This window comes from Leucopleurus acutus, assembly GCF_964270905.1.
Source record: "Leucopleurus acutus genome assembly, chromosome: 2".
NCBI lineage: Eukaryota > Metazoa > Chordata > Mammalia > Artiodactyla > Delphinidae > Leucopleurus > Leucopleurus acutus.
Window position 1 is genome coordinate 82133189 of NC_139143.1, and position 58552 is coordinate 82191740.

General features: G+C 48.8%; 5 protein-coding genes across 11 annotated transcripts; 3 read left to right on the forward strand and 2 right to left on the reverse strand.

The window, feature by feature from the left end:
* Positions 1 to 2751: 2751 nt before the first annotated feature.
* Positions 2752 to 11377, reverse strand: CHTOP (chromatin target of PRMT1). Of its 3 annotated transcripts, XM_082833102.1 has the most exons (7): positions 11114 to 11377; positions 10040 to 10121; positions 8542 to 8695; positions 7841 to 7924; positions 5805 to 5991; positions 4843 to 4980; positions 2752 to 3158 (listed from the first exon to the last, which is right to left on the reverse strand). In XM_082833102.1, the coding sequence occupies exons 2-7, from the start codon at positions 10102 to 10104 to the stop codon at positions 2953 to 2955; spliced, it is 834 nt and encodes a 277-aa protein (XP_082689228.1). In that variant the 5' UTR covers positions 10105 to 10121; positions 11114 to 11377; the 3' UTR covers positions 2752 to 2952. The 3 variants fall into 3 exon arrangements, with proteins under 3 accessions (XP_082689228.1, XP_082689230.1, XP_082689229.1); XM_082833104.1 differs by lacking the exon at positions 7841 to 7924 and having other exon boundaries at positions 5805 to 5988; XM_082833103.1 differs by lacking the exon at positions 7841 to 7924.
* A 1773-nt stretch (positions 11378 to 13150) lies between these two features.
* On the reverse strand, positions 13151 to 17633 carry S100A1 (S100 calcium binding protein A1). Of its 2 annotated transcripts, none has more exons than XM_082834177.1 (4): positions 17566 to 17633; positions 16496 to 16554; positions 14409 to 14561; positions 13151 to 13451 (listed from the first exon to the last, which is right to left on the reverse strand). In XM_082834177.1, the coding sequence occupies exons 3-4, from the start codon at positions 14547 to 14549 to the stop codon at positions 13308 to 13310; spliced, it is 285 nt and encodes a 94-aa protein (XP_082690303.1). In that variant the 5' UTR covers positions 14550 to 14561; positions 16496 to 16554; positions 17566 to 17633; the 3' UTR covers positions 13151 to 13307. The 2 variants fall into 2 exon arrangements, with proteins under 2 accessions (XP_082690303.1, XP_082690304.1); XM_082834178.1 differs by lacking the exon at positions 17566 to 17633 and adding an exon at positions 17196 to 17214.
* S100A13 (S100 calcium binding protein A13) lies at positions 17433 to 25703 on the forward strand. 2 transcript variants are annotated; one of them, XM_082834176.1, is made up of 3 exons: positions 17433 to 17547; positions 18550 to 18743; positions 25481 to 25703. In XM_082834176.1, the coding sequence occupies exons 2-3, from the start codon at positions 18591 to 18593 to the stop codon at positions 25622 to 25624; spliced, it is 297 nt and encodes a 98-aa protein (XP_082690302.1). In that variant the 5' UTR covers positions 17433 to 17547; positions 18550 to 18590; the 3' UTR covers positions 25625 to 25703. The 2 variants fall into 2 exon arrangements, with proteins under 2 accessions (XP_082690302.1, XP_082690301.1); XM_082834175.1 differs by lacking the exon at positions 17433 to 17547 and adding an exon at positions 18073 to 18391.
* Positions 25704 to 28371: 2668 nt separating this feature from the next.
* Positions 28372 to 30068, forward strand: S100A14 (S100 calcium binding protein A14). The gene is made up of 3 exons (XM_082865620.1): positions 28372 to 28475; positions 28916 to 29062; positions 29286 to 30068. Exons 1-3 carry the CDS (start codon positions 28446 to 28448, stop codon positions 29421 to 29423), a joined length of 315 nt encoding a protein of 104 aa, XP_082721746.1. The 5' UTR covers positions 28372 to 28445; the 3' UTR covers positions 29424 to 30068.
* A 1066-nt stretch (positions 30069 to 31134) lies between these two features.
* S100A16 (S100 calcium binding protein A16) lies at positions 31135 to 36949 on the forward strand. Of its 3 annotated transcripts, none has more exons than XM_082864579.1 (3): positions 31135 to 31260; positions 35747 to 35924; positions 36239 to 36949. In XM_082864579.1, exons 2-3 carry the CDS (start codon positions 35772 to 35774, stop codon positions 36395 to 36397), a joined length of 312 nt encoding a protein of 103 aa, XP_082720705.1. In that variant the 5' UTR covers positions 31135 to 31260; positions 35747 to 35771; the 3' UTR covers positions 36398 to 36949. The 3 variants fall into 3 exon arrangements, with proteins under 3 accessions (XP_082720705.1, XP_082720707.1, XP_082720706.1); XM_082864581.1 differs by having other exon boundaries at positions 31154 to 31264; XM_082864580.1 differs by lacking the exon at positions 31135 to 31260 and adding an exon at positions 34965 to 35070.
* The last annotated feature ends 21603 nt before the right edge of the window (positions 36950 to 58552 follow it).

Sequence of the window (58552 nt, forward strand, 5' to 3'; positions counted from 1 at the left end):
GAGTGGAGCTGGAGGGTCCATGGCTGGTAGGGAAGTTCCTTTGCCCACTGTTGGGGAGGAATTCTTCAACTGGTTGGAGGGATATAGAAGAGGCAGAAAGGGAAGGGGCCTTAAGCTCCAGTGGTTGCCTCACTGCCCATCTTCACTGGGACCCACAAAGTAACGCCCCCCCCCCCCCAGGATGCTTCAGGGTCCCCTGACCACTAGATCTGCTTGACATTTTGTAGGTAGTAAAGATCACACAGGTGCTACAAACAGCAGCCCCAACCTGGTCTTAGTTCACTACCCTGCAAGTTGGGCCAGTGCAAGAGATGGCCGTAGAGGACACGGGGCAGGTCCTTTTGGACAGACACCTGTGGGCACTAGGAGTACTGAGTCAGCAGGACGAGGTGGGACTGGAAGCACCCTGGGCAGGGCAATCCTGAGCTGGAAGAGGTTGACCTAGGAGAGTGAACAGCTAAGGCACAGCTGGCACCTCGGCAAGTTCCCCTTTGTTGAAGGACCCAGTATCCTGGCCCCAGCTTCTCTTCCTTAGTCTAGGGGCTGAGGCATCCAGGAGCTCTGTTCTGAAATGGACCTCTCCCTCACAAGGGAATTACGTCAGCAGATGGACTGGCGGTGGTGGGAGGCCTCAGACACTTGCTGCCACCCAGTACACCCCTCACCTCTCATTTCCTGACTCCAACACTTTGCTTTTAGCCTGGAACCTTGCCAAAAGTATACGGGGTGATCTCCTGTGTGGGCTCCATGGAACTGGAATTGGGCACTGTGAGACCCAGACTCATACTGCTGGCCCCTCCCCATCTCTACCTCAGCTAGTTACCCCACCCCTTGCATAGGCTTCAAAAGTGGTGCCTCTTTCACTCCTTATTCTTACACAGAGGATCTCGGTGGATTATGGAGAGTGGTACCAAAAGCCACCAGATTAAAAATATCCTGAGGGCACATACCTGTTAGCTACCTTGAAGGAGGGTCAAAGTATTTGGGAAGGACGGGGCTGGGGAAAAAATCCCAGAGACGGGTCATCCCAAGTTGTGTGGTTGGGGGATAGAAAAACTCTCACCTTGCAGCTCCCTCCTTTTCTCCCAAAGGTGTTCTGGAGGCCCTGGAAGATGACAAAAGGCTACCAGTGGATGTGAAGTTCGCAAGGGGTAGCCTGCCCACTGCCAATCAGCACCTCTCCCACAGAAGAGCCTTGGGGGCTGACTGGAGTTTGGCATCTAAGGAATTATCCTTAAAATCGGCCTTGCCCACACAAAAATACCTTTTTCACTCTTTCCGATGAAAGGTTTATAAATACTTGTCTGGGCTAAAGACCCCCAGTCTCACAGTCCACTTCTATTAAGAGTAAGTAGTTACAGTACAGACACTTCAAAACTAGGCCTGATTGGTTATGTCAGCATGGCTCTGTCCTAACACTGCATGGTCTTTTCAAGCTCTCCCTTCTACAACTAAACTTGCTTCACAATCCAGAGGTTAAGTAGCCCAGGTCATACAAATGGGATTCAAGTTCAGGTTGTCCTGGCCAAAATTTCCTTCCCAGTCTACAATAACACACAACCTCCCAACAGTTTAGGGTACCAGGTTGCTCAATGGCAACTGGTTTGATTAGAGGTGGTTAGCTGCTTCTTTTCCCTAAACAGCACAGAGGAAAAGGGAAACCAGGGCCGGGGTCCTCAACTGCCTCCTGAGACCATTATGTTTGAGCTTCCTATGGACCAAATGTGTTGGTACATTACTTTGTGTGGTTAATCTTACCTCAGGGATTATTCACAAGAGGGCAAATTGTTCACTTTCTGCCCCAAAGTCACATCCCCCTCCCACCCCAAATTTTAATACAACTATGAAGGACTCTCAACTCTACAAGGGGTATATCAAAATATTGTTATAGTGGCCATAATATTTCAAAGAGCCCAACAAATAAAGAGAAAGTCCTGACTAGATTTCAGAGAACAATTTGTTATAATGAACCAGAAACAAAAGATTCTACTGAAACTGGAACAGTTGACAGAAATGGTTGAACTTAATTAAACCTTCAAGGGGAATAAGGGTCAAAGTCAATGAATGAAGCCCAAGATCGGCCTGGTATAAACATAACAGCATTTCAGCATGGATATCTTCTGACCCCTCCCACCAGATATCTGCCATCAATTTCCAGCCCTTTCCCTTCTGAAGCATCTGCCAAACCAAATGGCTTTCCCCACTCTTTTGCAGGTGTAAGCCAATCCAAAAATACCCTCTTTGGGCACGATGCAAAGCCAAGAGGAAAAGTTTATAAATCTCATTCCAGGGTAGAAAGTGCACATACCTGACCCAGTACACTGGTTATGTGGTGTAAATGTACATGGTAATAACTTTAATCAAATCAGAGCTGCTACCGTGTGTAACTTGTTAGGTGGCCCTGTAGCTATGTCAAAGTTCCTAATTTACTTTACTAAAACATCAGCGTGGCAGAATGCATTTTTGAGCTCCACATTTTCTAAACACTTTTAAGAGGCTCTTTAAAGATGATGCAGAACAGAACTGTATCTCAGAAACCTAGATATTAAGGAGGGACATTGATGGGCTCTTTCTGGGACTTTTTCACGGGAGATGAACAGAGGAAATGTCAGAATGCCAAAGCATATGACAAGTGAGGGAAGGCAGAGCGGGGAAGAGGGTGTACTAGCCACAAGGCCAACACATTCATGTTCAAAGAGAAGTCTGGGCGAAGGAAAAAAAACCCCAAACGACAACAAAACAAAACCCAAGTCAGAGGAAAAAAGGGTTTCATACAACACAGTATCAAAAAGTAAAAGGAACACACTAAATGCACAAACTGGTGGCGAGTCAGTCCATAGCCTATTATGGTAGGTCCTTCCAGCATCAATCAAGTTTCTTCTCATCTGTTATCTCAAGGTTATTTACAGATGTGTGACTTTAACAAGAGTCTCACAGGAGGGTGGGCAGGCTTCAATCATTGGTTTCGGGATCTGTCTGAGCCATGTAGGCATCCAACTCAGCATCCAGGTGTCCTTTCGTTTTTGACATGTATGCATCCAGTTGGTTGTCCAGCTGCTCCTTGGTCAGTACAGGGCGAGCAAGGGCACCTCTCCCTCGTCCACGGCCTCGTCCTCTGCCTCCAAAGCCCCCTCTTCCCCGACCTATCATACCCCGACCTGGCCCAAGGGAAAAACAAGAAAAACAGTTACAAGTAAGTTTAATTGGTGCTATGGTAAATGCCCCTTAGAGCAGTGGGGCCTAGCTGAGAAAGGCTGAAGGGCAGGGCAAGAGGAGAAATCTGGAAAAACAGGAAACACACTGGGTAGAAAGCAACACATGGAAAGCACACATAATGAATCCCTTATTACATGCTCATCTCTAAATGCTATTTAAATTTTTTTTATTCTACCAACAAAGGGAATATAGTTAACTGATAATTAAAAATTTCTTAATCTCTCCTAAGACAGAGAAACTAAAATTTGAGACTCGCTATAAGTTTACAATTAAAATACAAGTACATTAAAGATAACCCCATTTAGCAAGATAGGGAGGAAGTAACAAGGGCACAGAGAAACAGGGGTGTGAAGCTAGACAGTTTTCAAATTAAACTTTACTGGAGATCCTTCTGAAAAATTAGCTCGTCTCCTCAAATTTATCAAACCTAATGAACTGATCCTATGTCAGGAGACTGAGGAGTTATTCTGACATAGGAACAATGAAGGGAATTGGGGAAAAACATTTTGAGTAGTCCCAGCCATTTCTATCTCCCGATTCTATTCACATTTTAACAATTATGGTTATCTGAGAGGTGGTTTCAATTCACTTAACAAAACATACCCAGCTTTCTGAAAAGCTACTTCAGACTCCTCCCCGCCCAATCCCTGTGATGTCTCTCTCAGAAACCAAGTCAAGATAATTTGGAAACATGCTATTTCATCCTGAAACCCAAACTAGCTTGTACTTCGCTCAATAAGCCAAGCAACATATAATGGGAGAGAAGAAAACAAGCCCTCTGTTACCAAATTTCTTTTCCCAATAGTTATTATCCCCTGGCAACTTCAAGGTCATAAATTATGGAAGACCCACCACACACTTTAAAAAGACCAAAGCAAATATACCCAGGGGCTAAAAGAATATATATTATTTTTCCTGGACAGGTGTTGCTGGGAGTTTTCCACTAAACTCTAAGCCAGAAAACTCCCATGAGATTTGGCATTAACAGCAACACCATTAAAAACTCTCTTCCAGTCTGGGCCATGAGGTCACAGGACAAATATCACTAAGTCTCAAGGTAAGATTATCAACAAGAGTCAGTTAGTTAACTGACACAATACCATCTTGCTTTTTCTACTTTGATCAAAAAGAGTCATCTCTGGTTTCGCATAGACACAAACTTTATCTTGAATTTACTTGGTTTCAGAGTCAATACCTAGCTCCAAGTCTCACCATCCTCTTTAACTCTGCTTCATTTTTGTACATCTCCCTCTTCTCTCTTCTTAGACTCAAAGTGGGTTTTGAGCTATGGGGTGGGGTGTGTGGTGGTGGGTCAGGGACAGAAAAAGATAAAACGCCAAACTGACCATTCTGTCATTTTTAACAATACAATTTAAATTTGCAAGAGCCTGAAAGAAGTCTGAATATAATCTGGCTCTGTAACACATACCTGACTGTTCTTGGAAAACCCATGACAGACCTCCACATTATCAGCATGTGAATTTAGAAAATAAGCCAGTTTCATAAAACAAACAAGACAAACAAATAAGCCTGCCTGTGACTTGAAGCTGTGCAGAAAGGTGGCTCTGAGTTTTGAAGGGAGAGAAATAAGGGGAAGCTAGTCTCTGAAGTTGGTAGCTGACTAACCTCTACCACCGATTCCGCCACGACCCATAGCTCCACGCCCTAGGCCCCCTCTCCCAGGACCTCCACGACCTCGAACACCACCTCTTCTTAAGCCCATTCGGGGAGCTACGGCTCGTCCACCTCGGAGCAGGTTTTGACCTTGGAGAGGAGGCATACAATGTATATGCAGGTAAATCCAAGAGAGACAAAGTAGATTCTAACCAAAGGAAGGCGGTGAGGGTTAAATGAGAGTTAATTCAGTTAATTTTCAGGTTGGGTGGGGCAAGCTGCACACTGAGTGTGAAAAGATTAAGCTGCTCTTTATTCAATCAGTTCAACAAGTCTGACCACAAATCCACTTTTGGAAGAAGCTGGGAGTTAAGTCAATTAGTTAAGTACATACATTTAATGAATATCTATTGAATAATTACAGGTAGGTACCTAGCATTATGGCAGATTTAAAAATAAATGATATGGTTCCTGCTCTCAATACATTTTTGTAGGGGACAAGAACTATACAGAGAACAGTATAACAGTGCCTAAAATGTAACATATAGCTAAGTGCTATTGGTCAACTTGTCCTCTTTTTTCCAGATGTAATAGAGTATTTCACTAGAACCAGGAACAGAGATGATTAATTAAGATATAGGCCAACAGGCCAAGAAGTTTCTTAGATTTGACTTATTTCTAGAACTCGAATGTGCTTTGATTCAAGCAGCAGCAGGGTGTTTTAAAATGGAATGGAGATGACATGAATTACCTGTTGTAACGCAGGTCCTAGCCTCTCACCATTGCACATTATCAGAAAAGGAATGGTATCGATAAAAGACATGCAGCACTATTAAAAACACGTCATTTCAAAAGTTATTAATTATATTAATACAAATTCAGGCTTAAAGATGTTAAACAAATGTGTCCATAAGCAGCCCAAGAGAAAAGGGAAGGGGGTGGGGCCCGACAATTATCAGGTACAGAGCACTGACCTCGGAGCGACATCCCGCCCCTAAGTAGGGTTCTTGTGGCACGTCCCCCACGAAGTCCTCCTCTGGACAAGCCTCTCTGGATAATGGGCAGGCCTCGTCCTCCGATTGCTCCCCTGGCCAGGGCCCCTATTGGTCGGCCTAACCGTGCCTGGATGTTACTCTTACCCAGGCGCTGCTTTAAGCTCTTCTGGAAGAAAAGGTGTTAGGGAATTGAGATCAAAAAAGCAATCCAATGGGATTTAGCAACTCAAAGTGCAGAGAAAAAGAAGCAAGTGAGATGTCTGTGTGGCGGGAGATAAACCTGCACGGGGTGTCCTAAGGATCCCAAACCAGAACCAAGCCTTTGCCTCAGAACATGGTAGAAAACAAGCAGAATTCTGATCCAGAGCTTCTAAGAAGCTTGAGTATGGTCCCATGAAACTGGCATCACCACAAATTACCTCACTAGTTTGGCTACAGAAGTCATATACCACTACTTGGAACGTAAGTTTTAATAAGAACACTGTATTTCAAATCCTGGATTCTGCTGCTTTTGAACCACCAGTTGACAATGACAGGACTGGATTCATACCTGCCCAAGGACTACCACTGTCTTCAAAGGCTTACTCAAACACCATAGGAAGTTCATCACACTCTGGGCAAAGTTTAAATTACAATTTCATTTGAATTCTTGTGACTTAAGAACAAGTTTGATTTCTCAGTCAAAGAGGCCAGTGTGTTCCATTTTTCCTCTGAGTATCTATCTCCAGACGGTCCACTTTTTACCTTAAGATGTAAATAAACACAAAAAAGTCAAATCTCCTTTCCTTACATATCTTAAATAGCTGTAATTCCATGTCTACCTTTGCAAACAGATCCATTAATTCAGTATAATGACTTTAAATTCAAAATAAACACATAACTCAAACGTATCTCCACAGAAAGCTAGCCAAACCTGCATTAGAATTAAGACAGTTCAGCTATAATCATAAAACTCAGGGCCACATTTGAGAACAAGGACATACCATAGATAGAAATTTTTCAATAATCTGTCCCTCAAAGAGAAACTACAAAGACCACATCTCAGACAATTAAATTCCTTCAGAGGAAAGGGTGACTGTGTAGCCTTGAACACCACCAAAGCCCTAGCAAACCTGTTCTCCTATAACGCCGTAAGTCAGTATGAACGAAAGTAAATTATGCGTCCTCAGGCTTCACCCACAAACGACTACAAACGACTTTCTCTGCAACCATATGCTGCGAGTTGTTATTATTAGCTTTCTAGCATGAGATCATAAACTGCTTCTAATCAGAGGGGCAGGCTCTGAACAACATGAGGTCAGGACTTCTTTCTACAAGTCTCTTGTGTTTAGTCATCCCTAGTACATTCTCCCAAGATCTGTGCTTTAAGGGGAGAATGCATAGTACTTAGAAGTTCTTCTCCCTTCCCATCCCTTACTTGCCACCGATACTAGTCTCTAATATTGAAAAGAAGCTGAAGGATGTCAACTGTATCATTCAGTTTCCACTCTAGAGCTGTGCTATATGCTAAGGTAACCACTAGCCACATGTGGCTAATTTAAATTACAAGTTAAAAAATAAATAAACAAAAATAAAAATTTAAGCTCCTCAATGGCACTAGCCACATTTTGAGCACTCAACAGTCAATGTGGCTAATGGCTACTGTGTTGGAGAGCACAGATATAGAACATTTCCAACACCGTGGAAAGTTCTATTGGACAGCAGTGCTCTAGAGGCTACTTTCTTCGGCACAGCCTCTGTCCCAAGCTTCTTGTTAAAAGGTCCTTCGGAATAATATGTCAGAGACCTGTCTTCAACAATTTTTAGTATTTCCTCTTAGAAAACAGTGGCACCTTTTACTGCTTTCCTGAGTCTAGGATGAATGCAGCCACTCCAGGGCTTAAGGTAGCTGAAGCAGAAGGCCTTGTTTATTTTTGGTCAGTGAGCCCAATGGTTCAGGGTGGGGGTGGAAGGGTGTTATATTTAACTGCTGATTTTATGCACAGCCATGCAGTGCTACCAGTTAAAGTCCTTACAGTTGCATGGCACCGCCCTCCAGACGCCCAGCCACAGCTTGGACATATCCTTCCACAGCCACTGTCCGGACTTGCATATAAAGTCTATGAATAATAAAGAGCAGGTTTTATTTCAGATCTGAATAGGATTATCTCTTACTGGAAATTTGAAAGAGAACCGCTAACTCTTAAATTACTCAGTGTTCTCGCTCTACTTTACTGACAAAACTTTAGGTGCTGTGGAGATGAGGGTCACCCCACTCTTTCTACTGTTTAGCATTGAAAACCTTTGACTAAGAGGCCTTTCAGACTCCCTGTATTAGGGAACAAAGAATAAAATCATTTCCCTAATTTGTAAACCATTTAGTGAGAAATAAAGGATTTTTTGAAGATCATCTAAAACAGAAACCAAAATTTCTTTGTGGAAAAAGCCAGTGAATCTATTTTAAGGGCAAAGGATCAGAGAACAAAAGAGATTAATACTCATTGATAACAAAGAAACAGGCCACCTTGATGGCAAACTCCCTAAAAGAGAAAGACAACAAAAAGTTACTTATTGGTACCTGCCAAAATGGGAATTCTCTGAACTTCTCTTTCCTCCAGAAAAGTTCAGCTTTTGCCCTGAGCCACCTCGTAATTATCCATGGCGTCCTGACAGCCTCAGTGGACTACCTGACAGGGATCACCAGCTGCTTCTGGCGCATTAAGACCCATTCTCTCACCTGCTTAAGTTTTAATGCTGCCTGCACAGAGGGTCTATTCTCCATCTGCTGGGCCAGTCTTCTGTTTCTGGCACTGGCTAGCTGCTGTTGTTGCTGCATCGAAGCCCGAATATTCACTGGCATCGGCTGTTTGTTCTTCAGCATATTAGTAAAGCTTCAAGGTCGAACAAAATGGATGTTTAAATAAACGCTTTATTACAAAACATTTATTGGCATTTTCATGGCTTGCTAGACCAGGAGCTCCAGATCCCACGAACTTTAAGTAAAGTGGTACACTTAGATCAAGGCTGATGTGGGTTAAAGACTCCTCTGCTTCCACAAACTTGCAAGAATCAGAAACTTAGAAATGCAGCTAAGTGTAGCACATTCAATCAAAAGTGATAACAAGGGCTCAGGTAACGGCTTTTAGAGAGGTAGAAAGTATGAAAAGCATGCAATAAGCAGATGTGATGACAAGAGACAGAAGATGTAGTTTCAAAGACAGACAAAGCAAGCCAAAACCTTTGGGGACCTGAGGGTGCATTTTAAGGGCAAATATAAGGAAGGACTAGAGCACCTTCAAAGCCCATGGAAATGATACACCCACATAAATTATAGGAGCATATCACATTCTCTCATGTATTTGTTCACGTAGTAATGTGAATATGGAGAATTAGTGTATCACTAAGGGATAAAGAGAAGTACATATGCTTCAGAAAAGGCAAACAAACGTAAGTAAATTTTTTAGTGGTCCAACATTAACTTAATAAAGTCACTGGTCGAAGGCACTCAATGAACAAAGCTCTCAGAGACAGAAAGTGCCTTTAAATGCCTTAACTTTTCTTAGTGTCAAATGATTACTTTTTCTGACTCTAAGTGATTACTTCTGAAAAAGTTAAGATTAGTTTAATCATTTAAGAGCTTGTGAAGACACTCTTCTATTATTCCTGTCAAGGTAAGTTTAATGGAATGAAAGAGAAGAACATTCAATTGTAAAAGAATTGAAAACAAAAACAAACTAAAAGCAGAATGGAAAGAAAGTGAAATGGAGCAAAGCGAGTGCCTCTTACAAGGCCCAAGAATGACATTCAAGGGCCTTTGGACATATTCATAGCTTGCTACCCGCCTCTTACAGGCCAGACACAACACTGCTGGCCTTGGACTGGGCAGCAAGCCTACTGCAGCTAGGGTACCATGCTACCGAGCTGCACCACCCCTGTATCAATGTTAAAAAAAAAAAAAAAAAAAAGTGAAGAAAAGGGAGGGTGTGAGGAGTCTTTTTAAAATACATCCCACCAGATAAGTATTTCAGACAGCATAACATAAAAATCTACTGATACGGGGTTTTGAAACAACCCCCCAATTTGTTCTGTGTACCACATACGATGCAACTAAAAACAGAGGTCTGTAGCCTTCTGTTGGTATTTAGTTTAAAACCGGTTTTTGTGCATTGGACCCCAGGGCCAATTTAAGTAATGTTTTCTTATGAACGAGCTGAAGTTGCTGTTGGCTGCCTCACCGCTCATTTAGAGACATCTTGGTGGTGCTTTTTAGCACAACTTTCGGCGCTGACTGTGCAGCCATCTTCAAATCCCGAGAATCTACAAAGGACAATGGACAGAATGAGCAAATGAGAATGATGACCACCTCATTGCAACAAGTGCCAAAGGCCCAAACCAAAAATGAATGAAAAGGCCTGTATCAGTGACTATTGACGATCACACCAAAACTCATTTCAGGTGCTTAAACTTAAGAAGCTAGTTACCTCAAACTAATAAACTCCAAGGCCACAGGACAGAAAATATCTGCCCAAGCCTCCAAAATGGCAGACTCAGACCCAGCCAAAAAAGTGTTAAGAGTTTGGCTTTTCATCTAGAGCGATCCTTCTCAACCTTGGCTGCAAGAAGGCTTTTTTTTAAAAAAAACAACAACAACAACAACAAAACACAGAAGCCTGGGCCCAAACTACTTAAAGCACAATCTCTGATGGTGAGGTCCGGGGATCAGCAATTTGAAGGGGGAAAAAAAAAAAGTCTACCTCGAAGGGTGGGGGGGGGGGAGTCTGCCTCGGTGCTTCTCTTGTGCAGCCACAACTGAGAACCACTGATCTAGAGAGATCACACAAGCATTCCAGTTTCAAAATCAAGTAGGAGACTTAGCACGGGCCTGCGGAGCTGGGGGAGGGAGGGAGTAGGCAAGGTTTCCCTAAATGGGCATTCACCTGGGAGTTCGCTCCCGGGAGCGCTCCACCAGATTTAACCCTGAAGCCGCCATTACTTTCCAACGTTCCCTAAGGTCGTGCAGTCCTCCTTTGATTGCCCTTCCCTCTCAAAGCCCTGTCAGGACCGCCGACATTGCTCAACCCACCAAACAACATTCTTTTTTAACTCTATCAAATCCCCAACTTTTCCATCAATCCCGCGGCGGGTTTCCAGTTCGGGGTCTCCCCCGCCTCCCTCTCAGGGGCTCCGCCCCCTCCGGGGCCTCCATCTCGGACACCCTGTCTGCCTCCACATGCCGCCAGCTCCCGTTCCGCGTCCGCCGGACCCCTCCGTTCCCCAGGACTCTTGCCCTCCTCACCACAGACACGTACCGAAGGAAACGGACGCCAGTGCTCCTCCCGGGGCTGCCACCACGGCTGCGGCAGGCGGGCCGGGGGCCGGCCGAACCTGAGTTGACGGTGGAGGGGCTCGGGTTAACTTGGTGGGCGGTTAGTTAGACGTGTTAAGCGGTAGATTGCTAGGTTAGTTCTTTGCTGTTGGCTGGCTGTCCGGTTGGCCCGTCCGCCTGCTAACCGGCCTACCCTTTCCTGCCTTTCACCACAGCGGCTGCCGTCAACTCCCGCTCGGTGTCGAAAACAAAATGGCCGCCACACCCAGTGCGGAGAGGGACCGGCTAAAATGGCGTCGACGCAGTTACGTTAGGCGTCAGATCCGCCGCACCACTAAGGGGCGGGAAAATTTGTGCCACGCCTGCGCGGGATTAGGGCGGAGCCCTAGGGAGAAGGCGGGGCTTTAGCAAAGTCCTGGTCTGTATTAAACTCAGCCCCCCGCCTAGGAAGGGGCGTGACCAAGTGGCATAGCTCTGTTTATTTTTGGAAAATGGATTATTTTTTAAAGCTTTTAAAAAATGTGTATTTATTTGGCAGCATTGGGTCTTAGTTGCAGCATGCGGGATCTTTAGTTGTGGCATGTGAACTCTTAGTTGCAGCATGTGGGATCTAGTTCCCTGACCAGGGATTGAACCTGGTCCCCTTGCACTGAGAGTGCAGAGTCTTAGCCACTGGACCGCCAGGGAAGTCCCTGCTCCCGGGTTTTAAGGGGGCTGCAGTTTAGTAATTTGGGTCGCTGGGGCTGATTCGGTCCCCCTGAAAAAGATGTTCATATTTCCTGGCACATCCCTCTGCCCCTCAAGCTAAGGCAGACGGACTACAATTCTTTATGCGGATGTTCCTCGGTCTCTCTCTCCCCTTTTGTTTTCAAAAAATTAATTAATTTTATTATTTATTTTTGGCTGCGTTGGGTCTTTGTTGCTGTGCGTGGGCTTTCTCTAGCTGTGTCGAATGGAGGCTACTCTTCCTTGCGGTGCGTGGGCTTCTCACTGCAGTGGCTTCTCGTTTCAGAGCACAGGCTCTAGGCACGCGGGCTTCAGTAGTTGTGGCACGCAGGCTCAATAGTTGTGGCACACAGGCTTAGTTGCTCTGCAGCATGTGGGATCTTCCCAGACCAGGGATGGAACCCGTGTCCCCTGCATTGGCAGGTGGATTCTTAACCACTGCGCCACCAGGGAAGTCCCTCCTCGGTCTCTCTTGTGGACCACTGGGCCCAGGTAATTTGCACTGGCTCTCCCCTCATCATTTGCCTTGGCCCTGGTCAGAGAGTTGCAGATTGCTGCAAACGCCCCAGCCAAGGCCTGGGGGCCAGTGCTGGGAGCACACCTCTGCTAGATCCTGCACCACTCATCACCACCTGTCCATATTTTCCTCTTCACTTCCCTCCCCAACTTGGCCTGAACATCGTTAAATAGTTATTTGGGGGGGACCTTTGCGTCCCCGCTCCCCCTTCTGTGTCCTCTCTCGCCATCTGCCATCCATGTGGATTTTGATGTAGACCTATGCGGGATTTTCATTATGGCTGGACACACAATAAAAGGCTCGCATGTTTGAAGAATGAGTGTACGAACACGTCTTCAACACCCCCCCCACCCCAATCACGTGCATCAGATCCTTTCATTTTCCTTCCTAGCATGTATGTGTGTATGTTTTGTCATCCTTACTGGACTTTACCTATGTGATGTTGAGAGTCATGTTTGTTTTGCTCACTGCTGTGTCCCCAGTTCCCATAGGATGTCTAGCGCATGGTAGGTCTTCAGTAAATATTCTTTGAAGGTTGAAGGGAAATTCTTCTGGCTTTATATCTGAGAAGCTGATGTCTCCTCCACTTCCAGCTGGGACATTGAACCCCAATGTTCCTGGGCCTTGAGCATTCCTTAAGTAGGAAGATGTAATGGCCCCTTGACCTCTCTCAAAATAAGATCCCTCCCCAAATAAGGCAAGTTGGGAGTGAGCAGCCTTCACTTCCCCACCCACTTCCATACCCCAAAGGAGACAGACAGCAGCTGGCGGCTTGTGAGAGAGGAGCCTTTAATGAAAGATGAGTTGCAGGCCTGGCCCACTACTCTTGCGCCCTTGTTGGTGGGGAGGGAAAAGTGGGGTGAGGGGGAAGCAGGGTGAAGGGGCAGGTATGGCAGGGTGGAGGCGAAGGGCGCTGCCCACTGGGGCCGTCTGCTCAACTGTTCTCCCAGAAGAAGTTGTTACAGGCCACTGTGAGGGCAGCCACCAGCACCACATACTCCTGGAAGTCCACCTCTCCATCTCCATTCTCATCTAACTCCTTCATCACCTTGTCCACAGCATCCGCATCCTTCTGGGCCTGTGGAGGGAGGAGACGGAGAGGTAGGCGTATAGGGAAATGAACAGCACTGAGTCAGGGGCATGGGGGCTGGTTGATTGGGGAGAAGGAGGCAGAGATGAGCAAGAGAGAGAACTACTTCTAATTATGGGACTCTCGCTGCTGTCCTCAAAACTAACAAAATACTTATGGCTTCCTGTTGCCTACAGAATCAGCTCCTTGACAAGGCAGAATAATAAAAACAATTACCATATGTTGAGTGCCTACAATGTGAGAAGCACTACACTAGGAGCTTTACAAGCACTGTCTCATTTAATTCTAGCACAAATAGTATGAAGTAGCTTTCATTAGTCCCATTCCAGAGAAGAAACAAATTGACAGTCGACGGTTAAGGAACATGCCCAAAGTCACACAGCTATTAAGTGGCAGCACCAGAATTTGAACCCAGGTCTCATAAAATCTCAAAGCTGGTACACTTTCTACTGGCTTCTCTTTTGCATCCTTCAGTCCAGTCAAAACTACCGAGCACGCTCCATCTGCTTTCTCACACGCTCTTGTTCAGATACTATACCTCCTCCTAAAATGTCTACATTTACCCTAATGATCTTCCAGGGGCCTGAGTGCCACCTCTTTGGAGAAGCCGTCCACTTCAGTCAGGTTAATATTCTCCCATAATCCTTTCTGGCACCTCTGTTAAGGCCACGGGTGCTTCCTGGTGTTCAAGGTTTACTTTCAAGTGTCAGTCCTTCCCTGCTAGACGGTGTGTTTTGTTATTGATGCATCTACACAAGGCCTAGCCCTTAGCAGGTGATCAGTAAATCAGGGCATTTTGACTTGAACCCAGAAGAGTAGGGGAGCCTGGGAGAGGAAGGAGATGGTTGGGCTGAGCTGGGGTGGGATGGGGAGGTGGCAGGGAGGGGCCCACTCTGTTCCCCCACCCCTCGCCCACTCCACCCTGTACCCCCACCCTGTGCTCACGTCCAGGAAGCCGGAGAGCTCCGTCTGCAGCAGCTCTTTCAGCTCCTTCTTGCTCAGCTTGTACTTGTCCCCCTCCTTGCCCGAGTGGGCGTGGAACACATTGATGAGAGTCTCCATTGCCGTCTCCAGCTCAGAGCCCATCTTGTAGCTCACCTACCCACGTCCCACCATGGAAGTGAGCTGGGGACTGTGCCTGGGGTAGCTGGAGTTGGGGTAGGGGCCCACAGCTCAAAGAGCCATGAGATCGAAGCCCCACCACAACTGATCAGACCTAAGTCTAGCCTCATTCTCTGTGCCCTTCAGTCCACACCCCAGCCAGAGGGAATCAGGGCTTTGGGCATGGAGGTAGAACAGCCGGAGCTGGGCTGGCTCTAGAGGCCTGCAGTGGACTTCGCAGTTGCTCCTGGCTGCCGGCACACTGAGGAGGGTGGGGCAGGCAGGTAGAGGTGGTCACAGGACCCGGCCTGGCTTCCTCTGGCTCTATTTTTACCCTGGACTTGCCTGCCCAGCACAGCCAAGATCTGCTGTTGGGGATGGTGGGCTGGGCTCCCCTCTATAGCCTTGACTCTGCTGCCCACCCCGAGCAAGGAGTCAATCTGGTGCCCTTAGTCGGCCTGGTGGATAGGGTGGCAGTCTGAGTGGGTGGCCCAAGGTTCGTGGGGGCGGGGGCGTCTCACTGCCTCTGAGTTTCTTGTCAGCAGACTGGGGGCCTCTCTTGGTCCTTCTACACTGTTCTCTCCTGAACATGTCACTTTGGCTTCCTTCTGTTACCTCTAGTTTGGTTCGTCTTGCTTCTCTGCAGATTCAGCCCTTCTACTGTGTGGTGGTGGGAAAGGAAAGAGGAGCGTCTGAGCCTTTTCCTTGGAGCCAGGGCTCCCAGGGAGGGGGAGAGGACACTTGTGGGATCTTGTCCCTGCCACTCCCACCCCCAGGCCCAACTTGGGTGATGTGGGGACATGGCAGCAGGGAGAATGGGGCTGGTATGTGTTAGGGGAGATAAAGGCTGAGTGCATGAGGTCCTCTGAATCCAAGGGGCTGGGAGAGAGGAGGGGAAAAATGGAGGGGTCTGTTGAGGAGAGGGGACTGCCAAGCCAGGGGTCTCTTTCCCTTGGCCTTGGGACGGTTGGCCCCTCCACAGCCTCAGGGGGCAGCTCAGGTGTCTCAGATCAGGTGTCCCCATCCTTCCCCAGACCTGAGGGGCTGGACAATGGGCCCTGATCGGATGACATCCTAGCTCTTCAATGGGGCCCTTGTGAATGTCACCTGAACTCCGGACGTGAGAAGCGGTTGTCACAGAGACACGGGGGAGATGGAACCCAAGCCGGGGCTGATGGAGGGGATAAGCTGGGGGGTGGGTGGGGGGCGGAGGGAGGGGTGCTGGTGGCTCAGTTATCAGCCCCATCCAGGAGAGGCACATAGAGGTTTCCCGGAGACCTCAAGCAGCCTGGGATTTTGCGTAGAGGCCATTCTTGGCAGGGAGGGGGCAGACAGAAAAACAAAGGGAAAGAATGAGAGGAAAGAAGAATGGAGAAACTGGGCCAAGAAAGAGGAGGAGGAGAGGGGAGGTCACATGAAGGGACAGTGGGAGTGGGTATAGTACCCTAGTGCCCCCTTCCTGGTATCACATGATTCATGCTCTGCCACCCCCGCCCCCCAACTTCCCTGGGACCTGAGCTCTTGGCAAGGCTGGGTGGGGTGGCAGAGAGACCACGGCTGGCGGGGGGTGGGTGGGCAGAAGGAGCTGGTCCATCTGCTTTCTTATTCTTACACCGCTGGAAGCAAGGCGAGAGCTGGGTCTCCTCCCCAGCACCTGGGAGATGGAGGGAGCCTTGCGGGGGCACGTGAGAGCTCTGTGGGAGGAGGGCCTGGTCTCCTGGAAACTCAGTGGCTGCGTTCCCCACTGGCTTCCTTATTCACTGAGCTCCCAGATCTCCCTCTGACCTTCACTTGCCTCCCCTCACCACCTTCCAAACACTGTCTCCCCCAAATCCCGAGCTCCTCCCCAGACTTTTGGAGCCCTGCTGAAGTCCCCTTTCCACAAGGCTGGCCAGGGCAGGGACCCAGGGCAGATGGGGCAGGATACTCACTGTCAGCCTGGGAGCAGGTTCTGGACAGACAGACGAGGCTGCAAATGTGGCTACCGGAGCTGTGTGGGGAGACCTGTCTTCAGTCGTCCTTCCCCCGCCGACACCCCCCACTGGCTCCACCCCTTCACAGACAGACACCCAGTGGGGCAAGGGGCCAGGAGTGGACAGAGGCGCCCTCTGTCTCCTGGGCTGGAACAGGCTGGCCTGTGTCCTCTTCTCCAGCCTCCCCTGCCTCCCCCCACGCTGGGTCCCAAAAGGCAGGGCCCAGGAGGAAGGGAGGTGGGAAAGGTCCTGGGAAGAAGGAACACTCAGAGGCCTTCTCGGCTCCCCCGGCCTCCCGCAGTACTGGGTATGCTGCTAGGCTAGGAAGAGGTACACGCACCTGGCTGAGGGGCTCAGCGAGGGAACTTCTCAGTGAATAATTTAGTCTTGGTAGTCTCCCCGAGGGGTTTCAGCCTGAGACCCCACTGCGGGATTTCAATCCAGGGTCTCCTCTATTGGGGGCTCGGCCTGTGTCCCCCTCTGTTTGTGGGGTCTCAGTCTGGATCCTCTGTAGGGGTCTAGGGCTGCAGGGTCCTTGGTGGGATCCCATTCTGAGGGGCCCTCTTGTGGTGTTTCTTAGATGGGACCTCTCAGTGCCGAGCTCCCTCAGTTGATTCTTTGAATTTACGGTGGCCTCCCCACGCCCCAACATACAGACTCCAGATCAGACGGGGCGGGTGTAGTGGGGCAGCAGGCTCCCCGTGTTGGGAGGGATGGGACCCCAGGATGCCTGCTGAATGGAATCTGGCCAGGCAGCTCCAGGCGGGCCCTCCCCCTCACCAAGTGGAGGCTGCGGTGGGCTGCGTTGGGTGGGGCCAGGGTTCCAGGCCTGATTGCTTGGAGTGGGGAGGGCCGGGCGGGAGGCGTGACTGGGCGCGCTCCTCTCTTCAGAATGCACGACGGAAACTTGACACCTCCGGGCTTGGGAGGGGCTCTTTCCTCCCTCCAGGGAAGCTTATAAACCTCAGCCCTAGGGCTCCTGCCTCGCTGCATCCCATCTCCTTGCCCCGGTGAGTCGCAACCCTTACCCCTGGAGGGTTCCTGGGGAGCCTTTTTCCGCCCTGGCCTCCCAGGTTCCTACGCTGGAGCCGGCTCAGACTGGGATTCAGGAAATGGCTTTGGGAAATCCAGCAGCAGTCCTTGCAGAGGGCAGGGGGTGGGTGGGAAAAGGGAGGATGATTGGGCATGCCCCCTTGCCCCAGCCGTACCCGTCCCCTCCCTCCCCCGCCGGCGCCCCTCCACTCCGGGCGCTGTGAGTGAGTGCCAGTACCAAATCCCTCCTGGGCGCGGGCAGTCAGCGGAGCCCCATCCAGGACCTGTTGCTGGGAGACGGGGGCGGGGAGGGCTATGGGGTCCTGGGCTCCGCACTCTGCCCAGCTGCCCCCGAGGGGAGGGGCGAGCGGGACGACAGAGAGGCGGGGTCTGCCCAGACCAAGCCAGCCCTGACCACAGCTGGGCATTTGCCAGACCCCGGCCTCTCTGCTGGGAAGAGCAGCCAGTGTGTGTGTGTGTGTGTGTGTGTGTGGCGGGGCGGGTGCAATGCAGGCGGGTGGAGACCCAGGTCCTTGCACAAACAAGCTTTGGAGACAAACAACCCCATGACCCTTTGAGGCCGGTTAAGCTCCAAGAAAGGACCCTTGGGACTGAACCCCACAGAGGGGCCACCAGACTGAGAGGACTCCAAAGAAGGACCCCAGACTGAAAGCCTGCTCCCAGACAGAGGGGTCTCCAGACTGAGGGACCACCACACACGGGTCCCTGAGACACGGACACTTCAAAAGGACCCCCAGACTGTGAGACCTAGAGAGGAAGGGGTTTCTGGAAGTGAACATTTCTTCCCCCACCTACACTGAGGTACCATTGCCTGGTCCCCTGCCCCAAGCTCCATCCCTGCGTCCCTGTCCCTTCCCTACTTCCCCTTGAGGCCTCCTCCAGGCAGAGGCTTGAGGTGGCGGCGCCAGGGCAGGGGCGCTCTGGCCTGTCCTGACTCTCTCTTCTTCCCCCTCCTGCAGGTCAGCCCTGTGCGGACATCAGCTCCAGCCCCAGGGTCCTAATGGCAGCCGAACCACTGACTGAGCTGGAGGCGGCCATTGAGACTGTGGTCACCACCTTCTTCACCTTTGCAGGGCAGGAGGGCCGGAAGGGCAGCCTCAGCATCAATGAGTTTAAGGAACTGGTCACTCAGCAGTTGCCTCACCTGCTCAAGGTAGGTGGGGGTCTCTGGGTGTGAGGTTTTGGGAGCCAGTGGCTGTGGGACCCTGTGTATATGAGGAGATATTACTGAGCATGATAAGGTGACCACAGGTGTACTGTGGAGGAGGGTGTAATGACTGCACATGTACATGGTTCTGGGCGTTCTTGCCTGGTGTGTGTATAGTTAGGTAATATTATGTCTGTGTGAATGCGAGTGTTGTATTGGGCTTTGTGCTCCCATCAGAGGATGCTGTTGGGTTCTCGTGGTGTCTCTCTGTGCCTCTCTGGTCTCATTTCCCCAGCACAGGACTGGACCCAGAGCTGGCTTCCAGGAGATTCATAGGCCATCAGAGCTAGAAGGAGGCCAAGAGAAAACACGGTCCAAATTCCTCACTTCACGTATACAGAAACCGAGGCCCAGCTATGGGAAAGGGTTTGTCAAAAATCAAAACACAGCCAAATTAATGGAGTCATAGAATCTCAGTATAGGAGGTTCCTGTAAGTGGTCTGTGATTATTCCCCACCCGCTCTGGGAATCCCCTCAATAATGCAACTGACAGGATTATTCTTTGTCTCCTGTTCACAGGATGGAGTAGGGATTTACATTTCATCCGCTCTGGGTTGGCACATCATCCCAGGCTGTTAACAGTTTCTTTTACATCCTTTCTAAAAATTCAAAGGCACATAAAAGTGTGTGAACATGGATTAAAAAAAAAACGACACAAACTAGTCTCTGAAATTCATAGTCTATCATTTGCAATATCTCCTACATCCTTAGACTTTTCCCTTCCTCTTCTCACAGGAAACTTCAGGCTGTGCCCTGAAAGTACAGCATTCCCTGTAGCCTTGTCAAAGAATGACTGGTTTTTCTTCCAAATCCGACTCCCTCTGGGCCTGGAAATGCAGGTAGTGACCCTTTGCTTTTCATTGCAACTTCCAGATCTTCGTTTCTTCTTCTTCTTTTTTTTTTTGGCTGCACCCGTGCAGCTTGTGAGAGTATAGTTCCCCGACCAGGGGTTAAAACCCGGGCCCTCAGCAGTGAGAGCGCACAGTCCTAACCACTGGACTGCCAGGGAATTCCCTCTTCTCCTTCCTAAGACACCCAACTCCTTGAAAGCTCGTATGTACCACGTGCCACCCTTCTAATCGCACACCTTATAGCGCTTCAGCTTCTGGCTTTTACTGTTTTTCTTCTCATCACTGCCACTGTCATTACCTTCAGTATCCACACAGGCAACTTATTCAACACCTGGGCCTTTCAGTTTCTTTTTTTTTTTGGCCGCGCTGCGCGGCGTGTGGAATCTTAGTTCCCAGACAAGGGATCGAACCCACGCCCACTGCATTGGGAGCACGGCATCGTAACCACTGGACCACCATGGAAGTCCCTGGGCCTTTCAATGTCTTCAACTCCTTACTTTCAAAGGTTCTGTCTTCCTGCACCTCAGCATCCCTGCCCCTCCACTCTGCTGCCCTGTCCATTCTTTAGGTCTTGTCATTACCAATGCGCCATCTCCAAAATCTCAATTTCAGGCCTCTCTTTCTCTGTCTACCGCCTCCTGTCATTCCAGTTCTATTCCTCTATCTAGTTCCTCCACTCCATGACTTCCTGGCTCCACTGGGAACTTCAGTCTCTTGACCCTATCACTTTTTCATCTTCCATCACCATCCCTCGAGACCTCATTTCCCTTCTTACTCAGCTGGGTTCTAAGGCTCACCACTATAATCACTTGCTCAACTCCCTTGATTCTCTTTCTCTCTGTCCTAGTTATTTGGCAAAATCCCAACCCAGGTTAAATCCAACATTTCAGCTTCATTAGCTTGTTGGTGAAACCCACCGTTCTGTGTCTGCGCTTGTACAGCTGAATCTGGCTAGAGAAAAATGCACTGCCATGTTGTTGATTTGTCTCACTTTAAATCTATAACCACAGCCCCCAATAGGACCCTTAGCAATACCTGGAAATTCTTCTACATTTCCCTATTAATTCATTTACCAGCTCTTTCAGGTGATTATTTCACAACTTTTCCTTTCTCCTTAAACTCCAGTACCTCTTTTCATAGTCTCCCTCTCACTGAGAAAAATAAAAGCCACCGGGAAACTTCTATGTGCTTCCTCCCCCAAAACTACCAACTGATCAGCACATTTCCTGCCTTCCTTCCTGTTAACACGAATGATCTGTCTCTGCTGCTAAGGCCAGCCCCTCCACTGGTGCACTAAATCCCATCCCTTCTCACCTACTTAAAGACGTTACTCTTTCAATTCTTCCTCCTTTTTTTCTTAAAATTAATTAATTAATTAAATTTATTTTGGCTGCATTGGGTCCTCGTAGCTGAGCACGGGCTTTCTCTAGTTGCGCAGAGCAGGGGCTACTCCTTGTGGCGGTGTGCAGGCATCTCATTGCGGTGGCTTCTCTTGTTGTGGAGCACGGGCTCTGGGCGCGTGGGCTTCAGTAGTTGTGGCATGCAGGCTCAGCAGTTGTGGCTCGCGGCTCTAGAGCGCAGGCTCAGTAGTTGTGGTGCACGGGCTTAGTTGCTCCGCGGCATGTGGGGTCTTCCCAGCCCAGGGCTCAAACCCATGTCCCCTGCATTGTCAGGCGGATTCTTAACCACTGAGCCACCAGGGAAGCCCTCAATTCTTACTCTTCTCTCTTGCATCATCAAAATTTCTGTCTCTACTAGGTTGTTCTGATCAGTTTACAAATATGCTGTACTATCTCCCGTCTTAAAAGAAAACCTCCCTTGACCCTATAATTCCCTCCAGCTATGCCTTACATCTCTGTTCCCCTTTGTAGTAAAACTCCTCAAAAGCAGTGAGAGTTATTTATACTCTCCACTTTATGCTGTCTCTACTTTTCCTCTCCTGGTTCAGAATGCTCATACCCCAGGTATCTGCTAGGCTTATTCCTCGTTTGAAAGATTTCTGCTCAGATGGCAAATCCTCAGCATGACCTTCCTTCACCACTGAGTACAGAGATCACCTCCTTGTGTTCTGTTCCTTTACCTTGGGCTATTTTCTTTCAGAACACTTCCCTCACAACTTAGCTTCCATTATACAATTTTATGTTACCAAGAAGTAACATATAATTTTCTTCCTTTCCATGTAGGAAACATTCTTGTTCTATAAAGGAAAGGAATCTGCTCACTGTTTTATCCCCAGCACTTAGCGTCTGACTCCTAGTTAGGTGCTCAATAAAATACTGAGAGAGGGCTTCCCTGGTCGCGCAGTGGTTGAGAGTCCGCCTGCCAGTGCAGGGGACATGGGTTTGTGCCCTGGTCCGGGAAGATCCCACATGCCGCGGAGTGGCTGGGCCCGTGAGCCATGGCCGCTGAGCCTGCGCGTCCGGAGCCTGTGCTCCGCAACGGGAGAGGCCACAACAGTGAGAGGCCTGCGTACCGCAAAAAAAAAAAAAAAAAAAAAAAAATATACTGAGGGAATAAGTGAGAGAGTAAAAAAGTTTAAAAGAAGTAAAAATTGTTGAGTGAGTGAATGAATAAGTGCATCTTACCTACGGTTCTACAAATAGCTTTTTAAAAATGTAACAATGCATATAGGCTGTTTTCCCAGTTTAAAAAATGATGTACTGTATTCTAATATGTAGCTTAACACAAATTTATGTAGTCAATCCTCTATTGATGAACATTTCTCTTGTGTTCACTTTTCCCTTTTGCAAACATTGTTTATATTGATATATCTTTACATACTAAAGGGAAAATATTTATAGAGTAAATGTCTGGCAGTATAAATATTAGGTCAAAATGTTTGTTCTTAATTTTTATGGATATTATTAATTTGCCTCCCAACAAGTTTGCACTTGTTTTCATGGCCAATAGCAATGCATGCGACTGCCTGTTTCCCACATCCTTGCCCCAAATGGGTCTGAGAGTTTATTTTTTAATTTAATTTAACTTTTTTGTTTTTATAAATTTATTTATTTATTTTATTTTTGGCTGCATTGGTTCTTCTTGCTGGGCGCAGGCTTTCTCTAGTTGCAGCGAGCAGGGGCTACTCTTTGTTGCGGTGCGCGGGCTTCTCATTGCGGTGGCTTCTCTTGGAGCACGGGCTCTAGGCGCGCGGGCATCAGTAGTTGTGGTACGTGGGCTCAGTAGTTGTGGCTCGCGGGCTCTAGAGCGCAGGCCCAGTAGTTGTGGCACACATGGCATGTGGGATCTTCCCTGACCGGGGCTCGAACCTGCACCCCCTGCATTGGCAGGCGGATTCTTAACCACTGCACCACCAGGGAAACCCTTACTGAGCTTTTAAATTTTGCCAATCTAATATGTGGAAATGGTGTCTTGTTCTGATTTACACTTCTTTAATTCTGAGTGAAATAGAACTTTAAAAAATATTTTTGATAGGCATATATATTGCCTTTTCTGTGAACTGCTTGTTTCTTTTATCAAAGTGTTTTTCTTTTCATATTGATTTATTATAGCTCTTTATAAATAAAGAAAATAACCTTTGTCTATTATGTGCATTGCAAACATTTCCCCCTAATTTGCCTTTTTGTCCTTTGAGTTTGTTTTTGGTCTTTTTTGCCATACAGAATATAAAAAATTTTTATGTAGTCAAATCTGTCAAACTTTTCCTGAATGGCTTCTGTGTTTTATGCCATGTTTAGAAAGGTCTTCCTCAGTTTAACTTATTAAAAAAACTCCCAGACTTTATTTTATTCTTAAAATTTTCTTATTGATGTTAAATACCCCACTTATTATTTATTCAATTCCCATGTATATTTTGGGGGTCTTTATTCTGTTTCATTGCTCTGTTTATTATTTAGAAACATTCTCATTTAATTACTGTGGTTTTAAAATATGCTTTGATAACCTGTAGGGTTGGTTCTCCCTCATTATTGTTTTTTTTTTTCAGAATTTTACCAGTAGATCCCACATGTTGATTTTTCAAGAAGAATTTTAGTAACATTGAATCATATTAAAAAGAATCCTGTAAATATTTTAATTGGGATTATATAAAAATGTTATTTTAGGGAAAATTGACATCTTTACACTATTGAATCTTTCTCTGTAAAAAAAAGTATGTTTTTCTATTTATTCTTGTTTTCTTTCATATCCTTCAGTTCAGTTTTCTTCACAAAAGCTTAATAGAGTCCTACATTTTTTCCTGAGTGCTTTATTTTATTTTTTACTATTTTAAGTGGGATCTTTCATATTATATTTTCAAACTGGTATTTGTTTTTGTGTATTAATATTGTCACCTGATACTTTATCATTTCTAATAGTTTTTTGGGGGAAGAAATACAGATTAGTGGGTAAGAGCATAAGCTCTGAGTCAGACAATCTAGGTTCAAATGCGGGGTCTAGCTTGTCATCCCGGGTTAGTTATTTAATCTTTCTGAGCCTTCATTTCTCATCTGTGAAATGGACTCATAGTAATACTGTTCTTGTTGGATTGGTCTTGCATTTATTCAGTCAGTATTTATTGAGTGCCTACTACGTTCTGTGCTGACACTGTCCTAGGCTTTGGGTTATAGTGGTGAACAAGCCTCCGCTATGTGCCAGACATTCTCCCAGGCACTGGCATTATGGTGGTGAACAAGACGGACAAGGTCCCTGTGCTCAGGAGACTTTCATCCTAGCAGATTATGAAGATTAAATGATGTAAAGCACGTAGGGTGTTCAGCATATGCTCAGAACGGTCAGCACTATTAAGTGCTTACACTTGTTGAAATGTTAACCTTTATCACTCTTCCGTTTTTTTCTAGGTATACAATTATATAATTGCTAATATAAGAGGTGAATTTGCATCTTCTTTCCCAACAATTTTACCTTTTATTTCTTTCTCTTGACTAATTGTATGTTTTCCCCCTCCATCTGTGTGTTACACTGGGCATCGTTGCCTTCCACTGGCAATGCTTATAGTATTTTATAAGTAAGCATGATTGTAGCTTTAAAAAACGTCTTGTTTAGCTCTTCTATAAATTAGCTTTGTGCCATCTATAGGTCTGGCAAGCCTTCTCTGCTTTCCTCCAAATGTTGATTCAAATGTTTAGCATGAGCTCCTCCTGAGGCACCCTTGTCTGGTTTGACATGGATCCATTGTTCAACAGTCAACTTTCTGGTTGTGGTTACTTACCTGGCAACCAATCCTTTGATCACGATAGTCCAACTTAGAATATCCTTAGATTTCACAGGTCTGCTGGGAGAGACTTTGCCAAGGGCCCCCTGGGAAACCACATACCTTGTGTCCTTGCCATTCCTCTGATCTACCAGGCTAGTGACCCAACTGGAAGAATAAGACACTTGGATTATGCAAATGGACAGCCAAGTGCTGTGAACTTCTACAGCTTTCTGTAAAGGAGGAGTGTGGCCTGAGAAGACTCTGTGGGTAGTCAGAGTGAGTCAATGCCTACAAGGGCTCCCCGAGTGTCTTTGGGCTTACCCCAGGGCTGGCACAGCGGCATGCTGGAGCCCACCCGTACCTGCCGTTGAAGGCCCGTTGTGTGCAGCTCTTCCCCTCTCTGCGTTCAGTGACATCATGTTTATGGTTCATGATCCGCCATGGTGGGTATATTTAGACCAGAGCAAACACTATAACCAGGCTCCCCACTTCCCTCCTCTGCTTCCCCCTGGAGTTGGGCACCAGGGCGGTGCTGTGTTGGGGCTGCAGCTTCGTCCTGAAGGTTTGGGGCAGATCCTAGTGCTCTCTGAGGGAAGGGAGTGGCGACTGGCAATTCTTCCCTCCCTGTGTCAGAACCCTCGTTTCTAACCCCACTCTTCCCTGTGGTGTCTCCTCAGGATGTGGGCTCCTTAGAGGAGAAGATGAAGAGCTTGGATGTGAATCAGGACTCAGAGCTCAAGTTCAATGAGTACTGGAGACTGATTGGGGAGCTGGCCAAGGAGATCAGGAAGGAGAAGGCCCTGCAGATCCGAAAGAAGTAAAGCCGGCTGGCCGGGATGGGGGTGGGCATGGCAGGGCTGGGCAGTACCCCACTCCCCACAAATAAAGCTTTCTCCTTGAAACAAAGATGTTTCTTACTCACACCCACCCTGATGATTTCTTCTCTTGAGACTAGGGGGTGGGAAAGCTCTGTCCCCACCTGAGGTTGGGTCCAAAAATTACGAGCTCCTTGAGGACCAGGAATGTTATTCATCTTCAGATACTCTGCAGCATCAGATCTTGTACAGGATAGGTGCTCAATAAATACATGGTTGATGAATGAATATCTGAAAGGTAGAGACAGATCTCTGGGGCAGGTGAGGTGACTCATATCCCACCAGGTCTCAGGGGCTTGGTCTTGGTTCCCACTTTCTTATTCCTGGGGTTTGTGTCATTGGATGGTAATGATAGCAGTGAACATGTGTTGAGGGCTTGCTCTGTGCCAGGAACAGGGCTGAACATTTTCTTGTATTATTTTAGTTAATGCTCACAGCCTGTTGAGGTAGGTACTGTTTTTAAGTCTTGTATTAAAGATGAGGAAACAGATTTTAGAGAGGTTAAGTCACAAAGACAAGAATAGGTAGAACTGGGTTGAAATTCCAGAGCCTCTGTAATGAACCAGGATCCTCTCTGGACGGGTGCTTGGGAACCCTGGACCCTCCTCTCCTCCCTCCTACCATGGCAGGGGTGAAGCAGAAGGATGAACACAGGGTTCTGGTTCGAGGACTGGGGTGAGGGTGGCGGTCGTGCTGCAGGAAGCAGAACTTTAGGGCACCCAAGTGCTGCTCTCCCCATCCTTCTTGGCTAGAGGGGCATGTGGTTTGAACTGTCTGCCACCAGAGGGAGCAGGGGTGGGGCAGCCCAGCAGGCACTGCCTTCCAAGGACTGTCACTGCCTTACTGTCAGGTGTCCATCATTTGAGGCAGCTATGAGTCCAGAGGAACATTTGGGCTGAGACAAGCTCCCCATCACACACCATGAAAGGGTCCTGGATTGAGACCTTCCATCTAAGGGCCCCTGGACTGAGAGACCTCAGAGGGACTGCCAGGCTGGGACTCTGAGGGTCCATTTGAGACATTCCAGAGGGGCTCCCTCACAGTGAGAGACTGAGACATTCCAGAGGGACCCCCAGACTGAGACATTAGAGACCTCCGTCTTGGAGAAACCCTGAAATCGAGATAGCCTCAGAGGGGTCCCCAGATTGAGACACTTACAGACACCCCGGTGGAGGCCAAAAGTACATAGGAGCCCTAGAAGGAGACCCGCGGAGGCGCACTGGGAGGTATGCTTTGATCTCAGAGTTTAGGAAAGGAGTCCAGGAACTCTGGCTCTCAGCACTGCCCCCTTCTTTCCTGACCCACACAGACTCCCCTGCCTTCTCCCTTTCACTTCCCTCATCAGGTGGGGAAGGCCACTAGGGTTGGGCTGAGTTCCCCCCAGACCTACAGTCCAGGATCCCTGGGATGTTATCCCAGGTGCTGGATTGGGCGGGGCGGGGAGGGCGGTTTGCTGTGGAGTCTCTGGGTTAGGGAAGGCATGGGATTCTGAGGGAGGGAGGAGCAGGTGGCCCAACCAGTTTGGAGAGGTTGTTAGCTGACAGATAACCCATCTGGGCCTCCCATACGTGCATGCTGGCTGCGGGGAGCTGAAAGGACATCAGGACAGCACTCAGTCTGCCCCCTTCACCAGGCTACCCTTCTCTGGCTCCTTCCTCCAGACCCAAATTTCTGCCATTAGGACTCGGCAAGGCTGGGCAGGCTTGAGTGTCACTATCTAAATCGGCCTTGAGGGGAGGAATGTGTGTGTGTGACACATTAAAGTACTTCAACCCACGTGTCCCTCATTCCTTCAAGGCCACAAAACCCGCCTTGACCAGCCTCTGCTTCTCCTTCTTTCCTGGTGACTGACTCAGAGCCCCCTCAGAACCCTTTCCTGTCCTACATTTCCTCCAGGCCTTTCCTCCCAGGCTCCACGCCACAGCGTTTCCAAGTCCTCCCCCACCCCCGCCCCACCCCCCACCCCCAGCTTCCCCTCCCTATCTTCCCTGGACTCTGCCTGCTGGTCTGGGGCCAGGGGCATCCCAGACCCAGCTCTCCATGGTTCCCTCCTCGTGGCCCGGGTGCGGGGCGGGCTCTCGGAGCTGCGGCCAATGGAGGTGGGGCCCCTGCTGGGCTGGCTCACAGCCCAGGCGGCTGCAGGAGCAGGGCTGGCTTCGGGATGAGGCCCAGCCCCCTGCCTCCCCTCCCTTCCCCCAGGTATAAGAGCTGAGCTCAGGTGCACTGGCTCTTCCAGTCCTGTCTCAGCAGCTGCCAGCAGGTAAGGAGTCCCAGGGCTTTTCACCCAAAATGGGCTGTCCCCGGTCCAGAGGGCATGCTTAACCTATCCTACCCTAGTCTGCCAGGGGAGGGTCTGGGGGACCAGGCCCTGGAGGCTGGTGTGTATGTGTGTGTGTGTGTGTGTGTGTGTGTGTGTGTGTGTGTGTGTGTGTGTGTGTGTGTGTATGGAACAGGGGTGGGGGGTTGGAAGGGATGGGAGGAAGGAGGCTAAGGTGAGGCTCAAGGGATTCCCTCTAAATAGGTTGGCTTGGGGGCTGTGACCTTAGCTCCGGGAGCCTGGGCAGGGACGGGGCTTGTGTGGAGTTGGCTCTGACCCCCTGGGTGAGGCACAGAATATCTGGGGTGCAGCCAAAGGGGATAGTTGAGAAAGAAATGCTGAGTTCTGTCCTTAGCTCAGCCTCCACCCTCCTCTGAGCAGATCATGAGACATCAGCTCCTCTGGGGCCGGCTGTAGGACGACAACACTCTCACCAAAGGACCAAGCACCATGGGACAGTGTGGGTCAGCCAACGTGCAGGTGGGCCCATTCATTCCTGGCCTTTCTGTTCCCACTCTCCCCTCCTTCACCCTGAGCGTCTATGACCCTCACTGACTTCTGCCCCCTCACCTTGGCCTTGCTCTGCACTCCAGACCCTGCCTGTGAGACCTGAACCCTCTCTGGTGCCTACCTAGGGTGATGCAGATGAGCCCTCCCTGGACGAGGATGCCTGGGTCTCATGCTGGGACCTGCCCTGCCTGGAGGCTGGGGGGAGGTGGGGAGGAAGCCTTGCCCAACACATGGCTCAGGGCAGAGGACAGTGGGGGCAAAGGGGCTGGATGCTGGGCTTTGGAGCGGGCGAGGGCCCACGTTCCTGCCAGCTGTCTTCTGCCCTGTTGGCTCTGCCGGGCTCCTGGGGAAACAGGGTGTCATAGGATGGGTGGGACCTCTGCAACATGGGCCATGTCCCTTGCCCTCAGGATGCCCAGGAATTCAGTGACGTGGAGAGGGCCATCGAGACCCTGATCAAGAACTTCCACCAGTACTCGGTGGAGGGTGGGAAGGAGACGCTGACCCCCTCCGAGCTACGGGACCTGGTCACCCAGCAGCTGCCCCACCTCATGCCGGTACTGAGGGAGTGGACCCCGCCCCAGACAGTACCCTGACTTCCCAAGCAAGTACTCGAAGACCCCACCCACACTGCCAAGGCCCCTGGCACTGGCAAACCCCAGCCCTTCCCCTTGTCAGTGCCAGGTAGGCTCAGGACCTGCTTTCTGCCCCTGGGTAGGGCGGAGTGGGAAGATTGGAAGGTGCTGCCTGGCTGAGCTGTGGTGTCTTCCCTCCTTTCAGAACAACTGTGGGCTGGAAGAGAAAATTGCCAACTTGGGCAGCTGTAAAGACTCTAAACTGGAGTTCGGGACTTTCTGGGAGCTGATTGGAGAAGCAGCCAAGAGTGTGAAGCTGGAGAGCCCTGTCCGGGGGAGCTGAAAACCTTCCCCTGGAATTCGGCGGCGGGGGGATATTGGGGAAAGGGGGCCTCCAGAGCCTGGGGGGCCTGGAAATAAAAATCCTCTCTCCACCACCCCCGCACTATTCCCCAGCCCCACCCGTCTCACCTCTGCAACATTCAGGTTCATTATGGCCCTTCCTGGGGCCTCTGTGTATTTCATCCCTGGGAGCTCCGTGGGGCTAATGGGTCCAGGGGTCCCCACCTGGGGGAGGCTCAGGGGGTGGCTGGGGCCAGGGATGTATTGGAGGGCTGCTGGAGGGTTGAGGATGCTGTAAGGGCCAAGTCATTTAGTAGTGGTGGAAGGGCAGAGAGGAGCTGAGCTATGGGAACTGATTTGAAGGGGGTGGAAGGAGGAATGGATATTCGGTACTAAAAAGGGCCTCTACGAACCTACCCCTCCTAATCTCTTCCCCAACCCCAACGTCTGTCCAGTGCTGTCCCTCCCTGCCCCCAGCTCTGCCCCAGCCTCCTCTCAGGACCCTGTCTCCCTGGCTTAGGGCAGGGGAAGAGACAGAGCAGGTTGGGGGAGAGGCTGAGTTTTGGGAGTGAGAGGACCAGCTGGGTGCTTGGGCATTTACAGAATGATGGTTGTTTTGTATCATTTGATTAATAAAGAAGATGGAAAAAATGAAAGACGTTGTCTTGACTGAACTCCATCCCCACCCCAAGTGTCCGTGGGTGAGGAGGTGTTGGGGTGAATGGCAGAGTCATTGGGTGGCACGGTACCTGTGGGACTGGTCGGCAGTGGAGGCAAATAGGGGCCTCACTTTCCCCTGTGGATTTGGGTTGAGGATGGCAAAAGGCCTAAAAGGTGGGAGACCTGGTTCTCTCTGAGGGACAGGCTGTACTTTGCCAGTGACCTGGCCCTCTGACGGGAGAGGAGGGCGTGTGTGCACATGTGGGGAGAAGAATATGAACCCAGGTGAGCCTGGCTGACTGGTAGCAGGGGAAATGTGAGGCTGAGAAACAGGCTGACCAACCTGGGTTTGAATCCCAGCTCTGCCACGTACTATCTTTGGAACTTGGGGCGTATTCTCAGAGTATCAGTTTCCTCATCTGTAAAATGGGGATGGGACACAAGATGTAAAGTACTTAGCAGAGAGCCTGACACAGAGTGAGAGGCCAGTGAGCAGAAGTCACTGGAGTGGGGGGATGGGTCACTTCTGGCGTCAGCTGTTGCCTCTGGGACATCAAACTGGCCAATTTCCTTGGGTATCTTGGAGAAGGGGTGGAGGGGTGTTTCCAGAGGAATCCTCTGCTGCACACAGAGGTCCTAGGGACGGGTGCACTGGAGGTGGAAGGCAAGGAACCACGCTCTGGGCCCTTTTAACTGTAGCCCACGGAAATCCCAACAGCAAGGAGATTTAAGCGGCCAGCCAGGCTGGCCTGGAATACTAACTGAACTTGTCTGTTAGGGGTCCCTGAAACGGGGCTCCCAGTGACCCAGGTGAGAAGGGCAGGTGACAGTCTTTCCCTTCCTTTCTCAAAGTTGTAAATTCTGTTCAGGCCCTGCAGGGTTAGGAGGGTGGGGTTGGGGGAGCGCCAGCTTGCACCACTCCCTCTGGGGTGGGGGCAGAAGGGTGTTAAAAAAGGTGTGTATCCCTTTAACATGGGCCCAACCCCAGGGCCAAGTCAAGAGGGAGCTCAGACCTTACCTCCCCACTGAGCCAGCTGCGCCAGGCAGGGCCGGGGAGGGAGTGGGACAGATTCTGGGAGTGCAGCGGGGAGGAGTCCTGGCTGGCTGAGCTCGTAGCTACTTGGCAGTGCCAGAGCCCAGGTCCCAGAGCCCCGCAGGAGAGGAGGTGGACCAAGAAGGTAGGTGAGTACCCCAGGCCCGTCCTGGGAGGTCTGGGGCTGCCGGAGGGGCCCTGCAGGCTTGGGAGGCCCGGACAAGGGGCAGTGAAGGGGGCCTGAGGAGGGGGGCCTGCAGAGACTGAGCAGGAAGGTTTCGTCAATTGTTAACTTTCCCAAAAGGCCAGTACGGGAATGGGGCGTTCCGGTGGGCTTGGGGGTTGGAGAGGCCTTCAGATGAGTGGATGGGGTGGAAAGACCCCCTCCCCAGCCCAGCAGCTGACCGGGTTCCTCTCCCAGGGCTGGGCCACCGGGCAGAGTGTTCAGAAGCTTTGCTCTCAGCTGCTCCGATTTTCCCCAACAGAAAAAGGGCAGATGTGTTTGGTGGAGGTTGGGGAGTAGCCAGACCCTGGACACAGGCCTCGCTGGGCGCTGTGTCTGGCAGAGGTGATGGGGTCCAGGAGAAGCCAGGGAGGGCCCAGGGAGCCTGAGAGCAGCCCCAGGAGGGGAGGCAGGGGCCTGGGTTGCTTCTCTCGACTCAGGCAGGTGCCGGACACTGGCCCCAAGTGCTCTGGGAGCTGTTTCTTGGGAGGGGCGATGGGGCCCAGGAGGAACCTGGGTGAGGCCCCCCTGGAGCCTGAACTCCAGGAGAGGGGCCCAGAAACTGGGCAGCTTCTCCTCTACCTCAAGACCCAGGCAGGTTCTGGCTTGACTTGCTTTGCTTGGTGGAGTCCCCTGCTCTGTAGAGCGTTTGCCCTGCCTGGCCCAGGTCGGAGGGAATGAGGGCTGGTGTGCTTGGAGACCCACGACGGAGCCCTGGAGTGCCGGGGAGCAGGAGCTCAGACTTTCCCCGTCGAGTAGAAAAGAGCTCCCTGGGTGTTGGTGAGGCCAGGGGCAGGGTGTGTGTGTGTGTGTGTGTGTGTGTGTGTGTGTGTGTGTGTGTGTGTGTGTGTGTGTGTGTGTGTGTGTGTGTGTGTGTGTGTGTGTGTGTGTGTGTGTGTGTGTGTGTGTGTGTGTGTGTGTGTGTGTGTGTGTGTGTGTGTGTGTCCACACCAAACTCCTCCAACTTCACTTGTTTGGAAAGAAATTTCCGAGGAACAGTCTTCTTCCTCCAGCTACGTATTCTGAAAGCAGAAGAGTTTGGAAGGTCGATGGGTCACCCAAACAGAGGGGATCAGAAATGGCAGAATTCCTTGCTCATTGTGATTGTGTACAAGAGTGAATTAAGTAGGAAATGAAGGAGAGAGTAAGCAAGTGAATGGTGGATAAAGGAGTGAACAAATTCAAGGTAGATGAAAGGAATGCAGAGAATGCCAAATTGAGGCTTGAGAGTGGCCTAGGCTCTAGAGGAGAGGTGACTAGGAGGGATAGGAGTCCAGGGACATATCCCAACACTTGGGAACAATTTAAGACTCAAGAAGTGTGTGTGGAGGTGGGAAGAGGAGCTGAGTTTTCGAGGGTGTGGTGGATGTTCAGGGCTCCACACGGAAAGGGACTGGGGAGTTGAAGAGATGGAGGGTGAAGAGGAGGCACTTGGAGGGGCGGGGCCCAGCACCTGGGGGTGGGAGGATGAGGCTGGAGTGGCTGAGACCCAGGAGCGTGGTGTCAGGGCAATTTGGGCTTTTGGAGAAGTCAGCAAGCTGGGCTGAGGTGGGCAGGGTGGGGGCCTCTTGGCTGCTCAGTGATGAATCAGCCAAGGTGGAGACAGTGGACATTGCAGGAGGGTTGGGGGCCCAGGTGAGAGGGTCCTTTGGAGGATGAGTCCCTCCATTCTCATTGTTTTGGAAGGCTCCAGTGTACTGTCCACCTCCCCCCTCCCCCTCAGGCCAGGATCAACCTGTGGCAAAGTCAATGCAGGAGTTACCTCCTGCCCCACCCTTCCCAGGGAGGGGCTGACGGGATGGCCCACCACCTCCCCTCCCCCCAGCCACATGCCTGGGGACCCTCTGGCCTGGTTTGGTGGGAGGACTGAGCAGGCAGGAGGGGCAGGTGACCTTGGCATGGGTATGGTGGCAGAGCCTGTCTCCTGACCCCCAGGGAAGGGAGGGAGAAAGAGGGTAATGACACCTGACTCTTCTTTTCCTTCAGAAGAAGCTTCAGAAAAGCATTTGTCCAAATTGTTAACTCCAGCATTGTCCAATTGACCAGAAGAAGGTGGGGTGGGGACTATTGGGAGGCCTGGGAGCTGAAGCGCAGCTCTCTGGGGTGACTGTGTACCTGACAGCAGGTGCTGAGATGTCTCCTGGGAGCTCACCTGTGTCTTGCCAGGTAGAGGCTGAGGCATGGTATCAAGGAAGGGCAGGACTGGGCTCCAAGATGGCAGGTGGTGGGAGGGGAGTGCTCGGCCAGTGGCGAGAGGGACAGAGACACACTGCCCCCCAAACCCATTTCTTATCCTTTCCTCTCCCTGACTATTTCCCACAGGATTCCTCACTTGGGGAACAAGGTCTGGGATGGTGAAAGTGGGGGATTCTCTGAACTTTCTCCCCACTCCCAAGGCTGGTTGGGAGTAGGGCATGACACAGTCCTTGCTGACATGGGTGCAGCTTTCGGAATCCCCAGGGATACTGGTCGTAGGCCTGGGCAACTGCCCACCCAAGGGCAGCAGGGCAGACAGTTCATGGATTGAAACATTTTTGTCCTCATTTGTGAATGTTAGAGCATTTGTATGAAAGTCTTACAAAGGTATAAACATTGAACCACACAATTACACACAATAAATAAAGAGTACTGGAAAAAAAAAATGGTTTCCTACAGTCCTGGTTCCATACTTCATTCTTTCGGCCACAGACCAGAGCAGTCAGGTGGACGAGGCAGGGGAGAGAAGGGTAGGATTCCTGGTTAGAGTTGCCCTAAACTGACCCCTCTCCCTCTCAACTCTCCTTCCTTCCTCCATCCTGGCTTAGTCCTTCTGGGTCTCACCCTTCCTCCAGAAGAAGTTTAGTAAAAGAAAAATCTTCGAAGAGTGGTCAGGGGCCTTGGATACCTGGTATCAGGGTTGGCAGGAGGTGGAATATTTATAGAGCATCTACCTTGAGCAAAGCATTGGGCCAGGCCACGTGGGCGAGAGGAGATGCAGAGATTAAAAGCAGGGAGGTTGTATATCCAGGATTTAAAAATTTTTAAAAGTTGTATATCCAGGATTTTTGGGACTCACTTGGTCCCAAAGTCTCCCAGTCCTAACACAATGGCTGCATATAAGAAACACTATCCTTGCTTCAAGGAAGTTCTGGTGTCTGGGGAGAGATGATCCAGGAAGAGACTGCAGTCACAGCTAGTGGGCCCAGCCAAGGCTGGCTGAGAGTCTGTGGGAGTCAGGGGAGGAGGACCAGAGGGCAGGGCAGTCTTCCCTGGAGGTGCGGTTTGGGCAGGCTTCAGCTAAGTGGAGAGGGCAGGGCAATGGGCACAGGAGGAGGGATGGATGGCCAAGAGGAGGATTGGAAAGCAGGTGGCAGGGGCAGGGGCTGCGGTAGGGCTCGGAGAAGCAGACTTCCCTTCCATTATCGAACCATGGGATGCCCTGGTGGCAGTGTCCACCTTCCCTTGCCAAGACCCAGTGGGCAAGGCAGCTGCAACTCATTCCTGGGCTTGGGGGCGGGAAGGGAGGCTCATGTGCCAGGGTTCACTTGGGGGGGCTCTGGGCGTGGGCGGCGACTCACAGAGTAGATCCGCCTGTTGCCCTCATATCCTGTTATTCAGTAGGCTGTATCCGCTTGCAATGTGAGTGCCTTTTGTCCTGGAGCGAGGGGCTGTTGTGTGTAGCCTCTGGCTGGCTGTGGAGGCTCCATCTCCAGCTGTCTCCAGCTGGGGCTGAACCTCCGGGCTCCTCCTTAGGTAATGGGGTGGGGAGGGGCCCTTGTATCCTGCTGTATATTTCGGGGTGGGTATGAGGGAGGTTAGGCTAGCCGGGGCTGGCTGGGGGCCTGCACAAAGCCTCACTTGATGGATCGGGACATCGTCCTTTATCAGAGAAGGGCAGCCATGGCCTGAGACCCTCGACGCACTGTCCTGGAGCCTGGCGGAAAGGACTGAGGAGAGCCTAGGTCCCCGCCTCCTGCTTTGTTGCCTGGGGCAGGGGTCTCGGCCAGCCCTGGGGGTGGGGGACGTGGCCCATCCTAGCAGCTTCTAGCTGTGCTTGTCCCCGGGCCAGGGCCTCTGGGTGGGCCAGGTATGGAGAAGGCGGAAGGATGGGCACTGGCTCTCATCCTCTTCCCAGGAGACTCTTGTTCTCTCTGGGGCTCTGACAAGCTCAGTGCCTGGGGCTGGGGAAGCGCCTGGAAAACCTGTTGAGGCTGTTGAGCTGGAGAGCACCTGGATGAGAGGAGACACATAGTTCTCATTCCAGGCCCACCCTGGGTTCCCCTTTCCCTGCTTACTTCCTCCTGAGCACCAGCCAGCCTGGGGGGCCAGAGGCCCAGGGGGTGGGCCCAGCGGGTGGACAGGGGCAGAGAGGCGAAGGAGCAGGTGTGGCCTGTGGCGTCTCCTCACCTCCCCTCATCCTGGCACCCAGGCCCTGCGAGGTGTGAGGCGGTGAGATGGCGGACTCCTACACGGAGCTGGAGAAGGCGGTGGTCGTCCTGGTGGAAAACTTCTACAAATACGTGTCCAAGCACAGCCTGGCCAAGGACAAGATCAGCAAAAGCAGCTTCCGGAAGATGCTTCAGAAGGAGCTCAACCATATGCTGACGGTGAGGTCCCCCCACCCAAGGGCCTGGCCTCTCCGCGCCCCTACCCCACCCAGCTCCTGAAGCTCTTGCCCTCTGTGGGTTTCCTTCCCCACCGCCGCTTCTGTCCTTTCAGAGTTATCCCCCCAAAACCAGGGGTCTCCACCCCACCCAGCCCTCTGTCCTCAGGGTGCCCAGGCCTGAGCCAGTGAGGGCTCTGTTCCCATCTTCCAAGGGCAGCAGCGGCCCAGGCCAGACCCTGGACTCTGCCTAGGGTCCTTGCTGGGGCCTCTGTAGAGCTGCCACCTCAGTATTGCTGACCCTCAGTTCCTCGCCAGGACACCGGGAACCGAAGGGCTGCTGATAAGCTCATCCAGAACCTGGACGCCAACCACGACGGACGCATCAGCTTCGACGAGTACTGGATCTTGATAGGCGGCATCACTAGTCCCATCGCCAACCTTATCCGCCAGCAGGAGCAGCAGAGCAGCAGCTAGAGGACCCTCCCACCGTCCCCTCCCCCATGCTCTTCCTAGGCTCCCTCCTCTGCCCACCCGGACCCCTGTCCTCTCTTCTTCCTCTAGACCTTCTCCTGACAATTGCTGAACAGGGCAAGGGGGGACGTCAGGGCCCCTTTGTGAGTGTCTCAGTCTGGGGGTGTCTCCCTGAGGGTCTCAGTCCCTGGAGCCAGCAGACCCTGGGGCCCCTCTGTGACAGTGCTGTATGGGGACCCAAGAGTTTCCCCACCTGTTATCTACCCTTCTGACCTCTGATGTTCCTGCCTGATTCCGGGTCTCTCCTGACCTTAGAGGTCAGCTTGCTGCTTCAGGTCTCCCTGTTCCTGGCAACACCAGTAGAGACTCCTCTCTCCCCTTTCCCTCAGCCCCTCTGCTGGGTAGAGGAGACTTCCAGGGATTGCCCTCCAGCTGCCTCTGGGTCTGGGAACAGGGTTGAGCCCCCTCCCTCCTGAGCCACTGAAATGGGCAACAAAGGCTGGATTTGGAGTTTGTGTCCCCCTCACCAAGTCCCTTTGTAACGTTCATTAAAACCTTTCCACTCCTTGGAACTTCCTCATGCCTTGGTGATCTTTGCCATGGGCCCCGGTGCAAGGGGGTGGCAAGGGGAAATCTCACCGAGAGGGCAGAGCAAAAAAGAAGTAGAACTCTGGGATCCCAGCTGGTGCTGTCAGCCCTGGGTCAGCAGCTACTTCCCTCCTCCATGAAGGGCCAAAGGCCACACGTGTCATCACCTCTGGGCCCTCATAGACCAAGCTCAACTCATATTCAACTTCTGGGCACACAGTGTATCCCATTTTGTCCTCACTGAAATTCCATGAGAGAGGCGCTGCAACCCTCAGTCTTGAGTCATGAATAGCACAGAGATACTGAATTCTCATGTACAGATTGTTCTAATACACAGAGAAGTTTATGGGATGAGAAAGTGGGTTGCAAAGAAAGAGGGGTGTGGAAGGCCAGAGTTGGGACTTGTGCCTGGTGTAGGGGACAATGACAGCTTCTATGTTTCTCCCCTGCCATGGAAAGACAGCACATGCCCCCAAGAGAAACGGGGCAGGAAATCCAGCCTGTGCGCTCTGGATCAATGGTTTTCAACCCAGGGCAGCTTACCCCTAAGGTTTAAGGTTTTTCTAAAGATGCACAGGCATAGACAGTTTTATTGGAATCCATTACAGATCCTCAACCTTCTAAAAGTGACCTGCCTCAGAATGGGCTTGCAGTCAAGGTAGCACACTAGTCTTCTTTACCATCTCTCCTTCACAGCAACCCTTCTCTAGTTAAAAATGTAAAGAACAGGGACTTCCCTGGTGGCACAGTGGTTAAGAATCCGCCTGCCAATGCAGGGGACCCGGGTTCGAGACCTGGTCTGGGAAGATCCCACATGCCGTGGAGCAACTAAGCCAGTGCGCCACAACTACTGAGCCTGCGCTCTAGAGCCTGTGAGCTACAAATACTGAGCCCACATGCCACAACTACTGAAGCCCGCGTGCCTAGAGCCTGTGCTCTGCAGCAAGAGAAGCCACCGCAAGGAGAAGCCCGTGGAGAGAAGACCCAATATAGCCAAAAAAAGAGTAAAGAACACCCTTTGCCTGTCCTGGGGAGTCACAATGCTACCTTGACTGAATGGTGAAGAACTCATTCACATTATATATATATAATTGTGATAAAATACACACATCAATTTACTCTCTTCATAAATTTTAAGTGCACACTGCAGTATTGTTAGCTATATGTACATTGTTGTACAGCCGATCTCTAGAGCTTTTTCATCTTACAGGACTGAAACTCTATAGTCACTGAACAGCAACCCCCCATTCCCCACCTCTCAGGCCCTGGCAACCACCGTTCTACTTTCTGTTTCTATGAGTTTGATTACTTTAGTTACCTCATATTAAGTGGAATCATGCAGTACTTGCCCTTTTGTGACTGGCTAATTTCACTTAACATAATATCCTCAAGGTTCATCCATGTTGTAGCATATGACAGAATTTCCTTTTTTTGGAAGGCTGAATAATATTCCGTTGTATGTATATACAACATTTTCTTTATCCTTTCATCTGTCAATGGGCATTTAGGTTGCTTCTAGATCTTGGCTAATGTGAATAAAGCTGTAATGAACATGGGAGTGATACTATCTCTTCAAGATCCTATTTTTAATTTTTTTCTTTTCTTTTTTTAAAGAATTTTTTGGCCGCACAGCATGGCATGTGGGATCTTAATTCCCCAACCAGGGATCGAACTCATGTCCCCTGCAGTGGAAGCACGGAGTCTTAACCACTGGACAGCCAGGGAAGTCCCCTCAATTATTTTCGATGTATACCCAGAAGCGGGATTGCTGGGTTATATGGCAGTTCTAGTTAAAAAATTTTGAGGAACCTCCATACTATTCCATAGTGGATGCACCATTTTACATTCCCACCAACAGTGCACAAGGGTTCCAATTTCTCCACATTCTCACCAACACTTGTTATTTTCTGTTTTAATTTTTTTTGATAGTGACCATCCTAATGAAAATGAGGTGATATCTTGTGTCTTTTTCTTTTTAATTTGCATTTCACTGATAATTAGTGATGTTGAGCATCTTTTCATATGCTTCTTGACCATTTGTGTAATCTACTTTGGAGAAATGTCTATTCAAATCCTTTGCTCATTTTTAAGTGGGTTATTTTTTGTTTTATTTTGTTGAGTTGTAGTTCTTTATATATCCTGGATATTAATTAACCTGTTATCTGACATATGGCTTGCAAATATTTCCCCCCATTCTGTAAGTTATCTTTTTACTTTGTTGATTATTTCCTTTGTTCCCCAGAAGTTTTTAAGTTTAATGTAGTCCTATTTGTCTATTTTTGCTTTTGTTATCTTTTTTTGGTGTCATATTCAAGGAATCTTTGCTTGTTACAATGTCATGAGGATTTTCCTTGATGTTTTCTTCTAGGAGTTTTATAGTTTCAGGTCTTAATTTTAGGTTTCCATTTTGAGTTAATTTTTGTATATGGTATAAGGTAAGGGTCCAAATTCATTCTTTTGTATATGAATATACAGTTTTCCTAACACCATTTGTTGAAGAGACTATCCTTTCCCCATTGTGTGTTCTTGATATCCTTGTTGAAAATCATTCAATCAAATATGTGAGGGTGCATTTTTGGGCTCTCCATTCTGGTCCATTGGTCTGTATGTCTATCTTTTTAATTAATTAATTAATTGATTGATTTTGGTTGCACTGGGTCTTAGTTGTGGCACGCAGGATTTTCATTGTGGCATGCGGGATATTTAGTTGTGGCATGTGGGATCTTTTAGTTGTGGCATGCGGGCCTCTTAGTTGCAGCATGCGAACTCTTAGTTGTGGCATGCATGTGGGATCTAGTTCCCTGACCAGGGATCGAACCTGGGCCCCCTGCATTGATAGTGCAGTGTCTTACCCACTGGACCACCAGTGAAGTCCCTGTATGTCTGTCTGTCTTTTTGCCAGTTCCATACTGTTTTGATTACTGTAGCTTTATAATATGTTTTGAAATCAGGAAGTGTGACACTTCCAGCTTTACTCTTCTCTCTCAAGATTGTTTTGGCTATTTGGGGTCCTTTGAGATTCCATATGACTTTTAGGATAGTTTTGTCTATTTCTATAAAAATGCCACTGGGATTTTGATAGGGATTGTATTTAATCTGTAGGTCACTTTGGATAGTATGGCTATTTAATGATATTAAGTCTTCCAATACATGAACATGGGATGTCTTTCCCTCTATTTGTGCCTTCTTCAATTTCTTTCAGCAATGGTTTGTCATTTTCAGTGTACAAGTCTTTTGCCAAGGACTTGATGTGAAGCCTAAGGTGTGGGGATGGCATGAGAGATCCCGGAGGCAACTCAGAATAGAGCTCCCTTCACTGCCCCTGGTTTGTGTCTGGAAATAAACACTTCACTGGTCAAGACTTTAGAGCAGCTGGCAGGAAATGAGCTGGTGTGTGACCCCAGTTACAGGCCTGTTTCTAGAGAGGTCTGAGTGTAAGCCTAGAGCATTGGGGAGGATGCTGAGCTTCAGTGGAGGTCAGAGAAACTTAACAACAATCAAGGATTGGGCTCCAGGGCCTGGAGCCAGAGAGGCCCTAAAGGAGCAAAAGCAGCTACTTTGAGGTCAGGCAGCTCATCTGGAGGCCTCTCTGGGGAGTGTTGGGGCCAGAGAACGGTGGGCCTTCCTCCTTCACCCAGGAGTCCAGGGACCAGATGGCCTGAGCAGGGCCCGAGCAGAGCAGGGGATAGGGGGCCAGAACAGGCTCCTGTGGGGGTCCCACAGTGGAGCTGAGAAGGGTCTCTCTGTCTTGTGTCTCACACTGGCCTGGCCTAGTGTCTAAACTATTGGGACTGAGGTGTAGCCAGGCTTGTCATTCTATGGGATGAGAACCTGGCTTATCTTGCCACGTTAGGGTAAGGAAACTAAAGCCACCTGGGTCAGCTTTTGTACTTCCTGTATATTTGGCTTTTCTTTCCATTTCAATTCCTAGTAAAGTTCCCTTTTGGAAAATAAAACAATTCTTTCTGTTTGTTCAATGTTAAAAGTTTTAAAAAACACGTTCTCATCCAAGGCTCATTTGGTCCTCCTTAACCCTGTGAGATAAGAATCATGATCCACATTTTACAGGTGAAGACATGGAGGCTCAGAGAGGGGACGTGACTTAGTCAAAGACACACTGCTGGTGACCAGCAGACCTGCCACTCAGACCCCCTCTTTCACTAACTCTGTGAACTGCCCAAAGGGCAGAGGCTGTTGTCTGTGTCTTGGCCCCGATAACTATGAAGGGTTAAGCCCTTTACAGGCCCTGTATGGTGGTTGTGGTTGCTTCTGCTGAGGACCCATTCATTCATGTATTCATTCACTCATTCAGAAGGTAGTACTTTGTATGTGCCAGGCACAGTAGATACTGCAATAAAAAGAGGAGGAAAAATATGTTTCCTGATTTTATGGGGCTTTCAGTTTAGAGAAGACAATAAATAACCACGTGAAAACACCAACAAGTGGATAATTACAAATTGAGGTCAACTGCTAAGGGATCACGTTTACAGTAACTTTTTCTTCTTTTTGGCCACACCACATGGCTTGAGGACTCTTAGTTCCTTGACCACAGATTGAACCCAGGCCACGGCACTGAAAGTGCTGAGTCCTAACCACTGGACCACCAGGGAATTCCCTATGGTAATCTTAAACAAAGAAACTTGAATTTTAGTCTGGGAGTGGGGAATGTCATTATGGAAGTGACTCTTGAGTTGAAATCTGAAAGATGAGCAGAAGTTATCCAGGCAAAGGGAGGAGGGAGAGTGAGAGTGAAGTTGAGGGGAGGAAGTGCTACCTAGATAGAAGGACCATTATATGCAAAGGCTCTGTGGCAGGAAGGGGGCATGATGAGTTACCGAGGGAAAGTTAAGTGTGGCTAAAACCCAAGAACAAGGTGGAGAGAGATACAAGGTGAGGCTGGAGGCGTGGGCAAGACCCTGAGGGACATGTTAAGGATTGGTAGCCGCTGAATGGTTTTTTCAGCAATGTGAGTGTGTGTGTGTTTGTGTGCGCTTGAGTGTGCGACATGATCAGAGTTGCACTTTGAAAAATTTCCCTTAAAATTCCATTTTGCAATAATGGAAAAGATTAAGAGAGGGGGTAGAGTTGGGACAGGGAGACCAGTGGAGAGGTAATTTAACAAATAATAGCAAATAATTGCTCATTGTTACTGAGTACTTACTCTATACCAGGCATTGTTCTATTTCACAGATATTAACTCCCTAATCCCCACAACCCAATGAAGTAAGTACTTCTGTTATCTCCATTTTACAGGAGAGGAAACTGAGGCACAGAGAAGTTACATAACTTGCCAGAGATCATAGAACTGGCAAGTGGTGGAACCCAGGCGGTCTGATTTGGGAGCTGCTGTTCTTAACTACGATTATCTCCTGAACTCGGGTGGAGAGAGCGCAGGTTCATTCATCCAGTCAACACGTGCTTATTTAGTGCTCACTACATGCCAGGCACTATTCTATCTCTATGGAGCTTGGAGTCTAGTCAGGTGGAGATACGTGAGCAGCAAACAAACAAAGAAATCATATGATGTGTAAAGAAAAATAAAGCAGAGGTGAAGAACAGTGAGTTCTGGGGAGTGGTGTGGTGGGGAAATGGGAGAAGTGGATGCGTTCGTGAGAGGTTTAGGGGGTAAAATAGTCAGGCCTTGATGGGCTGGACATGATGGATCAGGGAGCGGCAGGTGTGCATGTGACTCCCATATTTCTGGCTTGTGAAACCAAATACATGGTGGTGCCATTTATTGCCACAGGGAAAACTGGAGGAGGCCCAGATTTGGGGCAGTAGGTGTGTGGATATTGCAATTTTAGTTTTAGACATCTTCTTGTGATAGTCACATGGTAATGTCAAAGAAGTAGTTGGATATACACATCCAGAGTTCAGAGAGGAGGGCTGGATTGGCAGTTTGGGAGGCAGAAACATAGATGGAAACCTAAGCATTGGGCATGGATGAGCATGCCAAGGGATAGAGCATGGAGTGAGAAGGGAAGAGGTTGTGTCTAAAAAGCATCTGCAATTCTGACACCAATTCCAAGTCAATGTGTGAGATTTTTCCCCACGCCACCAAGCAATTCTCTGACACCAGCTGGGTCTCTTATAATTCAGCTCAATTCTGAAATTATCTACCTGGAGATAGCATCAGATCTACAGGTTAAGGGCTCAGTCCTATAAAACGTCCCCCCGAATCCCCCCCCCCATTTCAGATACCAATTGAACTTCTGCCTATAAATCAGAGGTTCCCACTATCTCCTCTTTGGGTGCTAGAGAAGAACTCTCTTCCCCAGATAGTCACATGGCCTCTCCCTCATCTGCTTCAGGTCTTTGATCAAATGTCTCTCTCTCAGTGGAAACTTCCTTGACCACTTTATTTAAAATTGAACCTCTTGAGACTTCCCTGGTGGTCCAGTGGTTAAGACCACACGCTCCCAATGCAGGGGACCTGGGTTCGATCCCTGGTCAGGGAACTAGATGCCGCACGCTGCAACTAAGAGCCTGTGTGCCGCAACACAGATCCCGCGTACCGCAGCTAAGACCTGGTGCAGCCAAATAAATAAATTAAAAAAATAAATATTAAAAAAAAAATTGAACCTCTCCACAGGCTGTTATACCCTATTCCTACTTCCTGCTTTATTTTTCCTCATGGCACTTGTGACCTCTAAAATACTATGTGTTTTACTTATTGTTTTTTTTTTAATTTTTATTTTTTTAAATTTTTATTATTAAAAAAATTTTATCTTATTTTATTTATTTTTGGCTGTGCTTGGTCTTTGTTGCTGTGCGCGGGCTTTCTTTAGTTGCGGCGAATGGGGGCTACTCTTTGTTACGTTGCGCCGGCTTCTCACTGTGGTGGCTTCTTTTGTTGCGGAGCACGGGCTCTAGGTGTGTGGGCTTCAGTAGTTGTGGCATGCAGGCTCAGTAGTTGTGGCTTGTGGGCTCTAGAGCACAGGCTCAGTAGTTGTGGCACACAGGCTTAGTCACTCTGCGGCAGGTGGGATCTTCCCAGACCAGGGCTCGAACCCGTGTCCCCTGCATTGGCAGGCGGATTCTTAACCACTGCACCACCAGGTAAGTCCCTACTTATTGTTTATTGCAAGCACCACGAGGGAAGATTTCATTGTCTCTCTTGTTCACCGTAGCATCCCACAGTGCCTAGCACATAGTAAGTGTAAATCCATATAACATTGTTCAAAATAGAGTCATGCCTGTCAAGGGCCACTATCAAGTCTCTTTCAGACACCCAAGGACTGGAAAACTTCTGAAGACAAAAAGTTACAGATTCTCAGAGAAAACACACCCCGTAGAAGCACATCCAATTTCGATACAACTCTGGACCAAAATAGATATGAACCCACCCCCTCTTTCCTGCATCTTGCCCTTTGAAGCCCAGTGAAAGACTCAAACCCCCAGCCTTTGGGGCTAATGCCACTCTATGCGTCTGGCCTCTTTCCTCCCTCAGAAAGTGAATAACTTTCTCTTTTTCCCTTGTTAATACTTCTGTGAATTCTTTCACAACTCGTGTTGGCTCACCTAACAGTAAGTACTCAATATTTGTTGAATAAATGAACTTCCACATGGATGTCTCACAGTATATGAAACTGACCAAGTCCAAAAACAAACTCCTGGTTTTCCCTCCAAATCCACATCCTCCACCCCACCTTCCCATATTAACGGCGCTACAGCCGTACAAGTCAAATCCAGAAGTTTTCTTGGGATCTTCTTTATCTCTCACTCCCCATACCTAACTGATCAGCAAGTTCTATTGGTTCTACCTCAAAAATAAACCGCAAATCTTTTCACTTCTTTTCCTCTCTAATGCCCTTCCCATCATTTCAAAACCATCACCATCTCCCCCCACTGCAAGGGCCAATCTTCTCTGCTTCCCACAAGTCCTGCCTCGATCCATTCCTGAAATTACTGCCAAAGTCATCTTTTCTGTTTCTTCTAAAAGAATGCCCATGACCCATATCCATTAGCAGCAGCCACAACAGCAACAAATTAAGCAGCAAAATACAGAGAAGAAAGAAAAAAATTAATCACTATCCCACCACCCAGAAATAAGCATTAACATTTGTTGAATACCATTTGGCTCTCTATCAGTATAGACAGCTAGAGAGACTGATAGATAGACTTACAGAAAAAACAGTGACAAAAATGGGACCACAGTACATGTTATTTATAATGAAAAGTACTCTTTAGGTTTTACTTGTAGATAACAAAAGGGAAAAATGGAAAATGAACAAATTACTAAATTTTATGAAATAAAATACATCTCGTGGTGAAAAATAAATTATGTTTCATCATGAGAAATATTAGCTTGTAAAAGAGTCAGAGATAAAAAAAAAAACTCCTCACCACCTACCAGAAGGCTGAGGAAAACAGTATATTTACACTTACTCCCATTTCCCCTGCCCCAATCTACCAATTTCTGATAGCCATATTAGTTAATTTAAAAATGTCGACGTATACGGTATTCACATTCTGTTTTGTAAACATGATTTCCAATGCAAGTTTGGTCTTAGTTCTAGTTCTGTGAATTCAGCTCTCACAAACAGACCTTTTAGCCTGGCTTCTTCATTCCGGCATCCTTTATTTGAGTCATTATTTGGTTGGTTGGATTTCAAAGGGCTCTTGGCTTCTGTATTCCCTGAGTTCTTTCAGCTTGAGACTGTTGCTGCTTGGCAGGGCATAAAATTCTCAGGTCATACATTCTTTCACTCTGTGCCCTGTAGACATGGCTCCTCTGTTTGCTGCCATTGTGAGTTCCATGGGAAAATCTCAGGCTAACTGGATTTTCCTACCTTGTCTGTGGCTGGCTTTCCTTCCATGGATGCTGATGCTCTCTCTTCTTTTCTTTCTTTTTATTTTCCTACTATTTTAATGTTGACATTTTTCAAGCATACAGAAGAGTATAGAAAATAGCACATTATCCAGTCATAAGCTTTGTTGAATTTAAAAAATATTTGCTTTAGATCCCTTAAAACAAACAAAATTTACAGATCTAGGTGAAGGCCTCCACATGCAATCCTATATTGCACTGGCCCTCTCCACAGCTGTAGCCACTGTTGGGAGGAGGAAATTTTCCTCTGCCCTTCTGGGTTCTTCTGGCTGGTCTAAGAATTAAATTGACATGAGACAGATTAACAGGAGAAAATCAAACAGAAAGTTAATGAGATGTATACACGGGCGAGACCTAGGAAAACTGAGTAACTCACCAAAATGGTCAAAACCCTCACCTTAAATACCATCTTCAGCTAAAGACAAAAGGAATTTGGGGGTAGTTGTTTGGAGCTTCAAAGGAGAGGAAGACAATTCAGTAAGAGATAGGGAAGCAAATATTTTGTAAATAAATATTTGCTGGGCCATGCAGAGACAATCGGACACTAGTGGACTCTGATCTCTCCCTACCACACCTAGCCTATATTCTTTGCAGGTAGCTCTGGTGATAGCTTTATTCTGGCTTTTATCCAAATTCTTTAGGCAGCAAAGGGGACGTTAATAGAAAGACTTCCTGAGTCTTATGTTTCTTAAAATTAAATTAATCTTCAAGCCAAAGAGACACATTTTGGGGTGGCAAATTTTGCTCCTGAATTATGAGTTTATAGTTTTTTACTGCTATCCTGAATTATGCGTTTATGATTCCCTTGATTAAAAAAATAATTTTGATCACATATGTACATATTCCTAAGCAATATGTTATTTAGTATTGCATGTTTTTGCACTTTACATAAATAGTACCATAACGCATGGATTCTTCTGCAACTTCCTCTCTTGTTTTATCCATATTGATGAAGTTCACTCATTTACATTACTGTGTCATATTTCATTGTTTAAATATGCTCTAGGGCTTCCCTGGTGGCGCAGTGGTTGAGAGTCTGCCTGCCGATGCAGGGGACATGGGTTTGTGCCCCCGGTCCGGGAAGATCCCACATGCCGCAGAGCGGCTGGGCCCATGAGCCATGGCCGCTGAGCCTGCACATCCGGAGCCTGTGCTCCGCAATGGGAGAGGCCACAACAGTGAGAGGCCCGCGTATCGCAAAAAAAAAAAAAGCTCTAATTTATTTCTCTATACTGTTGATGAACAGTAGGGTTGTTTTCATTTTTTTTCTGTTTCTTTTAAAACTATTTTATTATCTATTAATTAAAATTATTATTGTATTATAGTAAGAAAACATAATCTGTGTAATAATGAGTCTTTGAAATTTATTGAGACTTCTTTTGTGTCCTAGAGCTTATTCAATATTACATGATCCACATGTGCTAGAAAAAAATGTTTATGTTCTCTTTGTTGGGTGTAGGATTCTCTATATATACCAAATAGTTTGAATTTACCAATAACATTATTCAGCTATTTTATATTTCTGCGCTTTTTTTGTCTTCTTGATCAGTTTCTGAGAAGAGTGCATTACAATTTCTAACCATAATTTATTTATTTCTTCCAGAAGTTTTGTTAGCTGTTGCTTTATATATTTTGAGGCTATATTATTGGTGTTTTAATGTTCATGATGTTTGTATTTTCTTGTATTATGTTCCTCTTATCTCATAGTTTTTCATCTTGAATTCTCTTTTATCAAATATCAAAATTACTTCCCTGATATTTCTTATGCTTTATAATTTCCCTGGTGTATTTTCTCCTGTTCTTTTATTTAAAATATTTAAAATTTAAACATTTAATACATTTTTCTTTTAAATGTTTCTCTTGTATGCAACATATTGCTGAAAAAAATTTTAAACCCAACTTGGGAATCTTTGTCTTTTAACAAGTATGTTTATTTTGTTCATCTTTATTACAGATTCCTTTATAATATTAGGACTTATTCTGACATTTTAATTTTCTGTATACTGTGCCTTTTTTGTCGTTTTTTTCTTTCTTGCTTTCCAACGGATGGAGCCACCTTTCTTCTTATATTTTAAAAGTTATATATTCTATATTTTTACAATGTTGTGATTGCTTTAATTTAACTCCAGGTTCCTCCTTAGAATAATTTCTAAATGTATCATTCATTTTGTACTTCCCTTAATAGCAAAAGTACTTTTTCACATCCTCATATCCTTTTAGTCTTGCCCTTTCCTCTCTCTTCTCTCATCATCTTGACAGTTCTTAAAATTCAGGTTGATTCTTCTTTTGTGTAATTCCCCAACCAAAGGCTAGCTGTCTTGTCCCTCAAGTACTCTTCCTCAAGCCGATAATAAAATTTTGTGCCAAGTCCTTTTTTTGCAAATATAACCTGCAGCAACTGGAGACGCTGCTCTCCACCCAACCATTTCATTCTCTCTCTCTCTCTCTCTCCCTTGCCCTTTGGCTTTGAAAAATAATCAGTTTTATTATATTATTTAACCAGTTTTACTCCCCATGTCTCAGGCATCATCCTCATTTCTCTCTTCTTATTTGAGTACTTTCTCTAAGAGTGTTGTTTTCTTTAAAAAAATAAATTTATTTATTATTTTTGGCTGTGTTGGGTCTTTGTTGCTGCACGCGGGCTTTCTCTAGTTGTGGTGAGCAGGGGCTACTCTTTGTTGCAGTGCGCAGGCTTCTCATTGCGGTGGATTCTCTTGTTGCAGAGCATGGGCTCTAGGCGCACAGGCTTCAGTAGTTGTGGCACGAGGTCTCAGTAGCTGTGGCTTGCAGGCTCTACAGTGCAGGCTCAGTAGTTGTGGTGCACAGGATTAGTTGCTCCATGACATGTGGGATCTTCCTGGACCAGGGCTCGAACCCATGTCCCCTGCATTGACAGGCGGATTCTTAACCACTGTGTCACCAAGGAAGTCCCGAAGAGTGTTTTTTTTTTTTTTTGCGGTATGCAGGCCTCTCACTGTTGTGGCCTCTCCCGTTGCAGAGCACAGGCTCCAGACGCACAGGCTCAGCGGCCATGGCTCACGGGCCCAGCTGCTCCACGGCATGTGGGATCTTCCCGGACCGGGGCACGAACCCGTGTTCCCTGCATCGGCAGGCAGACTATCAACCACTGTGCCACCAGGGAAGCCCCCGAAGAGTGTTTTTAATGTTGGTCTTTTTCCTGAGGCCTACTATGCCTGAGGATTTTTTTTTTTTTTGGCTGTGCTAGGCTGCTTGTGGGATCCTATTTCCCCCACCAGGGATTGAACCCGGCCCCAGGCAGCGGAAGAGCAGTCCCAACACCTGGACCACCAGGGTTTAATACCCTCACATTTGAATGACTATTTGGCTATATGTAAGATTTCTTTCAACGTTTAAAAACATTGCTACTTTGTCTTCTTGCATCTAGTGTTTCTGTTGAGAAGTCTGATGCAGTTTGATTTTTGTTCCTTTGTATTTCTTTTGGAGATGTTTAGAATTTTATCTGATTTGATACACTTAAATTTCAGTATGAGTCTAAATGTGTTTTTTCCCCTCCTTAGTCACCCCAGTTAGCACTCTGTGAGCCATTTCAAGCTGAGAACTTTCACCTTACTCTAACTCTCAGAAATGTATTACCATATTTCTTCAGCTATTCCCCCCTACCTTTTTTTCTTCCTCTCTTTGGGGAATCCTATTATCCTGATCTCACACTTTTATTCTCTATGTCATTTAGCTCCCTTTGAAGTATTCTCTCTTTAATCTTTTCTTCTGCCCTCTGGGAGATTTTCTCAGTCTGATCTCCCAGTTCACTCATTTGTTCTCCAGCTGTATCCATCCTTTATTTTTTCCACTTGTTGTGTTCTTAATGTCAACAAATATATTTTTTATATTCGATATGTCTACTCGGTTCTTTTTTTATGACCTCTTGTTCTTACTTCTATCAGTTGTTCTTTATCTTTTTGAGGATATTTATTATCTTATTTTAATTTCTTGGTTCATCAGTTTCAACAATTCTACTTCAAATGGTTTAGCTTGCTCTTATTATGTCATTATAATAGCTATATACCTCAGGTTCTGATTATTTTGGCTTGTAAGTACATGTTTCCTGGGCTGGGGTGGGGTTTGTTCTCAGTTATTGTGTCTGGTGATGGGTATTGGGGCCCTCAGTGTGGACAGCCAAAGACACCAGAGAACTAGGGTCACTATTCTCTTTGCTGTCACTCTACTAGGCAGCATTCTGGGAAGGGCTATGCCTTCAAACTCTAAAACACAGCTCTGGGAAGAGGCAGTCCCTTTAGGTCATAATCCTCCAGCTCTGGGGATTTGCAGGAGGGGGCTTTGCTGCCCCAGGTCAGCCCACACCTATGTTCAGCTGCTTCTTATCCCAACAGGGCTTTTATGCTGCACTGTTTGTAGTCAGCTGTCAGGGTTCTTGCTTTTCCATGGGGACAATCATATCATCTTGTTATTTTTTCCTAATCCTTAGACCTTAAGAAAAATGGCCATACACTTCAGTTTAACGTTGAGTGAAGTGATAATAGTGGGAATCATTTCCTTGTTCTTGACTTTAATAAGAATGATTTAGGGACTTCCCTGGTGGCGCAGTGGTTAAGAATCTGCCTGCTAATGTAGTGGACACAGGTTCGAGCCCTGGTTGGGGAAGATCCCACATGCCGCGGAGCAGCTAAGCCCGTGCGCCACAACTACTAAGCATGCCCTCTAGAGCCCGTGTGCCACAACGACTGAGCCCACGTGCCACAACTACTGAAGCCTGCACACCTAGATCCCATGCTCCGCAAAAAGAGGAGCCACAACAGTAAGAAGCCTGCGCACCACAACAAAGAGTAGCCCCTGCTCGCCGCAACCAGAGAAAGCCCGCGTGCAGCAACGAAGACCCAATGCAGCCAAAAATAAATAAATAAATAAATTTATATTTTTTAAAAAAATAATTTAAATCATTTACTATTGAGAATGAAATTGAACTAAGTTTTTTTTTTGATGTGCAGGCTTAGCGGCCATGGCTCACGGGCCCGGCTGCTCTGCGGCATGTGGGATCTTCCCGGACCGGGGCACGAACCCGTGTCCCCTGCATCGGCAGGCGGACTCTCAACCACTGCGCCACCAGGGAAGCCCTGAACTAAGTTTTTGATGGATGCCCTTTGTTGGTCAAGATATTTCTTTTCCATTCCTAGATTACTAAGAGTTTCATTATGAATGGGTATTGAATTTATTCTGGCATCTCTTGAGATAATCATATAATTTTAATTTTTAATCTGTTAGTGGGGTGACTTACATTAATACATTTGCTAATGTTAAAACCATCTCTGCATTCATGATGTTGACCCAACTTAGGCATGATGTATTTTTCTTAAGTATAATGATGGAGTCCATTTGCTAATAGTTTACTGAGGATTTTGTATCTGTAAGCATAATTGAGATTGGTTTCTAACTTTCCTTTCTCGTATGGTACATTTCTGGTGTTCACATGCAGGGTGATTTACTTAGTACACAGATTTGGCTGTGTATAACAAATACCAAAAATAGCAGAGGCAAGTAGGAAGAAGTTGACTGCTTTGTCACGTACTGTCTGGAGGTTTGTGGTCTAGGGCTAGTTTGGGGGTTCTGCCCAGCTATCCCTGGTTTGTATGGTCCAAATGGCTCATCTGTATTCTAAACAGCAGTGAAAGAACAGCATGTTCTCTGCCATTAAGGGCATGAATCAGAAGTTGCATCTATCGCTGTTACTGGCCAGAGTTGGAATCAAACTCAGATTTGGCTCAAAAGTCAATGTTCGAGAGACAAGGGTTGGTGGAAAAAGATGCTTTATACAGGAAGCTGGCAACCTGGGAAGATGGTGGACTAGTGCCCCCCAAACCATCTCCAAGTTGCCAGTTAGAGGGAAAAGGATTTTATAGGAAAAAACTGGGAAGATTCAGGGGTGTGCAGGCAGGGGCTATGTGCCGAACAGTAACAGTCAACTCTGACAATCATCTCAGAACTGGTCATGCAGTGATCTGGTCAGCATCATCTTGATTGTTTTAAGAACAGTCAATCTATAGCTCCAGGGTTGCTTTGTTCCCATTTCCTTGAGGCCAGTTTCTGGAATTAGGCAAGCCATAGATTTAGTACTGCTCAGGATGGAGCCACTTATATCATGGCTATAGTCTGGTTACCATGTAGTTAGCTTTTTCCCTCTGGTGGTGGTTTTAGTAACTGCAAAACAACTCAGGAATGTGCATCAGACTCTGTTCTCTATGTTCTTCAGGGAGGAGTGAGCGATTCTGTGACTGCCATGTGGCTGACCTGTTTAAATTGTTACCAGTTCTCCTGGCCAAACTGTTATCTTTTGTTACTATATGTTCCCATTCTTTCAATCCTTGACTCTTGAGCCTGCATTTTGTGACTCATGGGAGGCCTTGGAGACCAAAGCTTTTCTACAAATAAGAGGCAGGAGGAGGACATGGTGGTGTGGGGTAGGTCTGTCCGGGGAAGTGTCCATAATGTCCTGCTCAGTAACATCACTTCTGTTTACTTCTCTAGGCCAGAGCTCAGTCATGTGGCTACTCCTAGATGCAAGGAAGGCTGGGGAGTGTGGCCTTTATTTGAACTTAAAAGTACAGGTTCTTTTGCTATGAGAGACAAGAGAATAGGTAATGGCGCAACCAGCAGTCTTTGCTGCAAAGCTTATTTCGTATCTGCCACATAAAATAAGCTGGGCACTCTTTCCTTTTTTTCTAGAAATATAAGTTTGTATAAGATTTTTTTTCTTGGCTATTTGATAAACTTGCCTGCAAAAGTCATTTGGATCGGTTTTATTTATTTATTTATTTATTTATTTGTCGTACGCGGGCCTCTCACTGTTGTGACCTCTCCCATTGCAGAGCACAGGCTCCGGATGCGCGGACTCAGCGGCCATGGCTCATGGGCCCAGCCACTCCGCGGTATGTGGGATCTTCCCAGACCAGGGCACGAACCCGTGTCCCCTGCATCGTCAGGCAGACTCTAAACCACTGCGCCACCAGGGAAGCCCAGATCTGTTTTATTTTTAATTTTTGTCATTATTGTGTGGATTTATACTACGGATCAATTTCTTTAATAGTTATAGGTCTTCAGATTTCCTCTCTCTTAGTCAATTTTGGTGAATTTTATATATATATATATATATATATATATTTAAAAAAACATATTTTCCCCCTGCAAAGCTGCCTATTTTATGTAATTTTTCTAATTTCACTCTCAGTTTTTTTTTAAAGATTGATTGATTGATTGATTAGCTGTGTTGGGTCTTCTTTGCTGTGCGGGCTTCTCATTGCGGTGGCTTCTCTTGTTGCAGAGCACGGGCTCTAGGCGCACGGGCTCAGTAGTTGTGGCTCGCCGGCTCTAGAGTGCAGGCTCAGTAGTTGTGGCTCACAGGTTTAGTTGCTCCGTGGCATGTGGGATCCTCCCGGACCAGGGCTCGAACCCGTGTCCCCTGCATTGACAGGTGGATTCTTAACCACTGCGCCACCAGGGAAGCCCCTCTTGGAGATTCTTGGTGATTGGACATTATAGGGGAGGTTTACCATTGTGATCACCTGTGTTTAAGTCATGCCTCATTCATTGTGTGAGCTTGGGGAAACTTCCCTGAACCTCATTTTTCTCCTTTATAAAGTGGGGTAAGACTGTACTAATTTCCTGGGATTGTTCTGTAAATTAAATGGGATGATATACGGACAGTTACCCAGCACACAGCAGGTGCCCCATAATGTCAGTCTGCACCCCTCCAGCAAAGGGAACGACAAATGCATTACACACGGCAGATCCAGAATGACCCACACCCAGTGTGATAATGCAGGTTCTCTCATGCTGAGCAGGCTGTCAGGGGATAGTAGATAAATTATTTCATAAAGTTTGTTAAGAGAAAATATTTAAAAGCATATTTGCGGGGGGCTGGGGGGGAGAAGAAGAATAAAAGGGGTCCTTGTAGTGAAAAAGTTTAAGCTCAGAGGTTGGTGCAACTCCCCCGAAGTCACACGGTAAGTCAGGAGAAAGCCAGGGCTTAAATCTGGGGCCCCAATAGCAAGACCATTTCTCTTCCCGCCAAGTTGCCCCCGGGATAGTGGGTGGGTTGGCAGAGCTTGGCAGTGTTCAGCCCCTCACTTCTGCCACCTAGTTCCCTCCTGACTCCTCCCTGTGGCTTTTAAACAGTTTACAGGCATACAGTTTCCATCTTAGAAGTCCACCTGGGCTGGAAAAACTTCATACATCAGGCAGGTGTGAGAGGTGTGGGTGTGGGAAGGCTCGCTGGAGATGAATCAGCACTGCCTACTCCTGCCTGAGTCAGGAGCAGGGCAGGGCAAGAACAGGCAGACCCCGATAGGAGGGAGGGAAAGGAGAGCCCAGAGACCAGCCTGCAATGCCACGTCGCAACCACCAGGAGGCATAAACAAGGCAGGCAAAGCCCAGGAGCCGCTGGTAGGAAACCTCTGGCACCTGGAGCTGGGGCGAGGGAATGGACGGAAAGCAGACACCCAGTTTCCCAGTCTGGGCATGGGCACAGTCACTGCCAGGATGTGCCCACTGCCTGCCTGTGTCCTGGCTTCTCTGCCTTCATGGAGAAGTGGAGAATGTAGAGCGGGATTGGAATCTAGGGGTCGGTCTATCTAACCCTCCTGTTCTGCCAGGAGGGGGAGGGAATTGCTCTAGATCACACAGCAAGTTAGTGGCAAATTATGTGATTTTCATCAGTCTCAGGAATATGGCCCCTTGATGGGCACTGTCCTGGCCTCAGTTCCTACTTAAGGACAGGTGTCCAGGTAGTGCCCCTAGCAATCAGTGGCACTCTTGCCCTCTCTCTCTCTCACCTTTCTGGTCTTCTTCTCTTTTCCCTCACAGTCCCTTTGTTTCTGTGACTCTATTTTTCTCAGACCTTTTCTCCCAGTTTCCATCTGTCTGCCTCCCATCTCCATCCTTGCCCGTTGGGGAGTTTGCTCTGCTCCTTCCCTCACAGGGTCCACGAGCGTGATGTTTCCTGCAGTCACTTCTCAGGGATTCATAGCTCTCTGAAGCTCCATTTTCCAACCCAGTGTCTCAGTTCCACTCCTGAGATCCAGAGGAGAAGTTATGATTTGGTAACATAGTCAGTGATGTGATTTGGGGAGGTGGGAAGGCCCCCTTGCTCCTAAATACTGCCCCCAGCACGCCACCCCGCATTCGGTAACCATAAACTCCCGGTTAGCACCTGGTGTGGGCAAGACCATTTGCTCATGCAGTCCCTGCCCTGTGAGGTCACCATGTGGGAGTGAGGGTGAGAGGAGACAAGCACACGAGTGATTCAATGGAGAGCAGAATGCTCTGAGCACACAGGACAAAAGGAGTGCTTGGTGCGGGACAGAGCAGGTAGAGACAGAATTGGGGGCAGGCTCTGTGAGGTCGGGGGCGTTAAAACGGCCTTTGAAGGAAAGGTGGGATTTCAGCAGGAAGGGGTGTGGTGAGTGGGCACATTCTGAGCAGAAGGATGAACATGAACAGAGTCTTGGCCACCCCAGGTGCACATACCCCCATGTGCTCAGGTACAGTGAGCAGGCAGTTAGGAGATATGCAGGGGAGGTTGGGATGCAGGTGGGGGTCAAAGCCTGAAGCACTTCACTGCCAGCAAGAGCCATGGGGACACCACTGCAGTTTCTGAGCAGATGTGGCGTCTGTTGAAGTCCTCAGTTAAAATGGAAGAACTGCTGTAAAAAGCAATGCATTGCACCCCAGTGGTCTTTAACCTCAGGGTGAACAACTTTTATTCCGGGCTCAGCCTGAAGTAGGTTTTTATGGGGAAGAGCAGTAGCATGAGGGGTCCAAGTGCCTTGGGGAGGAGGGACACTGGGTGGTTTGCAAGGTGTAGGAGAGGATGCTGGGGGCCCCAAGGCCTGACTTCACGTACGCCGCTCAGGTTGCCTCCAAGTCCCACAGTGGCCTGCAGGAAGACAGCAGCCTGGCTTGATGTCTGACCCTCTGTGGGTGCTCAGTCTGAGCTTCTTTGTGGTATCATGATCCAAAACTCCCCGGGTGGGCCTGATGCGGAGTGTCTGTGCCAGTGCTCTCTCCTCCCAAGCTGGGTTGGGATTTCTGCCTACTGCCCTGGGACTGCGGCTGCCCTGGCCCTGGGAGAAGAGGGCGGTGCCGCTGACTCATTGCCTGGGCATCTGGGCCTGGAACCACGGGTGAGTCACCTAGGACTAGCGGTGCTGGGGGAGGGGAAATAAGCTGGTGGACATCTGGAAGGGGGAGGGGAGCTGGTCCCACAGGAAATGCGGTGCCGGGACTGGATTGGGGCAGTAGGCGACGGGGGGGCCTGGGAAGGGGCAGCGTGAAGCCAGCTCTTCTCTGAAAGCCCCTTCCCTGGGCTGGGTCCTGAAAGGCCTCAGTGTTTGCCTTTCTCTGGAGAGGGGCCTGGAGGAGTGGGGTGAGGGAGGCTGTGGCCTCACCCAGGCCTGGCCACCGGGCTTGGGGAGCTGTCCGGCCCCTCGTCACCTGCCCACGTCGCAATCTGCAGGAGGCCCGAGTTTTCTCCTCTCCCTTCAACCCTCCCGGGGCGTCCTTACACACCACAGACCGCTGCTCACCCCAGCTGACTATAACAGAGCCATCTCCACCTCTCACTGCCTTCCTGCCTCCTGCCAGACCCCCCTCCTACCCAAAGGGGGCCTTTCCAGGTATGTTCTGGTGCCGGCTATTAAAAGTAACTTTGGGGACTTCCCTGGTGGTCCAGTGGCTAAGACTCCGTGCTCCTAATGCAGGGGGCCCACGTTCGATCTCTGGTCAGGGAACTAGATCCCGTGTGCCGCAGCTAAGACCCGATGCAGCCAAATAAATAAATAAATGAATATTAAACCAAAACAGTGACTTTGCCTCCCTCATTCCCTGAGGTGACCCCTGCCCTCTTCTTCCTGATGACCCCCCAGCTGCCTTCTGGCTTCTCCAGCGCACATACACAGGCCTGTGCAGTCCCAGCGGGCACCTGCAGCCACTGACACGCCAGTGAGCTGTGACTCGCAGGCGTGTGTTATGAGAACAAGGCCTGGCCTGAGTCACCAGGCCCTGCAAACAGGGGCTGTCTCCCCTGCTCTGGGCCCAGGCTACCCCTTCCCCATGACACCTCCCACTCCCCTCTGTGGCGTGGGTGGGGCTGGGGAAGGGGCTGCCCTTGGCCGGCCTAGAGCTCTCCCCGAGCTGAGCTGGCCAGCTGGCGGTGCCCCTGGCAGTCTCTGGGATGGACGGGGCTGGGAGTGGCAGGAGGCCCGGCTTTGGCAGGATCAGGTTAGGGCAGGTTTGGTCTTCTTAAAATACAATGTTGGGGGCCAGTGGGGCTGACGTATAAATCCCCACTCTGGGCACCTGGCCCTTTGCTTTCCTTCCCAGGTGTCTCTCTGCTGTCAGGTCTGGTGAGTACCTCTGTCCTGCTGAGGGCTGGGTGGGGTCGACCCCCATGGGTCTCTACCTTTGTCCCTTGGTCTTTTTATTTTTTTAATTTTTATTTATTTATTTATTTTTTTGTGGTACGCGGGCCTCTCACTGTTGTGGCCTCTCCCATTGTGGAGCACAGGCTCCGGGCGTGCAGGCTCAGCGGCCATGGCTCACGGGCCCAGCCGCTCCGCGGCATGTGGGATCTTCCTGGACTGGGGCACGAACCTGCGTCCCCTGCATTGGCAGGCGGACTCTCAGCCACTGCGCCACCAGGGAAGCCCTGTCTTTTTTTTAAATTAATTTTTATTGGAGCGTAGTTGATTTACAATGTTGTGCTACTTTGTGCCGTCTGTCCCTTTGTCTTGATCTCTGTCTGCTGCTGGCTCCCTTGGTGGAAGAGGCCTGGGGCCTCTGTGGGTCTCTGCATCTGGGGGCGTCCTCCTGTGAAGTGTCAGACCGAGGCCTTTTCCGCATTCCTCTGTGGTGTTTAGGGGTTACTCTGAGGCTCTCTCTTGGGTCTCGCAGTCCGGCTGTCAGTCTAGAGGCACTTCTTGGGGCTTTAGGCCCAGGAGTACGAAGCGTGCGTGGGGCGGGTGAGGGTGGGATGGGCGCTTTAAGGAGGATCCTGGGTTTGTGTGGGTTTTGTTTTTGTTGTTTTGCAAAGTCCTGGATTCCAGCAGGACTGAGGAACAAAAGCCAGGGATCTGGAGCATGCAGGCTGGGTTCCTGCCCACTGCTTCTTCCTGTCTTCTCCTACCTCCCGAAGGCAGGGCTGGTAGGATGGGCCCCGGGGCTCTTCTCGCTTCTGGTGCCAGCTCCTCTGGCCTCACCCTGGGACCCGCTTAACCCTCCTGGGGTGGTGTGACCATTCTCAGAGGCAGAGCCTTGGAAAAGATGACCTCTGAGGTCTGTCCTTGGTCTTAGACTCTGCCCTGATCCCAGGGTGCTGGGCTTTTAATTTCTTTAATTCCAGTCCCAATAGGACTCTTCCTGGTGGGGAGGGTGTTCGGTTGCCTCCACCCTACCCATGCCCTGTCTGCATAGAGCCAGCACCCCTGCTCAGGGGCCTCCAGTATGAGGGGACACACATTCCCTACCTGGTGAGAGCCCCTAGTCTGAGGGAGGATATGAGCCCCCCCAAGGGAGCTTCCAGTTAGATGGGAGAGCGACACCCTCTGGCAGAGGAAGGAATTGACTCCTCAGGGAACCTCGTACCCCTGGGCCGTAGCCATGGCCACTGCCAGAGCCCAGCGAGCCCCACTGACTACCCCATGGAGATGCCCGTCTCCGCAGCGCTGGCACAGAGCCCACTGGCCTGTGGAAGG

Excerpts from the sequence above, each read along its gene's own strand:
- CHTOP (XM_082833102.1), bottom strand. The coding sequence starts at position 10,104 with ATGGCTGCACAGTCAGCGCCGAAAGTTGTGCTAAAAAGCACCACCAAG. Across the intron at positions 5,992-7,840 it reads GAGGGCGGTGCCATGCAACT|AAGAGCTTAAAGCAGCGCCT; the intron begins GTAAGGACTTTA and ends CTTTTCTTCCAG. Across the intron at positions 3,159-4,842 it reads TGGCGGAATCGGTGGTAGAG|GTCGGGGTATGATAGGTCGG; the intron begins GTTAGTCAGCTA and ends CCCTTGGGCCAG.
- S100A1 (XM_082834177.1), bottom strand. The coding sequence starts at position 14,549 with ATGGGCTCTGAGCTGGAGACGGCAATGGAGACTCTCATCAATGTGTTC. Across the intron at positions 13,452-14,408 it reads AGCTCTCCGGCTTCCTGGAC|GCCCAGAAGGATGCGGATGC; the intron begins GTGAGCACAGGG and ends CTCCCTCCACAG.
- S100A13 (XM_082834176.1), top strand. The coding sequence starts at position 18,591 with ATGGCAGCCGAACCACTGACTGAGCTGGAGGCGGCCATTGAGACTGTG. Across the intron at positions 18,744-25,480 it reads AGTTGCCTCACCTGCTCAAG|GATGTGGGCTCCTTAGAGGA; the intron begins GTAGGTGGGGGT and ends GTGTCTCCTCAG.
- S100A14 (XM_082865620.1), top strand. The coding sequence starts at position 28,446 with ATGGGACAGTGTGGGTCAGCCAACGTGCAG. Across the intron at positions 28,476-28,915 it reads GTGGGTCAGCCAACGTGCAG|GATGCCCAGGAATTCAGTGA; the intron begins GTGGGCCCATTC and ends CCTTGCCCTCAG. Across the intron at positions 29,063-29,285 it reads AGCTGCCCCACCTCATGCCG|AACAACTGTGGGCTGGAAGA; the intron begins GTACTGAGGGAG and ends CCCTCCTTTCAG.
- S100A16 (XM_082864579.1), top strand. The coding sequence starts at position 35,772 with ATGGCGGACTCCTACACGGAGCTGGAGAAGGCGGTGGTCGTCCTGGTG. Across the intron at positions 35,925-36,238 it reads AGCTCAACCATATGCTGACG|GACACCGGGAACCGAAGGGC; the intron begins GTGAGGTCCCCC and ends GTTCCTCGCCAG.